The sequence below is a fragment of the Gymnogyps californianus genome, chromosome 2 (assembly GCF_018139145.2).
Source record: "Gymnogyps californianus isolate 813 chromosome 2, ASM1813914v2, whole genome shotgun sequence".
NCBI lineage: Eukaryota > Metazoa > Chordata > Aves > Accipitriformes > Cathartidae > Gymnogyps > Gymnogyps californianus.
Genome location: NC_059472.1, coordinates 133595799 through 133667887, shown reverse-complemented (window position 1 = coordinate 133667887; position 72089 = coordinate 133595799). Strand labels below are relative to the sequence as shown.

At 39.8% G+C, this 72089-nt stretch overlaps 1 protein-coding gene across 1 annotated transcript; it reads right to left on the bottom strand.

The window, feature by feature from the left end:
- Positions 1–38848: 38848 nt before the first annotated feature.
- Positions 38849–71696, bottom strand: MACC1 (MET transcriptional regulator MACC1). Its single transcript, XM_050892160.1, has 5 exons — positions 71673–71696; positions 51671–51785; positions 47270–49308; positions 44749–44937; positions 38849–39064 (listed from the first exon to the last, which is right to left on the bottom strand). The coding sequence occupies exons 1-5, from the start codon at positions 71673–71675 to the stop codon at positions 38849–38851; spliced, it is 2562 nt and encodes an 853-aa protein (XP_050748117.1). The 5' UTR covers positions 71676–71696.
- Between the last annotated feature and the right edge of the window lie 393 nt (positions 71697–72089).

The following is a 72089-nucleotide window of genomic DNA, read 5'->3' as shown; positions in this document are numbered from 1 at the left end:
CTCCTTTCTAACACAAAGTTCATTGACATTCTCCCAGTCATGCTCAAGGTTATTCATTACTTGATCATTACTGCCTACCTTCAACTCACTTTTTGGGAATTTCCAGTCTCAGACAGTTACAGTGTCTGGAGAGCCCTTCAACAATTTTAAAGTTTTGCAAAAATCAAAATAATTGCTGCTTCAGCACTATCCAAAACTTCCATGTACTAGTGAGACACCCTGTCCCTCCCACCGTCGCCCCACAGGAGGAGCTGCAGTGATAACCTCTGACGGCACAGCTGGAGCTTTCTTCCATGCCGCTACCCAAGACTGATGGCGAGTGAAGTTTCTAAGTTTACCACGGGCCTTTAAGGGTTCCTCTACACCACTCTTATCCTTTTGATGTGTGACTTTTATCCCAATACACTTAAAGCTATTTCTTGAAATGGATTTGTGCTAAAAATAAGGACCATTGAACCCAAATGTGCCTGAACTCTATAGGTTTGATTTGCAGGGAACATGCCTTTCTGCACTGCCAACTTTGTGATTTTAAGCTGAAATCTCCTGACATTTGCTGTTTAAGTTAATGACCTGTCTCTTCAAGATTGGTGATTGTAAGACTGTCTGCTTTCATTTAGGTGAAATCTCTAGGGCTGTAACTGCATGGGAAAGTTTGAAAACTTACTCCGAGTTCACTTTACGTTTTCAGAAACAAAGACAGAAGCCTTCCAATTAAAAAATAATGTTGGCTCTTTCTTTTTTTTTTTTTTTAATAGGATTGCTTTTTGTTTTGTGGAGTTTAGGGGTCTCTTTTGAGGCTATGGATTTTTTTATTGTCATTTTGGATTGCGGCACATTTTCTAAACTCTAATCTCTTGCACTTGGCAAAACAGCACGTTGCCGCTATTGTCATTTTTGTCGAAGTTATTAATTCTTGAAAATTGCTTTGAAGATCTTTCAGGTTACTACTTCTTATTAAGTCAGGCCGTAAATGATCAGAGTTAGCATAACACATTGATTAGCCAGCTGACCCAGGGATTCCTATGCAAAAATCAATGACATTAGATTTTTCAGAAATGGAATGAAATGAAAATGCATTGGGTTTGTCAGATGAACTCTTTGCTCTTGACCAAAGATATCCTATCTATAATGTAAGTAGTTTTAAGCATAAAGAAACTAGGGTACAGATGTCTGACAGGAAAAAACACAGAAATGTGTTAGAAGGAAAGGAAAACTGAGAAAATCTGAGTAGTTTTCTTCAAGCAGTATCAATTTCAGAGGGCTGATTAGCACTGAGAAGCCAGAACTCTTGGAGCTGGCACCCTACTCCAACGCAAAAAGAGACGCCATGTTGTAATAAAATAATTTCCTGCTCCAAGGAAAACTGATTTTTTAGCTGGAGGTGTTTTACTACTTCACAGAAATAAAGCAGTGGGATGTGCAGGGTGCTGCACTATATATACATCCTCTGGCTATACTAACTTTTGACAGATTCCCTGTAATAATTTTCTACTCCTTCCCTCTTCCTAATCACTAAACTTTGAATGCCACAAGTAGCTGGCAGCTGCCTCATGGGTGGGCAAAGGGGCAGAAAGGGCCCTGGCCTGCTTTAAAGAGGTCAAAGAGGGAAGAGTCCAAGTTTGGAGGGGAACTCCTCTATCACAGTTATAAACCAGCATGAAGTTAGTGTTGGAGAATGCCTGTGTGTTTGACGCTGCAGGCTAACTCTTAGGGCACTTAACTGCTAGAGAAAAGACCTTGTTTAAGATGCATGCTCCATAGGGATACATGAATGTATGATGCCATCATGGAATTTAAAAAAAAAAAAAAATGTTTTTAAAATACCAAAACAGATACAAGTAGGTTTTCCCCTCTCATATGAGTTCCTTACTCCCTAGGCTATAAGGCTGGGATATTTCTTCTCTGATGTCCTTCTAGCCTTCTAACCATTGCATTTTTAGAATATAGCTCAGATTTTCTTGGGTCAGAACCTTACATTTGAGTTGATAATATTCCTTCTGTTTAAAACCAAAGCTGAGGCTTTAGCTCCTCTACTGTCTTGTCCCAGCTCCAGACAGCATGTCATGGCAAAGCTTACCTTGTATTGGCAACAAGTCCACACTGCTAAAGGGTAGCAAGGGGACTATTCTGTTTCAACCACTGTCATTCTAAGCTTCCCCCGAATTTCTGTGCCTTCCTGCAGGCACTGGGAACAGCAGGGTTTCTCAGCCTCACCAGTAGCTGGCTGCCACTTCACAATACCAAGAGGGTGTTCAAACAGTATATTCAGCAAGTACAAACAGCCTCTTTCGAGTATTCAATTACTGCTAGCCGGTAGCTGAACATTAACCAAGCCATGGCAATGCAGAAAAGACAATGACACTTAACACTTCATGGCTTGCTCTTTCATCTTGCCAGACTTTTTTTTTTTTAAAAACAATCGTTAAGGAAGCGTATGATGCAATACAATGTAATCTAAACATTTCTTCCTCATAAAGTTTCAATCTTCACCAACTGCCCAATCACCGCTCTTTTGAACTCAGTAGCCTGTTTGTCGAAGTAGCAGAAGTACATGCAAAGTGATTTTGTAGCATAACTGTAACAGCTTTTGTCATGTACTAGCAAATCGCTTAGAAATGGGTTTTCCACATGCCTCCTGTCTTGGAGTGCAGAGGGTCTAGCATTTGGATAGGATGTGTCAGTAGGCTTTGTATGTCAGACCTACGTTCTTATTCCATTAAAAATCAAAACATATTGGAGGTTTTTCACCTTTCCATTTCATACTTATTCTCATCTTTTTATTTTGTAACTCTTTTCCTCATATTTCCTGCATGTTTTCCCCCTTCTCCTATTCACTTTCCTCTTCTTCCACCTCCTTTTCCTGTGCAGTTCAAGCTTTGTTTATCTAATAAGATTTGTCCTCAAAGTGGAGTTAAGCTGGGATTGAAGAAAAATGTTTGCTTACTGCTCAGAAATAGAAAATGGCCAGGAAACATGCACACTACCTGTGACCAGAAAATAATTAAAATGTTAACAGATGTAACTCTGGAGATAGGACGCTCCAGAGTGTCCTTGCAGGTGGTGCTAAAAGACCACGTCGAAGGAAATCTCTCACTGCACAGCTAAGAAGATGATATTGAAACATTAACTTTCAAGAAACATTGACCATAGGAAAGGAAATATTTTGTGAATGAAAAAGTAAATTGAAAGATTGTATTGGTGGAAATGTAAGGAGGGGGAGAAGAGGGAGAATGACGTTGTGCTTCATGAAAAAAAACCTCAAATGTCCCTCAGGAGAAAAAGTCACATCTGTCACTCTTCCACCCCTGACAGGTCAGTCAGTGCTCACAGGCAAGGCTGCTGGCCGCACTTGGGGCATCTCACTAGCACCCCACTTTCATCCTCTTTCTCCGGTCACCTTTTCCTTGCTCAGTCTGGAAGACAGTCAGTGCAGTATTGTGGAGAAATAAGAAGTAAATTGTGCTCGTTTTGCCGGAACAACAGGTTGACCAGAAATTCAAGGGAAAATTATGAGGGAGGAAAAGAAAGAAGGAGCTGGTGATACAAAGGGGCAAGGGGGATAGGAATATCAGCATTCCTTATTGTTAATGAACGATGAGCAACAGGCTGATTTAAGACAACTATTTTTCCAAAAGTCACTTTTACGGCTAGAAATTGACTGATATGTATGACTCTACATCTACCTTTAAAATATGCTGCTAATCCCACAACACATATACAACGAAGTCTTGTTTCACCATTTGAATAAAAAAAGAGGGTGGCTTTGGTAAACAGAGAAAGTGTCCCAATTTCTGTCTCAACTGATCCCTGTGCTATAACAAGAAAGGAGTATTTTTAATGTATTATAAATATGTTTGGCTTATTTACTCCTTTATTTCCAAAAGAAATCTTAGTGTACTCTGTGTGAATGGATGTGAGGGCTATAGGAAAATGAAGTATTTTTCCAACAGAAGTCATAAATACTAAATTCTGCAGCAAGCAGCCACTAGTCTTAATATTTGGAAAAAAACATTGGTACCAAAAGGTGCTATTTTCTTTCACAAAGGCAAGTGCCTGTTACTTAAAGACCTGATGCTGAATCTGTGTAAGACTTCATTGTGAGATAATTTTTAAAACTCCTGGAGGAACTGAGGAGCAAAGGTGACTAAAATACAAAGTGTTCACAAGGACTGGAAAAGAGAACAGCCCGCAGAAGACCCTGCAGCAATGCCAGCATTGCCTTTGTAACCCGGGAGAGACACTGCCACGGGGGAGATCATTATGCAGGGGCTGGCATCCAAAAGCTTTGCATCACCTTATAAAGAAGCAGCAAAACAAAGCTATGTCATGGAGAAATCTCTAGGACCTCAGCACAGCCTGCATTGCCTCAGAAATAGGTAATCCCTGCTTTCCCAACCCCCTAAGAGATCAATTATGGAATTATTTTGGATAATAAAACATAAGTGAAATTTCAGTCTTAGCTGCTACCTTATCTTGCATTTAAATTGAGTCCTCAAAAAGCCTAGCTTACGGCAGAGGCAGTGGCACAGGAAGGGTAGGGGAAGTTTATAGCCCACAGTTTATAGTGCTCTAGCTTGACATGAATACAGTAGGTATTTTGCATAGAAATGCTTCAAAAGTCTTCTGGATACAGTGACTGTGGTATTACTAGTTTTGAGCACATAATTTCAATCCCCTCACTTTTAGGTAATCTAACTATGCTGCTGCAGAAAAAATAACTCTGGAGGATGGTTTGGCATAGGGGGTCCCAGGCTGGCCATAGCTTTTAGGTTGCTCCCCACCTCGCACCGAGGCAGTGGCTGGTCCTCCCCAGTGCCCACAACCCGCTGCTGCCCTGGGCTACACCAGCACCACATCACCCAGCCTGGAGCTCCCCTCGGAAAGGAACATTTCCACATGAATTAGCGCTCTAGGACAGGTTTTTAATTAGTGGCTATTTCTTTGTAACTGATCCTGTCTGACAGTTTGAATGGTCTGTAAAAGCTCTGCTTAAGGCAGAGGCTGTTGCACAGGAACAAGGGGCCAGTGCCAAATCCTGTGGTATTTATACAGGAACCCTGTCACGGATTTCTGTTAGCCCAGGATGATATCAGTAAGTGATACACTTGCTTATTTTTGACCTCTCACAAACAATACAAGAAGTCTTTTTTATGCAGGACTTCCAGGTACCTCCTTCTACATCCAGACTTTTTTTCTCCATGGATTAGTGCTGGAGCACACTGGTTGTTCATTTAACAATGAGACAGTGCCTGAGGAATGGGGCAGCAGCTTCTGCATCCCTTGACTGGTGGAACTTTTCCCTTAGTATGCTATGCTAAGATATTAAAGTAGCATGCAGTCTATCTGACTATCTTTGAACTAATGTTTGCAAGTAACCTGTGTAGGAACAGCTCTTGTGCAATGAAGCAGGTTTGGAGCAGGAAAGTTGCAGTATGAATACACAGCTTGTTTTCCAGAACTTACCTCCTTCTTGTAGTGAAATCCCTTTGCAGAATGGCCAGGCTTGCATGCAGGGGCCAGAAGAAAAATGTGTACCATTGCATGCTTGCATTTGCACTTTTTTTAAGAAAGAGGGTTTATGTTTACCTTAACAGAAGAGGGCTAACAGCGTGGGTCGCAAGCCCTGTGGCCTTGCAGCAGCCAGGCTGGGAGGCCGGTGTGATGGCAAAGCAAGGGCTCCCTGCCCCAGCTCACGCCCAGGCACCTCAGAGTCTCACAGTAATCCTTCAGAGCCAGGGCGTGGGATTAAATTTATTACTGTAACTCTGATATTCAAAACTGCAGCTACTAAAGTTAATCACCATAAATTTCATAAAGGTTCACAGAAATTTTCTAGGTGAAGTATTGACGTATGTGGAGGTGTTGCATTAAAAAGCAAAGAATTGACTGTTTAGACCTCCTTGATTGGTAATGCTTAACCAAAATACTGTTTGGAGAGTGAGATAATTAAAGCAAGTCAGATCATACAGAATACAGTGACAATATATGAAAGGTTAACATCAGGTAGTGAGACTGTTTCAGAAACATCTCAGCCAGAACTGAGAATTCTATAGCCTCCTAGAAAATATACCTTTACTTTGCTCAGCAGCACTTCAGAGCCTTCATATATCAATTGCCCCAGAAAGAAAATGTGAACGTTATTGTTTTGTCTAAACAAAAAAAATCTGTTCCAATAAATTTTGTGGCCAAAATTAATAGAACTAAAATGCGTGCTTAATATCAGTGTGACGTTCACTTGTTTTCCTTTGGGTCTATACACTGGCAAACATTTATAGCTGTGGAGTCCTTGTGAAGTTCCATTGTTTTGGAGCCTATAGCTAAACTCTGTAATATAAAAATACATGTGATTAATGACCAGTACTTGAAATAATACTTCAGAAGTATTGGTAAAGGTCAAATTCTTATATGGCCCTATTCCATCTTGATTTCTATGGAAAATGTTGGTATATGTTGCTGAAGTCCCAGTGTGGTATATATGGATCCACTTATGTCATTGCACAGATCTTTCAAACTTTTCACTGACCAAATCATTTTTTCTGGAGGTAACTGTGGTTTATGAGGAATCTATGCCAATTCCAACCAACAGATATTAAGTTGAACAGAGTGCAAGGCACTTTCTTTTGCATTACAGCTAAAATCTCATAACCACCTCTATCCAAAAGAAATATGAGCTTTTAACAGCTTTGAGGCGAAACTCATAATAATAACTTTGTTATATAGCATTTTTCATTTCAGGATTGCACAAAGCACTTTGATTCATGGAATTGCTTTTAAGCCAAGAGAAGTCATGATTTTGGTCTCTGGCAAAGCACAGACCTGTAGTTCTTCTACAGTACCTTGTAACTTGTGGCCATTGTAGTAACCTTGGGAGACCCCCATTAGGCAGGTTATATCAGACTTATTTTGCAAATAAGGAAATTGTGATATTCAGTTAACTGGCTGACTCTCAGAACACACAGCAAGAAATAAAATGCTCAAAATAAATTGAAATTAATCTAGGAATTAATTATTTTACCAGCTGCAAAATGCCTAGCTATTTTCAGACATGCATTTGATGGGGGAAAAACAAGCTTCTAAGCACAGTCCTTTCTTTAAGTCTCAAGGACTTGTATAAACAGAATTAATTGTCTTTAATTGAAAGTGTAAGAGCAGTGATAGACACTTGCTATTAATCATTTTGGGGTTTCATTGTAGTATTTGGAGTCACTATGTAGCATTGAGGAGAGGAAAGTTTAGTTTCTGTTCCTCACATGCCATTAACAGGCTAGTGGTGATGAAAACAAGTCATAAGGAGTGCTTTGGGAAGATTTTGTTACATTTCATTGCCATGATAAAATAATGAAATAGTAATACAAGAGAGGCAAATCAAAGAGCAGCAAAAGAAAATGGAGATTCAACGTTGTTTATGTTCCATGCTAATAAAGGGCAACTTGCTTTTGTGTTCATGATGCACTAATGAGCAGAGTTGTATGGATAAATATGGAGTAATTCAGACAGAATGGCAGGTACAAAGGGGCTGTCCCTTTAAAACAATTTCTAATGGAAATGATAAAATTATAAAGTTTATTTTCATCTACAATGGTGACTTTTTGAGATGCAGTACAAGTTATGCTGTTCAATGTTAGGATCAATGAAACATTTAACAGATCTAGTTTATGGCTAAACTAAACACAGTTACTGTATTGTTCACTAGCTATAGGAAAAATCATTAACATCACCTCAAGTTGCATTTAAGTATTTAGACGTGGTTTTAGAGGCTATCGCTAATAGCTATATAGAATGTGTAATAACCCCAACTCTGCCAAATTCTTACTGTAAGGCTTCATTTACAAGTTTCCCTACAGTCTTTCTAGAAGAGTTGCATGGACAGGTTTTTTGGTGAGATTTTTTTCATCTACTTTTCTTTGGTAAAGTTTATTTTTGCTTTTACTACTTTATAAAATCAGGGGATTCAAAATACCTGAATCTAGAGAAAAGTTTAGGGTTTGTAGGGAACATCATTCCCTACAGAAAAGTTTCCACTGTTTTCTGAGAACTGTTGTTTTATTGATTTGGGGTTTTTTTTTCTTTAAATCATGTCCTGGTTTCGGCTGGGACAGAGTTAACTCTCTTCTTAGTAGCTGGTACGGTGCTGTGTTTTGGATTTGGTACAGTGTGAGAATAATGTTGATAACACTCTGATGTTTTAGTTGTTGCTAAGTAGTGCTTATCTTAAGCCAAGGACTTTTCAGTTTCCCATGCTCTGCCAGCAAGCAGGTGTGCAAGAAGCTGGGAGGGAGCAGAGCCGGGGCAGCTGACCTGAACTAGCCAAAGGGGTATTCCATACCATGGAATGTCATGCCCAGTGGCTAGCTCAGTTGGTTAGAGCATGGTGCTAATAACGCAAAAAGGTCGCGGGTTTGATCCCCAAATTTCCAGTATATAAACTGGGGGGAGTTGGCCGGAAGGTGCAGATCGTGGCTCTGGCGTCGGTCAGCGGGTGGTGAGCAATTGCATTGTGCATCACTGTTTTATTTTCTTCCCCCCGCCCTTCCTTTTTTTGTTATATTCCTTTTCATTACTATTATTATTATTATATTTCATTATTACTATTGTTAGTATTATATTTTACTTTAGTTATTAAACTGTTTTTATCTCAGCCCACGAGTTTTACTTTTTTTTTTTTTCTTTTCCTCCTCCTCACCCCACTGGGAGGGGGAGGGGGAAGCGGCTGCGTGGTGCTGAGTTGCCAACTGGGGTTAAACCATGACAAATCAGTACCAAAATGATCCACTTAATTATGCCAGATAATAATTTATTTCTCTAGGAGTGCAATACAGCTTTATATCTGTTTAGACTTCTGAGAAGTGTTTGTTATGCTTTGAGTCAGGTCCTGGGCATTGACAGAAAGACTCCATCCTGTTAAAGGATGTCTTTCATTGTAGGACTAAGTAGATGAAAGGAGTGTTCATACAGGGTCACCTTGTTGTTTATCTGGTTTCTCATCATTCCTGAAGAGACAGACTTTTCCAGCTTTGCTGAAAAAGCCAAGAAGCAACATGAGGAAATAAAATTACCTGTTTCTTCACCTTGCACACTTACAGCCACTTGAGATCAGTCTGCTGTCTTTTATCATGGCAATATATATTGCTGCGTACTCCACCACAGGAATTTGTTAGGATTTTTTCACTTGAGTGGTAGAAATAATTAATAACTATCTTTTCATATTACTGACATTTCTTTCAAGATGATTCTATGCTATTGTTCAAGCTAAAGTATCACATCATTGATTTTTAAGTACAAAGAAGTTCCTGATTCCCCACGGATTCAATGATGTTAGGACGCCTGGGAAAACTGTAGTTTATTCTGATTTGTTTTTCAGAGTTTAGGTGTTCAAATTTTGCTTAGTTAGCACTGTATTGATTTTAGCTGCTAAGTGACCTATGATTATGGGCTTATGTTCTAACATTTGAAAGTAGATGGAAAAGGCGGAATGACTCTCTGTATCAATTTTCTTTTTTGCTCTAATGGCTAGGAAGCCATGAAAATTTGAGATAAGCTGCGTCAGTGTGATTTCAGGGGCAAAATGTTGGCTTCAAAGCATTTGGCTTATTTCTGAGCATGAGATGCAACATAGCAACATGACTTTGAACTACTGAAGTTCTTCATCTAGAGTCTGAATTCGTCGTTAATACTCTCAGAAACCAAGGTACATGCTAAAAACAATGAAGGCTTTAATTTCAGCACTGCAGAAACACTACACTGGAAGCAATTTACTCCAGGTAACATGGTAAATTGTACATCGAGCACCTGAAAGGAACAAAATATTTTGAGGTATGCCTTTGTGGTTTACTGTGGTTATAAAATGACAAATTTAACAAAGTAGAGCATGGGCAGAGAACAACCTCTATATGCGGTTGAAGAGCTATCATTAATGTCTTGCAGAATCCATTAAAATAATATATTGCTTTATGCAGTGTCTTCGGTAATCTAACTGGAAAGAAAATCTACCATAGACAGCAAACCTGAAGAACACAGATGAATTTGGCGTTTTGCACAAAAACGCAGGAGAGTTGTTGTTGTTATATGGTATGCCAGAGGCCATCAATTGATCTGCAGCATACTGCAAATGCTGCAGTTAGGGTTTGCATTAAAAACTCTTGTCCAGGCTCTTCAGTATCACACAGCAGTGGGCAGGTACATCACCCAGACCTGAATCTTGCACTGCCGAGTTGTTCGTGTTCCCATCCTTGCTTTTACTCCTGCTACTGGTAAAATGCTATTTTTGCCTTATAGAATTACATGAAAGTTCTAAAAAATGTACTGAACAGTATCAGGATGAAACCAAAACCTTCCTAACGTTTTTCTCCCACTTCTGAAATACTGGACTATGAGATCTAACCCAAAAGAGTATCAAAGACTTTGGTTGTAAGGAAACTCAGGTTACACATGGGTCGTGAAGGCATGGAACAGCCAATATGACTCAGATTTCCTGGTCTGAATTGTGACACCTCTGTCTTTGAACCCAAGGTTTCTTGCTTCTCACCTGAATGTCCGAATTACAAGACAAATAGTATCTTTCTGTGATAGCTCAGTTGTTTTGACCAAAAAAGTTTTCTGCAACTTGAGAAAACTTTCCTAAGGAAAGTTGCACTGATGTTGGTACGTGAAGTCTTTAATATTAAGTAACATCATCACTGCAGCTTGTTCTTCTGTTTCATTGTCTCTGCATAGGAAGACTTGAATGCTATAGAGTTGGATTTTGACAGATTTTTTTTTCTGTGTTTATTTTAGGGGTATTGGGAGAGAGGGGTGGGGTTTTTAGGTTCAGGTTTTATTTTATTTGCTTTTATTTTTGGTCTTATTATGCATAGGCACTCTGGAAAGGGTAGAATTATCCCATAAATCTGTGTCTTTTGCACAGATGGACTCTTCCATTGTACAGATGTCCATCATGTTGGAGAAACAAGCTGTTTACTGTGGTCCTCAGACCTCAGCTTTGATCTGTCTTCCAGAGCTCACTGGTAGTCTGTTCAGACCAGTATGGAGAATGAGTATCAATGTGTCTGCAGGAACTTGTGTTCCTGGGGAATGCAATGCAACTTTCTGTACTCATTTCATGTCTATGTGGGACTGCCAAGAACTAACTTATGTATGTATAATTGAGACTAGCTCACCAACTTCCAGTGACAAGAAGCCAACTAATTGGTCAGAAATGGTAGGAAGCTACAAGTATAAGAAATCATACATGAGAGCAAAATGTCAGTAAAGGATGCAATAGAGCTTTTAAAGTTCTTAGTGCTTGTCTGTCCGTGCCAGTTCTGGTCACAACCCACCCCATAACTGTATCATGACATGCTAGCACTGTTAAAGGTGTTTCACTGCATAAAGATTATCTGATCTATAATAAGATGAAGATGTGTAATAAAATGATCAAAGAAGATACTAAATATGAAAATTGGGCAGAGATTAGGAAACTTGCTTAAAATGTGCAAACTTCACTTAATTATTAGCTGCATTACTGAGGAACTAGTCTTCCTTGTATCTTATTGTTGCTGTTCTTTGTGTTACTGTAGCATCTAGGAAATGCAGTTAAGTCTCCATCAAGGCAATCAAATATTGTACTAGATATTCCATATTTATAACAGAAAGATATTCTTGTCCCGGAGGAGCTAGCAGTGTAGTAGTTAGACATCTAAGAGACAGCAGATGTATGGGTATAGAGTAGTCCAAGGGAACAGTTAGGTGTAACTTCTCACTCTTCAAAAATACCATCCAATGTGCTAGCAAAAAGAGCATATTATGACACCTGATTCCTTTTTCTTAATATCTAATCTGGAAAACCAGAAGAACAAGCTGCTATAAAGTTCTTTTGAAATGATGTTACAGAAACAATCTTTCCTCTCTCCTGTCTAAACTACTGCTTCTCTTTTGAGTTCGCTGGGAAAGTGCTATGGATTTCAGCCTTTTCCAAACCGCTCTAATTGTGTGCTCATGTAACGAATACAGATGGGATAGTTTTGGAAAACACAAATTTAGTTCTTGGATTAGAGGCAAGTGAATGTTCACTCCAGAGTGTATTTGCTCGTCTTAAAATCTAAAAGGCCAGTCAATACATTTTACAGATTCATATGTCAACAAATCATAGGATTATGGAAAAACAGGATCAGAAGAGATCTGAAAAGGCCATCTACCCCATTCCTCTGCTCCAGGGTGGGACCAGCCACATTGTGGCATTTTAAAAGTGGAGATAGCACAGCCTCCTCAGCAGTGGGTTCATGCTTACTGGTAGGTTGCTTCTGATAACGAACCCACACATCTTCTCCTGCAAATCAAGTTCACCCAGGTGTTCTGACAGCTCCTGCCGTGGTAATATATTCCAACACACTGTATTATAATAAAACTGAGCAATTATCAGTAGGGGATGCATCAACTTTTTAGTTATGTTCCCTTTTAACACAGTTGAGTATTTTGCTGGTAGGAACACTGATGCAAGTAGAAAGTGAGGAGACTGATAGTATCCTTTAAATTAACATATTTTTTTAATTGAGGTGCAACTGAAAAATAGATCAGGGAAAAAGAAAATGTAGTACTTAATGGTTTCTGCTGCTACTGTGATGCTTAGGATAATTGCAGTACTCTAATTGCATTCTTTTTAAGTAATCAAGCAGAAGTAAAGTTTTCCAAAATAACTGTTATTGGCGATAGTCATATCATCCCTAAACACGGTAGCTTCAATATCTACTTATCCAATTAGAATCATATCAAATCAAACTAAACAAAATCTTTTTTTCATATTTTTTGACAACCACTCTACAAAATTTTGTGTGGAGTGAAGGCTGAAAAGCTTAATGGAACATACTAGTTTGACTAGTGATTTTTATCAGGCAAAATGGTTTTTATATAATGCCCAAATACTTTATTTGTGATTCTTTTTCTGAACCCAATATAAATACATCTGCAAGAATCTATTATTTGCATGTTCATTTTGGTGTTACAAATCAATTTTATATTAAATAAAGTATTTAGAAACATGACAATTTAAAGTTGATATACAGTACTATATAAATACTTCACCATTGTAGTGAATACTACAGATGTGATGGTAAAGGGTCAATTTAGCAAAGCATTTTAAGGATTAGCATAAAATCTTTGATTTCAGTGGAAGTTAAGCTGAATTGCACTCTGAATCTTCTTAACAGACTTGTAATTTTGTTAATACCCATTCTGCAGCGAGGAAAATAAAAACTGCCATTTAGACTAACTCACAGAGTTTGTCAAGAGCAAAGGTAGTTTGTCTCCTGCATCTTTCTACCCTTACTATGCTACTTCTCTAGAATAAAAGAAAAAGCTGCCAAAGGGGAAAAAATCCACTACATCCTAACTGTCAAACGCTAGGTATTCAGTCTGTATGTCTGGTAACTGTTGAAATAATGAAACCGACAGTGCCGTTCTCTTTCCAGTGCTATAAGAGCAGAATAGAGAAACAAAGGCTATCGCAGGCTTTAGGCTGACAGGGAAATGGGAGAGAAAACTTCAGTGCACTCCTCTGCTCCAGGCCTCCTATTCGGCCTCAGGTAAATCAGTTTTCCAGCTGTAAAATAAGGATAAATCTAACTCCCCATTCCTTGAAGTGTTGTGAAAAGATGTATTATGTGTCAGATGCTCAAGAACGAGGATACTAGTGATCTAAAAGGTTTCAAAAAGATAGTCAGTGTGATGCCTTCTAGAAACTTAATACTGAATGATAATTTAACCTATCTGAAAACATTCTTAAAACTCTTTATTGGTTAGATGTTTAACAGAAGGAATATGTTAAAGCTTGAAAGAACAGTAGTTAGATTTTCATTGTAGCTTAAGCCACTGAAGAACAGTAAATGACTTCATGTCACCAATATAATGTTATCAGAGTGGCCCAAACCACTGATCCTGATCAAGCTTTTTAGCAGACTAAAGTCTTAAATTGCCCAATTTTAAAAGAACATTTTCTGAAAAAAAATCCTTTAAATTTGTCTCAAATTGGTGATTCAAAACCAGCTAGTTCAAGTCAATAGTCCATCTTGAAAATCTCACTCTTCAGTTTAGAATGGATCACCGTATTTTGATGAATCCATTGCATTCAAACAGCTCTTTATAAACTCTCCTTCAGAAGTGTGGGACATGACAGTTAATGTAAGCAATTTCTACAGCATAAGTCATGGGGATAGGTTTCAGCTTAGACACAAATTCTGGTACAGTTAAAGATCTGAAAAATGAGTACAGAACAGAAGGGCTGGCTCAGTGTTAACCTTGTGCAGTTAAATCAATACTGTAATACAGACCCTCAAGCTGAGACAGCATCACCCTTCCTGATCACCCCTACTTACTGCATGCTGCAGTGCATTGTGTAAGCGCTTCCTTTACCATTACAGGAAAGGATTTAAAAATAGAAATGAGGTGCAGTAGTTACCTTGGGGCTGGCTTTTGGAAAGGGAGAATGTTACAGACATTAGAGAAAAATCTTATCCTTTCCTTCTAAATGCATTGGGTGAGAGAGAGATCTTGCATTAGCTATGCAAGCTGTATTCTGACACTGCACTGTTAAAACTCTCACTTTTGCAATCTCCCGGCAAGTTTAAAAGCCCAAAAGTAGGACCAGACCCGCATACTTGATGCAGAATGCAATAGACTGCCTTCTGGCTCTGGGATCCCAGAATTTTTCCAGCAAAGTTGTACAAACCATTCTGTGGTTGGTTTATTGTAGTTCAGTGATTGATCAAATAGAATCATCAGGTAGACTCAAAATACTTTTTTTCTAGCTAAAACTAATAACTTAAAAAAAAAAACGACCTGCATTTCATTTTCACTTATTTTCCACTTTTGAAAGTCATGTTTCTCAAATGAATGTCTAACTTAGCCAATTTGTTTCTGTTTAGACAATGTCAAACATATTCTGATACTTCAGGAGGTTTTTTTCTTACCCATCATTGTTGTTTTTCCTAAATTTGTCCTAAATTTTTCCTAATTTTGTCCTAAAAATTTGAATAATTGGGAGAGGGGAAAATTCCTCTGTAAAAGAGTTTTTATTAAATAAATCATCCATCTTAAAGCTGTGCCTAGCTCTATTCAGTGGTCTATTTAAAATGCATGTGCGTGCTCAGTCCAGTCTTTAGCATTATAATCAGCTTAACATCACTGTTAAGCAAAAAATCATTGTCAAAACTGATTCCAGTATTGGTAGTCTTGCCGAGCAGCTCAAAGACTGAATGGACTGTGGGGCTAATTAGGCATCTGGAATGGGCTCATTTCTCATCTGTAAAGCTTCTCATCGGAAGGAGACTGGAGAGGATGGATGATGCTAAAGAGCAGCTTTTTCTTTTGTCACATGAGCCTACTGTGTTATTTTCCATTTCATTTCATTAAAACATAGAAATGTATTGTGTGGCAACCTGATGATTTTAATTGTCTTAATGAAACTATAACAAGATGATCCATGATTTTAAACATTTGAATCAAAACTCTGAGAACTATGGAACTCATCATACTGATTTCCAGTTTGCCCGGTCAGAATTATTTTTCTAAAGGTAACTAAAAGCTTAATATAATGTAATCAAATATTTTAAAATATTATTAAGGAAGTTGTATTGATCTAATAAAACAGTATCAAGTAAAATTAAGAAGCCATATTTTAAATCACTGTAACCATAGAAGAAAACAAAAATAATTAACTTCAGTAGATCTTGCTTTTTTTTTTTTAATTTTATTGTCACTTTTGAGAATTCCACCCATGGGCACCTTTAATATGGATTTAGGATTCTAAAATTAAGTTTCTATTTTTGCCAGATGTATCATTCTCTCTTCTGTCTTTAATCTTATTAAAGAAAATTTGCCTGTTATTATAAGGATTAGTTTATTAAAACTCTTCATCTCTCTGCTTACACATTCACTTCTGCTGCTTGAACTGATACACTCCAGTAATTCAATGCTGAATTCAAATCTATCTTTCTGCATAGCTGCCAAAGTGGCTGTTTTTGTTAGATACAAATCTCTCATTTGCAATTATATTCTGATTTATCAGACAGCATTCTTGTGTCCTACAACTTTTTTTTCATTTCTTGTGATGATTAATAGTCTCCACTTGAGAAATTATTTTCAATGGCTTCCAGACAAGTGTCACCCATGTTGCTTCACCAATTCTAAAAATGTATCTGAAAGTTCACCAAAATTATTTAACAATTATGTGGCTTCTTCATTATCTTTTCTCAGCATGCAGCAGAAACATAAGATATTTAAGAGGATATCAGAAGTGTCAAGTGTTGTCTATATTAACACTTGTCTATCACAGAGCTCCATAATTGTAAGACAAACCTCAGAAAAAGATGAGATTACCTGGAAAAAAACAGGTTCTAAAATACATTTTAAATGCTTTATATTTACCCTCTGGCTTCCGAGCTTTTAGACGTGCACTTCAGGTATACTTTGTACCCTTTCCTTTGCAACCACTTGAACAGAAATTCCTAAAAGAAAATGTAAACTGAGATTTTCTTAATCATAAACTTCTAGAAACTGGAGGTTTAAAGAAGATTAAGATTGTAAGAGTTGATAACTGTGCCTTAGTTTCTCCCCAGTTAATATGGAAAGCAACTGTTACTGACAAGATCTGACTATAACCCTTTAGACTGGAGACTTGAGAGGTAACTGATTTAGATGGTTATGATGCTTATTAATTAACACACCACCAAGAAATTACTAATTCCTTAATTATCTAAAAAACCACACCTATATTACTAGGAGTATTAAGTCACAATTGCACTGCTATGGAGAACACTTGCAAGTCACACACAAGCACTATTCTTTTCCCTTCTCCATTCAGTATTAGGGTGCAAGTCTGTTCCTGCTTACTCCGCCCTGTCATGCCAAGTCTTTTGCGCATAGACTTGATGGGGAGTCCAGTGGGTTGTCTGGGGGGTTCTCCCCAGCATCCCATGGGACTTAGGTGTGCAGGTCATCTTCACCACCACCAGAGTCATCTGCTCTCCCACTGTCAGGAGATACCACTCCTCTCTATTCTCTACTCAAGTCTACAACTTATTTTTTTTTTATTACCTTTTTTCACCAACCTACCTACTATCCTCCTCCTGTTTTCCTCATTGGTCCCAGTTCTGCTACATGCACATCTAAATACAGTGTTTCCAACACCTTTACTTAGGCAAACTCAGCCCATTCTGGTATTACTGACGCAATTACCCAGGTACAAGTGGCCTTGCATCCCAAAACCACCTCCCAGTTACCCTGTTCATGCTGGTTAGACTTAATTGACCTGTTCTGCTCTCTGGACATTGTAATTCTACTTCAGCCTTGACTCCCATATATAACTCTAATGAAGCACATGCAGTTTCTTATCTTATGCTTTTACAGTTTGTATACTAGAGGAAGTGAATAATGTGTTTTTGTGCTCACACAGTATCTTTGCCATTGAATAGTTTGCATGGTCCTTCTGGTTCCCATCAAATGCCTTAGCTGATTGTGGGACCTACTGTTCCAGCAAGATCTCTGGCTTGCAGTAAATTTATTACATTATTTAACACACAGTGCGATGAGTCTCATTAGTCATCTGTTTGTTTTTCTGCAGCACAAAAAGCATGTTTGAGAGTGAGGGTACTCAGATGGTAGCACTGTCAGAATCTTAGTCAGTGCTGTTCTCCAGCAGATGACATGAGGGCGTTACCTGTGTGCAACGTCTTGTTTGAGTCTCTACCCTTTACCAACTGTTAGCCAAAAAAGAACGATACTGCTCAAAGTCAGTGCAGGACAAAAAAAAATGAGTCATGTTTGCATCATACAGTTGTGAAAATAAAGATTAATGACTGTGGTTGCTTGCTGGTACATGGCCACTGTAATTCCTGCCACGCACACATGTGGTGTCAGGCAAATCACGTACAGTACGGGGGCGTCACCTGTGTCCCTTTCCTCCTGCCTCTTCTTGGGACATAACTCTCGCACTCCCAGTGTCTCTTTTCAGAGATGGCACCAAAGCTGATGGAGGAGGCAGCAAAATTCATCACACTGGTTAGCGTGTTCAAGAGCCCTTGTTAGTCTGAGCTTACCTGCAGTGTAAAACAAAGCAAGACCTTCTGGTCTTGCATTTCTGTAGTAGCCTGGGGGCAAGGATGCTCCAAAGCCATGGCTTCCTTGTTGAGAATTATTAAAAAATCTTTCAGGTTTCTTAAAGAAGGAAAGAAAAGAAAAAAAATCCTATGAGATTTGCTCCTCACTTATTGAGAGTCAACACAGATTCTTTGAAATCGGAAGGGTTGATCCATAGTTTGTAGCAGCATTATAGCTACCTTAAATTCTGGCTTTTGCTAAGCACTTAGGCCACCTGTGTCTTACACACTGGGAATGTCTCTTTTTCATTTGCTTTTGTTATAGAAAGTATTTCTCCATGCCATAAGGAGATTGTTGTTGCAGAAACATACAAAATGTTTTTCTGGTGGTGGTCCCAATGAGTCTGATCCAAACTATAAGCACTTTTTCAATACCTGTTTGTCATGGTTTAGCCACAGTCAGCAACTAAGCACCACACAGCTGCTTCCGCCTCCCCCCTCCCAGTGGGGTGAGGAGGAGGAAAGGAAAAAAAAGTAAAATTCGTGGGTTGAGATAAGAACAGTTTAATAACTAAAGTAAAATATAATACTAACAATAGTAATAATGAAATATAATAATAATAATAGTAATGAAAAGGAATATAACAAAAAAAAAAAAAGGAAGGGGGGGGAAGAAAAAAAACGGTGATGCACAATGCAATTGCTCACCACCCACTGACCGATGCCCAGTTAGTTCCCGAGCCGCAATCCGCGCCGCCCGTCCAACTGCCCCTGTTTATATACTGGGCATGACATTCCATGGTATGGAATACCCCTTTGGCTAGTTCAGGTCAGCTGCCCCGGCTCTGCTCCCTCCCAGCTTCTTGCACACCTGCTTGCTGGCAGAGCATGGGAAACTGAAAAGTCCTTGGCTTAAGATAAGCGCTACTTAGCAACAACTAAAACATCAGCGTGTTCTCAACATCATTCTCACACTAAATCCAAAACACAGCACTGTACCAGCTACTAAGAAGAGAGTTAACTCTGTCCCAGCCAAAACCAGGACACTGTTTTTGGATTATTTATTCAGTAACATTCAACTTACATACGCACACATACACATATATACATACATGGAATATGAGGCATTGATTAGTCCTCTAAAACTCATATTTGCAATCCAGACTTCTGTCATAACAAATCATAGAATGGTTTGGGTTGGAAGGGATCCTAAAGATCACCTAGTTCCAACCCCCCTGCCATGGGCACGGACACCCTCCACTAGACCAGGTTGCTCAAAGCCCCATCCAACCTGGCCTTGAACACTTCCGGAGATGGGACATCCACAACCTTTCTGGGCAGCCTGTTCCAGTGCCTCACCACCCTCACAGTAAAGAACTTCTTCCTTATATCTAATCTAAATCTACCCCCTTTCAGTTTAAAGCCATTACCCCTTGTCCTATCACTAGATGCCCTTATAAAAAGTCCCTCTCTGGCTTTCTTGTAGGCCCCCTTTAGGTACTGGAAGGCTACTATAAGGTCTCCCCAGAGCCTTCTCTTCTCCAGAACAACCCCAACTCTCTCAACCTGTCTCCATAGGAGAGGTGCTCGGGCCCTCTGATCATCTTCATGGCCCTCCTCTGGACTCGCTCCAACAGGTCCATGTCTTTCTTATGTTGGGGACTCCAGAGCTGAACACAGTACTCCAGGTGGGCTCTCACAAGAGCAGAGAAGAGGGGGAGAATCACCTCCCTTGACCTGCTGGTTACGCTTCTTTTGACGCAACCCAGGATACGGGTGGCTTTTTGGGCTGCAAGCGTACATTGCTGGGTCATGTTGAGCTTCTTGTCAACCAACACCCCCAGGTCCTTCTCCGCAGGGCTGCTCTCAATCCATTCATCGCCCAGCCTGTATTTCTGCTCAGGATTGCCCCGACCCATGTGCAGGACCTTGCCTTTGGCCCTGTTGAACTTCATGAAGTTCACACTGGCCCACCTCTCAAGCCTGTCAAGGTCCCTCTGGATGTCATCCCTTCCCTCCAGCATGTCGACTGCACCACACAGTTTGGTGTTGTCAGCAAAGTTGCTGAGGGTGTACTCAATCTGTGGCGACACTGCATGTCGCCAACAAAGATGTTAAACAGCACTGGTCCCAATAGTGACCCCTGAGGAACGCTGCTCGTCACTGCTCTCCACTCGGACATCGAGCCGTTGACCACAACTCTTTGAGTGTGACCATCCAGCCAATTCCTTACCCACGAAGTGGTCCATCCATCAAATCTATGTCCCTCCAATTTAGAGACAAAGATGTCGTGCGGGACGGTGTCAAATGCTTTGCACAAGTCCAGGTACACGATGTCAGCTGCTCTTCCCTTATCCACCAATGCTGTAACCCCATCGTAAAAGGCCACCAAATTTGTCAGGCACAAATTGCCCTTAGTGAAGCCATATTGCCTGTCACCAATCACCTCCTTATTTTCCATGTGCCTTAGCATAGTTTCCAGGAGGATCTGCTCCATGATCTTGCGAGGCACAGAGGTGAGACTGACTGGCTTGTAGTTCCCTGGGTCTTCCTTTTTTTCCTTTTTAAAAATGGGGGTTATGTTTCCCCTTTTCCAGTCAGTGGGAACTTCCCTGGGCTGCAACGACTTCTCAACTACGATGGATAGTGGCTTACCCACTTCATCTGCCAGTTCCCTCAGGACACGCAGATGCATCTCATCAGATCCCATGGACTTGTGTGCCTTCAGGTTCCTTAGATGGTCTCCAACCTCATCTTCTCCTACGGTGAGTGGTTCTTCATTCTCCCAGTCCCTGCCTTTGCCTTCTGTGACTCGGGCAGTGAGGCTGGTACACATGCCAGTGAAGACTGAGGCAACAAAGTCATTGAGTACCTCAGCCTTCTTCATGTCCTGGGTAACCAGGTCTCCCATTTCCTTCTGGAGAGGGCCCACATTTTCCCTAGTCTTCCTTTTATCACCGACATACCTATAGAAGCTTTTCTTGTTGCCCTTGACATCCCTGGCCAGATTTAATTCTATCAGGGCTTTAGCTTTCCTAACCTGATCCCTGGCTGCTCGGACAATTTCTCTGTATTCCTGTTCCCAGGCTACCTGTCCTTGCTTCCACCCTCTGTAGGCTTCCTTTTTGTGTTTGAGCTTGTCCAGGAGCTCCTTGCTCATCCATGCAGGCCTCTTGGCATTTTTGCCTGACTTCCTCTCTGTTGGGATGGATCGCCTCCGAGCTTGGAGGAGGTGATCTTTCAATATTAACCAGCTTTCTTGGGCCCCTCTTCCCTCCAGGGCTGTATCTCATGGTACTCTACCAAGTAGATCCCTGAAGAGGCCAAAGTCTGTTCTCCTGAAGTCCAGGGTAGCGACCTTGCTGTGCGCCCTCCTCACTGCCCTAAGGATCTTGAACTCCACCATTTCATGGTCACTGCAGCCAAGGCTGCCCTTGAGCTTCACATTCCCCACCAGCCCTTCCTTGTTGGTGAAAGCAAAGTCCAGCATAGCACCTCTCCTCGTTGGCTCCTCTATCACTTGGAGAAGGAAGTTGTCATCAACACATTCCAGGAACCTCCCGGATTGCTTATGCCCTGCTGTGTTGTCCCTCCAACAGATATCGGGGTGGTTGATGTCCCCCATGAGGACCAGGGCTTGTGAATGTCAGGCTGCTCCTATCTGTCTATAGAGGGCCTCATCTGCTTGGTCTTCTTGGCCTGTAGCAGACCCCCACTATAAAGTCACCTGTCCCTGCCCTCCCTTTAATCCTGACCCATAAGCTCTTAGTCAGCTCCTCATCCATCCCCAGGTGGAGCTCTATGCACTCCAGCTGGTCATTGATGTAAAGGGTGACACCCCCTCCTCAGCTCCCCTGCCTGTCCTTCCTAAAGAGCCTGTATCCTTCCCTTCCAACACTCCAGTCATAGGAGCCATCCCACCATGTCTCCGTGATGCCAATAAGATCATAGCCCTGCAGGTGTGTGCACGTCTCTAACTCCTCTTCTTTATTCCCCATGCTACATGCGTTTGCATAGAGGCATTTAAGCTGGGCCCCCAATGATGCAAGCTGTATTGAAATAGATACACAGAAAGCTTTCAAAGTAGTTTCCTTTGAAGTACTGTCTTATTTGAAATTATAGATTTTTTCTTATCAAAAGCAAAAGATTCTGGAGTGAATTTAATCATGTAGAATAGTATATTAGAAATAAAATGTTAAATATGTCTAATTCATTGCAGAAGCTGTATTTATTACTTTCTAATTTATTTCTTCTGAAATAAGAAGCTGATGAGGAGAGCAGCACAAGGTGGACACATTCAGCAGCAGGACTTGGCTTTTTGTCTTTGATGGTGCCAGAAGTGTATGCTTTCATTTCAACATGAATAGATAAAAGATATTCTTCACTGTCTCCTTTTTGAGAGGTCCCATAAAACGTCTGTGGCTCAGGGCACTTAGGAGGATATGACTATAGTTTGAATGTATTTTATACCACAAAAAGAAGGTAAGTCTCCTTGCACTTGGGGAATTGACCACACAGTAATAGGCTAGGCTTTGCTTTCAGATGCAGCAAAATATCATGGCTAGTACCAAATTTGTGTTATTACTTAACATACTAATACTGACTCTTCAGTTCAGTGAGTCAAAGTGCCATACAACCACAAATCATGTGTAGCTTGTAACCTGTACTTGCGGCTCAGCAGCCAGATAACAACTCCATGACAACACAATGTAAAAATCCTAAAAGAATAAGCAAGTTACTGAATGAACTGTTGTCAATAAACATGATATTGAAGTCCATTAGTTCTGAAATGCATTTCAGTCACCTCTGCTGGTCTCATTTCATCTCTCCAGAGACTACCAGCCATATTTTAAAACCATTGTACACGTATTCAGGCACTTTTAGTCATTCTGCTAAGACTAAGTTTGGTTCAAGTTTTGTGATGTTTCTCAGCTCTGCTACAGCATTTTTCAAATGAGAAAGTGCAGAAAGAAGTTTACTTTTCTGTCTATGTTTAATAACTACCAGTTAGATTTAAAAGCTATCTGATTAAAATAGTGAGAACGAATAAAGGAACAATTAAGCCTTTATTTTAGTTACACTGTAGCTGCAATGACTCTTAGCTAGTATTATTGTATTGACACCTTTCACATTATTTCATTTGATGTGACATGTTTCATTCACTAGAGTAATGAAAAAGTCAGCTGTATATTATTGTTGATAAGGATGCTTGTAGTCATCTTGTTAAACTGGACTAACAGAGAATACATGACAGAAAATTTTCTATCATAATTCCATCATCCCTTAATTACCTTGAACTTCAGTTTCTTTACTTTCTTCCCCATAAGTAGTGTGGAAAAGTTGATCTTAAAGAGTGTAGTAGCCATTACTAAAACTCTGTGTATTTCTCACAAATAATGCACATTCAACTAGTTAATCAAATTTTTTCAAATCCTGTTTGTACCAAATTATCCTTTACACTTAATCATGTAAATAAAAGGATATTTATCACCTTGGTTTGTGTAATAAATGCATCAATATAAATTAAATATGATATAATGAAAATCCTTGTTAAAATTAAGAAAAATTGTAAAAGTTATTAAAAAATGGTAAAATGGAGTAAATGGATCTTTATATGAAAAAATACATGGTCAAACAGTAACATGACAAGGAGATGAATATTTGACCTAAGCAATCTAAAATAAAAAGCTTAAGAGAGTTAACAGCAGTATTCTAAAGATCTGTGGCTATTTTGAAGTGTTAGATGACAGTTTTTTACTCCCCCCCCTCTAAACAAGTTCATGATAGTTTAGTCAGGATGACCTTCTTTTTTTGCATGAAAGAAGGAAAGAAAGAAAAATAAACTTGTCCATAGGAAAACTTGTGGTCCATGGTTCTTTTTGAAAAAGTCAACATCATCCTGAACTGAGTAGTTGTTACTGGAATTCTGAATTGTTTTAACTGAATCTGGATTTCCTGCCATGATTCTGCCTCCTCACTCTAGAAGTCTGTGGTATTCATCTTCTCAATTATGCATTTCTCATCGTGTGTTTTGAAGGTGGGTGTGAAGATCTTCATACTACAGGAGAGGTTTCCTGCCCTACTTTGCTTATAGGGCAAAGCAGAATTCTTTTTAGAAACAGAGGAATGATGGAGACACATTTAACAAGGCAAAGCTAAAGGGCTGAGGTTGGGCTGAGCTGCTACTGAGAGCTTAACAGGAGGTAGCTGGAAGGTTTAACCACCACAGGTGATACAGGTGTAGTTTTAGGTGTCTTAAAACTTGTACAGTAGTCTCTGAGCATAAAATACTAATATTATGAGCTTGTAGCATTTTATATCTGTGTTGCTCAATTAACACTAGTAAATGGTAAGTCAGCACTCTAAGAGGTGGAATCTGGCTCGGTCATTTGACTGAGGTTACTTGTGGTTTTCATTAAAAGAAGGAAAAAGATACTTGCCCAAGAGAGTCAAATTCATTGCAGATAATGAGCAGCGAAAACTTTAGTGAGGTCATTTGGCTTAGTTACAACACAAAATAACATAGCTTCCAGTGCTTAGAAAATTTCTGATCTGTCTCTAAACAACTTTACATCCCTATTTAGAATAAAGAGTATACAAACAATATGTTCTCTCTTGCTTTCCATTTTAATTAGGCTGGAAAGTCTTACCGGGGCTGTATGGCATGCACACAGTTAGGCATCCCTCAGTTAACCTGAGAATGACCAACTATTACTGTTATGGTCTGTTATAGTGTAAAACTAAATCATCATTCAAAGTCCATAAAGGGGTAGGTGATAGTCCTTCCTAAACCAGGATGTTAAAATTATGCCAAACTGGATATCTCTGAAAATTGTTCTGTATTTCTTAGGGTTTTTTCTCTCTGCAAAGGCACCTGTTTGAAGAGAGAGAGAAGCATTTCTTCCTTTTATTCAGTGCCTGGCAAATGCCATCACAAAGAGAGAATTAAACATCTAAAGATGGTGAGCATCTAAGGTATGATCCGGCTGTGTACAAAAGGCTTGGTCTGAGGCCCGGGTATCAAGAGAACAACAAGTGGTGCCAATATTTTCTTTTCACACTCCATACTGGACTTTGTTTTATCCTTCATGAGAACCATACTCTATACACTTCAGGCAGTTGAGTAAACACCACTATTTTTTCATTGCCATTTTAAACACATTTTCAGCTAATTTTACAATATAAAAGTAAGAGGAGTGAAAAAGATCCCAGCACTTTAAGTTTATGATCAGTGAATATTTTGGAAAGAAAACAGCTCATGGTCAAACAAATAGTGTTACTGAAAAACAATTAGTGTGCTTTGCCCTCAGGGGCATCGCTTTTAAATCTTATCCAGTTTACCCTGCTCTTGGCATTCTGCTGCCGACATCAAATGGACGTTTTGCAGTTAGTTACCTAGGCTGTGTCATAGATGTATGTGTCCCAGAAGAAGCTAACCATATAAAAGCAGCTTAGCAAAACCAGCAAGCCATTTATAACGTGTCTCCAAATACCTGCTGGCTTTTGCAATAAAATTCTAATGGCAATCGCCACAGCTTCCAGAGCGCCGCAGAGCCTGCTTCTGGTTTGGATGGCAAAGGGGCTGGCTAGCCCTTTTTTTTCACTGATTGTCACTGTAAAATTGAAGCACACTTGCAACAAGACTTCAAAAATTATTTTAAAAGCAGAGATTTTTTTAATGTTATATCATTTGTATATATTTATTACCACTTTAAAAACTTTGGATCCAAGCCAAGTGTATGTTGAAATCAGTGATGCTGGGCTGATATACACAGTTGCTGTGCATCTGACCTATAATTACTAGTCATGTGAGATTGATAAGCAAACTTCTATACCTGTTTTATAGGCAGAAAGTTTAAGAAGTGGAAAATTTTGAAGGTAGCCTCTGGTATTGAATGAATCAGCTACAGATTTATGGTGCTGTCCTAGGAGGGCTGTAGCTCCTTCCTTAATCTTCCCAACTCAGTGCGCTCACTTTGTGTCCTGCGATGCCAAGATGCCCAGTGTAGCATTGCTTCTCCTGTTTTGTCCGGGCAGCTGCTGCTTCAAACCCTGGAACAGTGGCAGGGTGCTCAGCTATAGGCAGCCAAGCCAAGGTTTTCCAGTTGAATGCCTATGATTACATGCCATTACCTGTACTAGCATGTGTTGTGCCATCCTTAAGAGAGATTGTTGATCACCCTAGCCCCTTTTCTTTTTCTCTTTTCCCTTGTCTTTTCTCCAAGAAAATGACACCATGCTTATTTTAATTCAGAATGGCCAGACATCTCCTGGCCAAGAAACAGATTCAAGGTGGGATTTCACAAGACAGCTGAGCTGTGCTCTGACACTGAAGGCAGCCAGTTCAACTCACTGAATCAGTAGAAAATTAATTTAGGAAAACAAAGGATTGGTTTTCTTTCAGGTTACTAAATTTCAGATATTTGTCAGAGAAATGCAAAGGAGAGACAAGGGCCATACACACTGACTCTTTAAGGAGCAATGACTCATTTAGGTGGTCAGCTGGAAATCTCCTTGAGTTTTAAAGAGTAAAGTTAAATCTATCTAAATCCCTTGAAAGGCATTGAAGAGGAGACTGGCTATAAAATTCAACATGCCCCACTGACACAGGTGTGCTTTCTCATGAGATCTGTCTAATGATCAACTCTCTAACAGTAGGAAGTTGGGGCGTACATCACCTTGGTAAGGTACGACACCAGACCAGTTTTATAAGGGCTATAGAAAGAGAGCCATTTCTGATTTATTAAGTCCGTTAAGCACACGGTTTTTTTTCAGATTTGCAGCTGTCATATAAATAAGTGCAACTGTGTTGCCTACTTTGGAGTTACATGAACGTGTGCTTTCATTTGAATTTTACCTTGACTTGCCTTGAATGAAGTGCAACTTCATGGTAAGTAAATAGCAGGAGGGCATTCCTTATATAACAGTGTGACAAATCTCTGTGCTGGAGCACCCTGGGTCCCTCCAGAGGATCTGTAAAGTGAGAGCACTATTCCAGCTGCATGGGCCAGTTAAAGATCTGGTACCACAGTTGTGTGAAAGAAGAAGTTTCTTCCAATAGAAGGTGGTGACCATGAAAACAATTCAACTTGTAGCAAGATAGTGAGATGCATGTTTGGACTCCAGGTCTCCTCCAGAAGTAGCTCACAGCACTTAGCAGAGCAGACAGTTCTGGAAAGAGCTTGCATTTGTTGTTCCTGCCAATATATACTGACAGTTATGTGAGCTCTGACAAGCGAGTAATGGAAGCAGACAAACTGATAGTGCTCAAAACAAGGTAATTGGGTCAGTCTGAACCCTCAGCTTAGGAAAATATTGACCGTCGTGTGTTCAACATCAGAGGAGAAGCCAATGTAAGAAATGGCTGGGACAATGACTGGGGCTAGAATGTATGAGTTTCTGTTCCTTACTTCATGCCAATCACCTTGACTTGTCCTGTGCAGTGGATCATGAATATTCATGTGTGTACAGTCCTTGTTTGAGGAAGAACTAGGCCCATGGTACTCAAACTGCTGTTGCAGAATCAGATGGCTAATGGTATTAAAATAACAGTCATGATCAAAGGGACTATGACACTCATAAATTAGTGGATGTCGGTGACCTTTCTGCAGAGATGAAAAGCATCTCTGTGCCCTTTACAGATGAATTCTGTAGTTGCTTCAAGGAGATTTTGACAACTGCTTTTTGCTCTGACTTTATGCAATGCCTAGCATAACAGTACTGATGCTGCCTGTTTCTGGATCAGTTACTACAAATAGCACAGTAATAAATCCCTTTAAATATATTGGTCTAAATTATCTCCTGACCTTCAGCTGCGTCCTATCAGCATCAGACTACAAATCTCCACAATACGGCTTTTTCACTGTTTACATCAATATCCAAGATGTGCAAAGAGGCGGAAGGAGGTGCAGATGTAATAGAAATGAAAGACAAAGACAGGGTTATAGTATTATGTGTTGCCTTTAAAGTAAACTTAATGAGTCTTGATGTTAATGTGATAGTGAAGGGGGAAACTAAACCAGTCTTAAAAAAAATAAAAAACAAACAAAAAACAAAACCAAAAACCCCCAATGATTGGAATAGAAAAAAAGGAGAGAATTTTGAAGACTGAGATTTTGGATGCCATCACTTTAATGTCTGTAGGTACTTTGTAGGTACTTAAACCTTTTAAACTTTCCTCTGATCTTCTCCTTCATTAATTAAGCTAATTACAAATAGGAGCACAGGCAAGATTATGCAACCTAGACTTTGATTACTGTATTGTGCTCAGAAATGATTGATTTTCTTGAGGGGAGTACTAGCCACAGAGGAATATTTTCCAGAATTTTATATGAACCAAACAAGGCTAGAAAAAGGAATCTATATTTTTTTATTATTGCATTCATGCATGGAAACTGTGAGGCATCTTCCACTAAATGAAACACAGAAAAAAGAAATAACACCAGAATGATGAAGAGTTACTCTGGTTTTTATTAGTCTGTGACTTGAGACAATGGCTGACATTAGTGTTTATTTCCTTTTAAGCCAAGTTGTTTTGCAAAATTTTGGTGGGCCATAACTAATAACAGCATACGGGAACTCTATAACTAACCTCAGCAATTATTTCTCTGCCTGTTACTCTGTATTATGCTGGCTTCCTCTTAGCATTTGTGTAAGCACTTTTCTGCTCATTATAATCTTAGTCATGTGCTGCCAGTATTTCAATAAGTACCTCCCACAAAAATGTTCCTGTGTACTGTATACCAAATGCTGCATCCTCCTGGTGCACAGAAAAGGAGGGGGAATGGGAGGAGAGGAAATTTGGAATTTTAAGTTCCTTTTCTAAAAAAGAGAAAAAAAAATTGATAATTTGTGGTATAGGCCATTTAGTATAGGCAAGTATAGGGAAATAGTGTGGCTTTGGAGGGGGTATTTTGTCAGCATTTGCAAGACTACAGTCCTAAAAGTGTTACACGTGGTGACATAAAACCAGCAGAATACAGGTGAATGTGGCTATATAACTAAGATATTTTAACAGGTACAGTGACAACTATTATTACTGCACATAATGAAGGGCCAGAGCATCCTTAGCTTATACTCATCTTTTAATGAGTCCCTTCTGCCTTAATGAGAAAAAGAGAGCTAGCAGCACTATTCTAAGTTAATGGGTATCCCTGAGGACAAAAATAATTGGACTTGAGTGAAAAAAATGTATGCAAAGCCAGTATCTTACTTGGAGGCTTGTAGGTGGGCCCAGGTTCAAGATTTCTCATTTAGATTAACTAGCCTGGGATGCTATTTTCCTATACTCAGTGATATCCATTTTGGAAGAACCAGTCTGCTAGAGAGAGCTCATCTGAAATTATACAGTTACAAGAAAGCTGTTGACTTTGGGAATGATCCAATTATATAGTGAAATATGAAATAATATTTCAATTAATAAAAAGGGGTCAAAATTCTCATTGCTGCCCATTCTGGAGATGCACCTGACATTACCTAGAAAAGACTCTTGGATTATTTAAATGTTGTCTTTTCTCAAGACAAACTTGCTGATTGAGTGTTACACAGTCTTACTTGCAGTTGGGTATTACACAGAGAGACAGAGGGACTCCTCCGTCAATGTCTTCGTCTGCTAAAGATATTTCCCAGCTTTTATTTTTTATTGGCCATATGTACATCGCCAAGGCTGAAACAAAAGTATTACAGCAGTCAGGATTTCTACAAAAACATCCTGTCTCAGAGGTCCACTGGTAAGTGAATAAAAACATCTCTTACATAGCTAGTCTTATAGCTCATCACACTTGCCTACAGTTGCAATCCAGGCTAGCTCCTCTCTCCTAAAGGTCCACCTCACATCTGCACATGATGTGAGGGTATCACCAACCCCTCACATGAGTGCACCACCAATCAGGTGGAGTGTACTTCCTTCATGTGCAGTGAGATGCATAGATGCCATGTGCAGAGGATGCCCACAGTTTGGTGGCGATGGATATGCGTCTGGTTACATGACAGAAAAAATGCTCACTGTATACAGCCTGCAAATGCGTCCTGTGAAGAACCTGTGAACCTTGCTGCAGCCAAAAGACCAGTATTTCTTAACATACTGCTTCATAATAAGCCAGATAGATAACTATAAAGGCAGCAATGCCCAGTGGATAAGGCCTGAACTAGAGTTTGGAAAAATCCTAGAGATATCCTTTGAGTGACCTTGAAAAAAAGTTTTTCTAGCTTCACTTTGCTTCTTGTGCTTTTTCTCACTTTCTGTTATTGGAGATCACTGCACAATAGATCTTCAGCATCAAACAAACCATTGATGTAGTACAAATAGGTAACAATAATAATCATCCAAGTAATAATAACCTCTCTTTTTCCCCCCTCTCCTCTTTTACCTTCCCCTCCTCTCCAGACATACTTTGGAGTAGACAAAAATAAACTGTGAAGAGGGCTTGAAATGTGTTGATATGCTGTTAATATCTTGTAGTGGTTTTAGTTACTGCGTCTTCCACGTCCTGTATTTTGTTATATTTTTCCTTCTCTGGTGAACTAACATGACATGAATTTCAGTAGGACTGCAATAGTCCCACATAAGCTCCATCAACATTGTTCCTAGACTCTAACACGCTGAGTTTCTGTGCCAGCAGTGCTTACCTTTATGCAACCCAATCTCCAAAGTAAAATCCTACTTGTAAAAAGTCTTTCAAAATGGCAACAGCCATATGAGGTTACAGGCACTGTTTAAAACAGTAGACTAGCCTTAATTACTGTGCTGTTGCTAAATTTCTTGGCTTAATTCATTTTAAAATGTATAAAATATAGCAAGAAACCAGAAACCTGTGAGAAGGTATCTTTTGTCTAAGGTCAAAAATCATCCTTCATCTTTGGCTTCTGTCTATTAACAGACAGGACTATCACGTTTCTATGTTTTCTTTTGATTTTTGTCTGAATATATTCTTCTCTCCTGCCTTCCAAGTTATGTGTGGGCAGATTTTTTGGCTGGGACAGCCTGTGTCCAGGTTGTTTTCAACCTCATCAGGGGCCACATCCTGGAATCTATTCCTGAGCAAAGAGCCAAATGAAGGGCTGGGCTCAGCCACTGTGGCACTAACGGAGAGCATCACACATGGCTGACCGGGCGACTAGCAATAGGTAACAGCAGGGTTTGTAAAAACCCAGCAAGGACCCACAGGGCTGTGAGGTGATGGGCATGGGGTAGTCGAGAGCTGGAGAGAAGCTCACAGAGATACTTTGCAGGTGGTAGAAAGCCTGGGGAGCTGAGGCTGTTGGAGGTGGAGGTCCAGCTTAGGAGGAGCTCTGGGGGAAAGGAGAAAGTGCAGAGGGTTGGGGGTCAGAGGAAATGGGGGTCTCAGAAAATACCAGGACCTAGAGCAGTGGGCGAGGGAGGGCGGCTGAGATGTGAGGTGGGGTGGGAGTCCACACTGAATGGCTGCCAGCAAGGTCAAGGAGAGGACACCTCTGGGGAGAGGGGCAAGAGGTTTTGAAAGGATGAGCAAGCCTGGGAAGGCAGGCTGGCAGCATGGGTCGCAAAGGGGTCTGTGCAACCGAGGCACCGACGTGAACTCTTCTAACCAGCACCTGCGGTGGGAAATGTGCACAAGATAACTCTCACACAAGTCTGCACAGCTCACTCTTATTCTCCCCATCTCAGCTGCACCATCACTTTTGCTTTATGCAGCAATATAGGCCTTTTATAGGCAAATAAAAAATGAGGAAAGGGCAAGGTCCATTTAGCTTTTCTGCAGTAGTTTGATACGTTTGATACCCTGACATGCAGGGTATATGGACTGCCACTGAAGTCATCTTGCTGGCTGGAGGCGTCCAGGTAAAGAGATTTGTTTGTTTGTATGAAAATGGAGCTTCTGACCTAAAACCTTTAACGATGCTTGCAGGCATATGGAGCCAATTCAGATTTCCGTTTCAGTGAGATAATCCCCTGGCACTAATGACTAAAGTCTGTAATTTATTCAGCAAAATGTCCCAACTCCTTCTTCCTTTGTGACGTCTTCTTGCTGGGGCTTCAGGGCTTTGGGATTTTTTATTCTTTTTTTAGATTTCATAATCCTATTTAACCCTCCTGCAAACACGACCCCAGGGAGAGCTCTTCAGTTACACACAATTAGTTTTATAAGCAGCATTATTAAACCATCCATTAGCTGTTTTTTTTTTTTAAACTCCTTTATTAATAGCAATAGAGTCTTTTGTATGAAGAATAGGGGGCGGCATTATATGAAATGGTTTCAGACTCTAATAATAACATTTCCTACTTGTGAGTAGAATTAAGAAATGAGCTTTCTCACCTGACATTTCGTTTAAAATCTGCCACTTCTTTCCCCACTTCGTGTTTGTCCCTCAGATGCATGAAATAGGGCTATAATGGATCCTGAGAGAGAAGAAAGGTCATGGGGCAGGGCCAGCCCTGAGGAGTCTGGCTAAGTTGCCGTCTCCCTGCCTAAAGTTTAGGATCGTGGGCAGCCAGTCGGAGGATCACGGCTCAGTCCAACCAGCTGCTGTTGGCACTTGAGGCCACGGAACAGAAGAGGGGCCATGGTTGTTGCTGAATAAATTGACGAGCTATCGCCTCGGCTGGGGCGGAAGGGAGGCGGGGTGCTAGAAAGGAGCCTACTGGGATGTGTGAGGACTGTGCAAGTCTCGTTTTTATAAGAGCGCTGGGAAAGTCAGGGCAAGAGCAGGCGCCTGCCCGCTCCAGCCCCGCAATCTCCAGGGGAGAGCGTGAGAAACAGAGCGCACGAAGGATAATATTTCTCTCTGCTGCAGTTTCAGTATCCGACTCTGTGTTATACAAAGCTGGTGGCTGTACACAAACCACCACATCCACAAAGCACTTCTTTCCATAAATTTGACTAATTGCCTTTTGCTCCCATTTATGCTTTTGTCTTCGACAATATCCTATAACAACACATTCCCCAATTCCTCACTGTGTGAAAAGGTACTTTCGCCTATTTTTAAACCCATTGCCTGATAACTTCATTGTTATGAGACATACTGAGCCGTCATTGCTTATTCACTTCCTCCCTGTCACTCCCGATTCCCTTTGTTCTCAGAGTATTGTATTTGACAAGGCTGTATTTTAGATCTTGTTCTGAATTTACCACAAACGTAATGTTTAAAGCTCTGAAGTTGTGGAGTGGAGCTGAATGCACTTGTCTTTGTCTGCTCTCTTGGGACTATTGTGCTGCCATCCCTATTCCTGGCAGGCCAGTTCATTTACATTTTAAAACCTGGGATTTAGAATGGATATGTAAATTGACCTTTCAGTCAGTATAGTAACGCCTGCTACTTAGTTTTAAATTAAAATCCTAATCATAAATTTAGGATTTAAGATACAGACGGTATTCCTGGCCAATTTGTACTGAAAGGACTGTAAGTAACAATTTGATTTGAGAAAACTGAAATAAATGTTGAATTAAAACCAATCAGCAGTATTATTTCTTTCTACTGAAGGTTCAGAAGCTTGTGTTAGTTTTGACTGACCTTTTCAAACAAAGATTAGCCTTTTCAAACTTACTTTCATGATTCTCCAACAAAAAAAGAGAAAATTTGAGAGCATATTCCCGTGAGGAGGCCTGGCTTCCCCAGCAAGATCCACAGACAGCCCTCTTCTCAAGAGTGATTTCATTCTGTTTCTGGAAGCAATATAAGCAAATTACTTTTGCTTATGAACATGCTAAAAGGAGTGTACATTCATCTTTTTAACACACAGAATTTTTAAATGAAGAAAAATGTGCATAAAGGCATTGCTCATTTCCCTGGTATTAGCAGAACATGATCTTTCACCCCGTGGCCATCTTCCTCTTCTCTTTGTCTTACAAAAGCAAAATAAAATCCATGCAAGATTCCAGTGGACAATATCGTTTTCCTTTGTTTATTTGTTTAAAAATATATACTGTAAGATAAAAAAAATAGATTTTATATATACACATTGGCAACAAATACAAAATGGCACTTTCTGTACTAAGAATAATCAAGGTTATTTGAATAACTATATCCCATACTGTCTGCATACGTTTATTGGCAGCAGAACTATCATGAACAATGGTTATCACCCACACTGGACTAACATTTTCTTTACATATCTTCAATTGTTCTAGGACCTCTCCAGAGAATTTAATAGACTGGTTGGTGTCTCACACTAATGTGCAGAATACCGTTTGCTACATTGTTTTCCTGGGGGTGGGGGGGGAATCCAACCCCCTTACTCTCCATTTGATTGTCTTTTCACAGGCAATTTTCATAGCTATGACACAAACAGAACAAAACAGCAAAGCTTTATATTCCTAATTGGTTCAGCTGTCCATAGCTGAACAAGCTATTAGCTGATGAAAAAGCAGGATCACTAGGATTAGCTGGGAACATGGTATTGCCATCTGCAGTTCTAAACAATAGTCTTTATTATTTAGTAGGTCATTGTCAGCTGGATCATTTACTGAGTCCAGAAGTACTTTAGGAATAAGTCTTCAGAGTCAACTCAGCACAACAAAATAGAGTTGATCATTTGGAGCTGCTTAGTGTTTGCTTTTCACACAGCTTAGGTTTACAGGAAGAATTTGTGAAAATCAGTCATTTTCACACAAAAAAAAGACTTAAAAGACTTGCCCACTTCTCTCCATTTTTCTGGCCTCAGTAGGAAGAAGGATGGCTGATGCCTCCTCCCCTTTTCTTCCCTGGATGATTCCACGAAGAACGCCCCTCAACCTGCAGCTTGCTCTTGGTATCCAACCTGCTGCCTGGAGACTGACTTGGGGAGTAGCCCTTTACTTATATTTTAAAAGAAACTTCCTCTTCCTTCCCTAAACCTCTGCTTTCCAAAAAAAGCAAGTGAAACCTAAGGAACTGAATCCTTTCCGAAACGCAACTGGAGGACTGGAACTTAGGAGGGGGAATAATTTGCCTTTTCTCTCCTGTCTTGACTGTTATTAATTCAGAAATATGTCACCGCACTGTGCCATTAAATGGCATGGAGCTGAGATGCCTCTGCACTGTAACAACAGGAATGGCTTCCAACTTCATTGAAAAAACAGCATTTCTAGCATGACAGCTAGATTTTCCTTGCCGCTGCCCACTGTGGAAGGTGTCTGTCCCATTCAGGTGCAGCCACACCCGAGGGAACCATTTTTCTAGCTTTCATGGGTAGGTGGAATCGTAAAGCAATCGGTGCACCCACAAGTTTTTCATTTGCTCGTTTGCTTAAGAAACATACCTATTCAGAGATTAGAAGGATGGCGAAAGAGGGTTTTTTTCTGCCTACGCATACAGTGGGAAATGGAACTGGCTGACACAGCTCTTTTCCCCAGGCTACACAAAGAAATTGGGAAACATGGAAACAGAAGGTCATTTAAGGCAAGGACTAGGGGCTGGTATTTTTCCTTGTCTCCTCCCGAGGAGTTGTTAATCTCATCCTGCTTCGCAGAAACCCAAGAAGGTATGTGTGCAGGCTCATGGGAAAGCTGTTCTCTCTTGACAGGGTGGGAGGAAAGGAGAAAAGGTCAAGAACAGAGTGTGTTTACCAAAGCCATGTACTCCTAGCTGTGTGTTGCCGCTGAGTGCAGCTGCTTCCACTCTCAGCTGGCATTTCGTGGTTCTGAATACTAGAGCACTAAATAAAAGATGAGGTTTTAATACCTTTTTTTTTTTTTAACATATCCAGCGTGGGCTGCTAAAGTAAACAGAATATTGCACGAGTGCACATTTCATTCATATGAGCAGAAGCTTAAAGCAAAAACGGGGAGCGCAATTAGCAACCAAACCCCACAGTCAAAGACCCTGGAGTATGGTACAACTATAGACAGATATAAATTCCCTTTTAAAGAAATATACTTGGAGGACCAGTTGCATAATTCTGCAAGCTAAGGAGAACACTGACTCACTAAATCAATATTTGCTAAATCTGCTGGGCCAAATTCAATTCTCGTTCAAGACAGAAACAACTTTGCTGTTGTTTCACAGCAATGAAAGGGCCTGGCCATGAGAGTAACAGGCAGCAGCCTCTGCTCCCTGAGCACTCCTCTTCCCAAGTTCCTGATCACTGACCACCTTCTCAGGACGGATTGTCCTTCAGCCTTGAAGGCTTTGGGTAGCTTGTCCTTCATACTTGGTAGAATCACACAACTAGGAATGGGTGCTTCTGGCAGCTTTTCCCCCTCTTTTGACTAGTAGTAACAACAGGAAAATACAGGACTGAACTAAGAAATTACTTTCTTTTTCAACAGGGCATGTAGTAAACACATATTTACTAAAGGTAAGAAATTAAGACGTGCAAAAAAAGGATGGAAGCAGAGACCTGTCTTCAGAAGCAGGAGTAAGCTGAGTTGCTTAGCTGTTGCAGCCAGATTAACAAAAGGGAAAAAAAGAAAGAAAGAAAAAAAAAAGGGGGGGGGGGGGGGGGGGAGTGGCTTAACAAGGCTTTAAGTAAGGGAGCATGGCCTGCTAGGATGCATGAAGATCAGCTGGTGAGAGAACATGGTGAAGCTGAGAGATTTGCTCTGTGATCTCCTCTGGTATTTCAGCTCTTAGGGAGCAAAAAAAGTATTTCCCTGCAGTTTTAAGCAGGGAGATGGTGTGCGACCTGTTGCACCACTGCAAAAACCTGTTCAGGTTTTACAGTCTCTGCTATGAGAGGGTCTAAGGTGAAAGAAGCAGCAGTCTGGGAAACCTAAAAAAAAAAAACCAAAAAAACCCAAACTTTCCCTGGAAGTATGTAGTGGTACACTGTAAGTATTATTTTTAAGAATTTGTTTTAATTTAATGTCTATTTTTAATATTTATAATTTTAATAGTTGAATTTATCATTTTACCTTTAAAGAAGCCTATTCTAAAAGGAACCAGTACGCACCTTTTCCTTACCCAGCAGCACAAAAGAGAAAGACAACAGATACTTTCTCCCCTTTTGGGGGCTTCACTACCTGCAAGAAGGAAGGAACAGCTGGTCTCTGCACTGAAGTGCAGATAACAAGAGAATGTTATTTTATATTTTCTCTGCAGCTCTTATTAAAACTGCACAGGGCAAGATATAAAATAGGTGCTAGCACTTAAAACAACAGGGAGCTCTGATAATCTGACTCTTTTTTCTCCACCTTTCCTTGATCAGCAAAACCAATTGCTGTTCTGTGGGCTGAATTCCTCATTCTGTTGCAAATCAGAAGTCCACGGAAGCCAGATAACTTGCACGCATGCTAATTCAGTCATGCCCTGATGCTAAAGGGTCTTTTGGTGAGTGAGCTTTCCTATTACTGGAGCAAGTGCTCTTTCCTCAGCCTCCTTCCTGACCTATGCATGCTTTGGGAAAGCGTAATGAAAGTAGAAAAGAAAGCAGGTTAGAGGAAAGGGGAGAGGAAGAAAAATGTTTAAATGTACTGCTTTGTTTTAGAATCACAAAACTTCCCTTCTTAGTAGACATCAACTAAGACAACAGTGGAAGCACTGGTTCTGGACTGAAATGCTACTACTTTGTGGTACTCCTGAAAGAATTTGGCTTTGTCTTGTCAACTGCAAGTGATGGCAGAATGCCAATTTTCTTTTCAACTGGTTGTCGTGAGTATTTGCTAATGTTTCTGAATGAATGTTGATCAAAGGTGCTCAAAATGGCTTTAACCTTTTAGATCTACCACTTAACTAAAAATATATTTAACATCTTGTGTTAAAAAAATTAAATAAAGTTGGTTAGCCTGTAGCTATTATTCAGCCTGTATTCTGTATTTATAATAAGCTACTCAGTAATTGAAAGATTTTTTTTTTGATGGCATCTAAGCAGAGTTCTTTTTAGAACATATGACTAATGATAATTAATTGCTCCATAAATAAATGAATCTAAAAAGCACCACACTTAACTTTTTTTGAGAAATAATAGCCGTCACCCATATTCTTCATACAGTAAGGTAGAAGAAAATGATCAACAGAAGCAGGTATGAACTGTCTACAGCCCTTGTACCTACAAAGCCACTCTTCCCTATTTACCTATTTAATAACAAGAGAGTAGGAATAAGCAAATGATCAGCAGAACGGACAGTGTACACCAAGAAGACTTCCTGAATTTTCCTGAATTTCTACTCAGCAGAATCTAGACAAATTTGCTGGAATTTAAAAAAAAAAAAAAGACACAAACCCCATTAAGTTACATCAACAAACCAATCAAAACCAATCACCTTTGACCATTGAATTGCCTGTCTCTCTTCCAGTCTTCAAAAAAGACACCAGAAACTGTTTTGGAAGGACTGAGCAGCACACACCTATTTTTCCAGGTGCAAATAGCTGTTGAATTCCTGTTTTGTGAGAAGATGAGATTAATTTTGTCCCAGCTGAGATGAAAAAATCCTAAAGTTTTTTTCTAGGCTAACCTGCACCCATTGACTTACAGCTGAGGGGTTTGGGCACCAATTAAAATAATGTATTAAATATTTGGATTTTAATACCTCACTGAAAGCAATGTAAACCTAGGTCCCACAGGCTGAACTCATCCATGCATAGTTCTGTTTTTAAAACTGATCTCCACCTAGAAGTCAGTGCAATCAGAAATAGCTCCTTTTAGAAACTACCTTATAGAATTCAAGTCATTTTTGTTGACCTCACTAGTTTAATCCCCCACTCTTTTCTTATTTACTCAGTAGCCATTAGCAAGCTCTGGCGATCTGTAGATGAGAACCATGGGACTAGACCCAGCATCAACTCAGGTAAAACAAACTGCATTCTGACTTGCTCTGTAAGCATCACTGAAACGCAAATATCAGCAGTACAGTTTCCCAAGAGATTTTCCAAAAACATATCTTCGTAGTCTATTCTTCTTCCTCCATTTTGGAGAAAGCACTTGCCCTTAACACCTCCATGCAGTTCACAAGAATCAACGTTCCAGTTAACTCTCGCCAATGTTTTGTCACTGGGTTTTTCATTTTATCCAAGGCTGATTGCAGGTCTTGTAAGACATCCCTGTAACTGTCTCCATAATGAGCAGCCCACGTGTAGAGAAAATCATATGCAGGTTTCCACATCATCTGAAAATAAAGGGAAAAAAATAAAAAGGTTTAGTTGCAGAAATTCCATTATTGAGAAAAAAAATAGCTAAATCTTTCCAATGGTAGAAAAGCTACCAAAAAGAAAAAAGAAAATAAGTGTTTGATCCCTAGCCATGCTGAAATGCTTTATCATAAAAGGCATGTTGGTATAAAAACTACAGTAACCTTATGTACTTCATTTCTATGAAACTCTCAAATTCTTAGAAGAGTAAATAACTGAAAGATAAATTCTTCATTCAGATGATTATCACCAAGTCAAAATATATCCCTGTCTGAAAGTATAATTCAAAGAACAGGGGTGGAAGGAAAACACTTTTCCCCTTGCTCATTTTTGCAATGCAGACACCCAGCAGCCGTTTCCCTATTTGGAGTTTGGCTGTGCTTTTGATGGTTAATGCGTCCCTTTGTCTCAATAATCAACATCCTATTGTCCCTCTACTTAGCCTGGAAGCTTCTTATCTTTACAAAAATGTTTTCTGGTAACAGCAGCAGGAAGATGATCTATCTATAAAATCTCTGTTTAAAAAAATGAAGAAAAAAACCCCAAATACTCCAAAAGCAGGAGAGTCAAAAGCTTTTATAAGTAAACTTTTAAAATCAGGACATGCAATTTAAAAAAAGTGTCCTGCAAGAAACAAAGGAAATGAAAAGATAGGTTACCAGTGCTCCTTATTTCAAACTACAATATGTTTATTTTATGCCAAACAAATACGGAGCAGATCCTTAGCAGGTGTAATTTGTCATTGGTCTAATGACGTTAATTAAGCTGTGCCAGCATGATTCAGATACCAAGCTGGACTTACATCATTCAAACTGCTGGTGTCCAGAGTAAGTTTGCTCAATTTACAAACAAAAAGATTGTTTTCCCAGCTGCTGCTTTTCCAAATTTAACTTGGGCTATCCACTTTCTAGTTTCCAACTCCTCATTGGCAATAAAGGTTTTGCAAACAGCAGTTGAGCTAGCAATTGCAGGAACGATACACAAATCCACAAAGAAACCCATCACTTTCCTAACAGGTTCTGGCATTTGCTGTTTTAACAGAAACATGCTTATGCATAGTAATAAAAGCATATGGACTTGTATAAATGTGCACATTTTTATACATATATACACACAGACGTGATCAGGAATTCCAGATTTTTTTAACATCTTTTTCTCTTTTAATGTAAAAGCAGTTTTCATGGTTCTGAAGGATAATTCAGGAGGAAATTGGTTATTTCCTCAATATAATCCTATTAATTTACAAATAATACACAACATAAAGCTCTACTTCCTTGATTGAAGCTTTATTTACTTGATCCCTTGAGGAACTGAGCAGCAGGAGAATTTCTTCCCTCATAGTTCTGAGCTTTTCTCCACATTTGGGCTAAGAACTCTCAACTTACTCAATGATTGATTCTATCGTAGTTTCTGTAAACATCTCCCTCAAATTCTGCTGCCTTTCTCCCCCATCCCCAAATGGAAAACCTCATGAAACTCATATCCCCAGTAGCGTCTCTCACAGTCTGATTAGTCTGGCTTCTGCCTTCAGTTTAAGCCATAAAAAAGTGCCTATGCTTTCAGTGAAGTTTCTCACTTTAGGTCTACAGGAGAGAAGAGTATCATCATTTACCCAAAATGAATGGTGCCTACTTCTCACTTTAAGCAAGTCTATCTTAAGTTATATCCATAACGTTACAAAAGGAGGAAAGAAAAGTAATTTGGTGGTAGGTGGGAAGAAGGAGAATGATGAATTCTTTCCTTTTATAGACAGGCTATGTTGAAAAAGAAGTTTTTAATGGACTACTGTAAATACTAGATGTTACAACATATTTTAATGAACTAAAGCAGCTCACCACTGTTGTATTTATGCTCAGACCAGAAAGTTTCTGTATTCCTATTTTTAGCTTGATAACCAAGGTAGCCAACCAGAGAAGCTGGGATTTCCTGATATTCTGCCATTGGCAATGCCTTTTCTCTGCCTCCTGCTTCCCTTCCTTATATTCCTGTTAGACCAGGATATTTGAAGAATTGGGGTGCAGCCTTCTGTCTTCACTAGCACGTGAAAAGACAGTGAGTATGAAAAGACGCTGTGCTTTGACTTATGCTGAAGGTCAGTCTGACACTGTGCAATCAGAGAATTGGCTGAAATATGCCTAAAATACAAACCTTGGTTTCCTCTACTCTGTCACAACCGATTTTTTTTCCTGGGACAAAAGAAAAATAAAAAAAAAAAAAGGGGGGGGGAGGGCACGGAGGGGATCAAAAGCTTTATAAACTAGTCATCAGTGATGCATGATTAACTCAGCAATAATCTACACACACACACCACACTGAACTAACACTGCAAACCAGGCTTCTAAGGCAGGTCCTTCTCCACATCCACATACTCTAATGCAATGGGTGAACTGAATTGCATTTGACATTCCTGAATTACATCAAAGCAGATTTTCAGGCAAAATATTAAATCACTGCAGCATCCTGGGCAAGTCTCATCTCAGCTGCGTGCATGAGTTTTCCCTCTGCTCCCACTGCCTCTGCTGAGTAGATAATAATGATACCTACATCCTCTGTAAAGTGATTTGGAATTGAGTGATGAAAAGCACTTCAAAATCTAGGCACCAATTGTATGTACCTCAAGTTGCCTCTGTGATCATCTGGGAGAAGATTTCTCCCACTAAGAAAAATATTAAGTTTAAAAGCAGAAACATTTTTCAACCAATCAATCCTCTTGACGGTAGAACAGTCCTTGATGGGTAATGAATTGGTTAACATTTTCAGATAATCCTCAATAATTAGTCAAAACTTATTACTCCCCCATCTTTGCTTGGTTTCCTGTTTTCACGCCAACAACTACTATCAATGAGAAAGTTTTTCCGTTAGAAAACTCCAGGCTGGGATAAAATGGTTTTAATCAGGGTTCTTTTATACCTGCTAAGTAAATGTGATGATCCGCAATCATTCTGAAATTAGTCAGACTAATGCTAACCTTGTAACAATGCTGGGGGCATCTCCACACAGGTATGAAGTTACACTGCATTAGCTACATTCATTTTGCATCCCTGCTGAACAACATATGCAAAACTTTATAAACAGAGTATTACTTTCTGTATGTAGAGGTTCAATTCACCAGAGCACTGGGAAGTTCAGAGGTCAGAAGAAAGCACTGAAATTCCGTAGAAAGTACTGAAATTTAAGGTTAGATTCACAGGACAGTGAGGATGCTGAGTGTTCACATGAGATACCAGTGCTAGAAACCTGGTGTGCTTTGAACTCACACCTGTGTGGACAAGCACTATTACAAAGCTCCCACAAAATGAATAAATTGCCCATGGACCCATCCTAAGCCTTGAGAAACAACATAAAAATAAAGCAAAATTCTGATCTTTGATTGCTTGTTGAATGTTCTCTTACAAAATAGAACATACTCTATTATTGGCTTTTTTATGATGAATTTGACTGTACTATCTTCTGGCAGCAGACACTGTCAGTGAAAGGCAGAGAATTTTGTAGGTGGTTTATCATAAAAATAATATAAAAAACTTGAAAATAAAAGAATAGGGTGTATGAGGCAGAAGATGGGCTTCATGGAAATAGACACCCATTTAAAACAAAGTAAATATATTTTTTTTTCTATATATATATTTATATACAAAAATAAATAGGTATGGTGCTGGAAAAAGAGTTTTAAGATTGTTTTAGTTCTGCTGTCAGCAAAGGAGAAAACATTTCCAAATACCATGGAGACCAATAGAGTTGCACATTGTTCAGGTCTATAATTCCTTCTGTAGAAAGCTGGGATTTTGTCAGACAAACACAGAAAGCTTAGTAAGTAAAACAAAAGTCTAGGAAGTTAGACAAGACACTGCATAGCAGTAAAAAAAAAAAAAAAAAAAAACACCATAATGGAAATGACAAGAATTCACATTCTGTTTGATTTTAGTATTTTAGAATAAGCTAGTGCAAAAACAGAGACAATAACAGGGTGATTTTTTTTCACTAAAAGAGAGTAGTAGACTAGGGATTGGTAGAGCTGAGAGTTTTATGAGAAAAAAATTTAAGGAGGAAGGTGCATCCAGGCACAAGTAATGTACCCAGAACAACTGGGAGGAAAAAAAAAAAAAAAAAAAAAAAAAACCACCACAAAATAGCTCAAAGAGAAAAGCAAGATCAGAGGAGGAGGCAGCGTTTGCAAACAGCAATGATAGAGATAATCTTGCAGAAAAGCGCAGAACCTTGTAAGTAAATGTGTGGAATTTTGGTCAAATATTGATTGGGGAGGGAGGGCGGATCATTCAAAGGGGATAAGAGGTGGTGTTTCACAATTAGAGCAGAAATCTCTTGATAGCTATCACCAGGCAGATAAAACTGAGACGAAAGACTCACTGGATTCAAACTGTGGAAAGGAGGATATGTTTGGCAAGGAACAGGAAAAATCAGCTACAGGGAAAGAAAAAGGAAGAAAAAATTATCTTGAGTAGCTGTGAACGGGAAATAGCGATTCCTTTGGTACTGAGAGGTGAGAGAGAAGGAATTCAGGCTGGATCATGTGCATTACCTGCCATAATCAGGGGATGATAGTACAGGCAGAGGAAGAGTCGAGCCTGAATGTAAGCGCTCAAGGCAGAATGGTCAGCTTGAGCATCATTCAGCAACGCTTATAAAAGAGGATGTTCAGGGTAAAACCCAGTCTGGGAACTAGAAGTCATTGGCACGTAACTCTGTGGGAAACAGTGGAACTACTGCATGCTTCAGTGTTAAAGTAAGAGCAGAGAAACGCAGGAAGCAACTTGGCTGCCCAGGCAAAGGTGTGCCAGGAGCACAGGCTGGCCCTCAGCTCAGAGGCATGGACAAGGGCCCACTGTAAGTCTTGTGACATATCTGACATTGCATGGATGCCATGGGTACCTCTGGGCACTTCAAAGGGCACTAGAGATATAATTAGGCACCTAAATTGCTCCTTAGATGTGTACGCACTAAAATACATCTGAGGGGACAACTTGACTTTTATTTAGAACTCATACTTCTGTATAAGCAGAATGCTTTACAAAGGAGAATAAATAGCATGACCTACCTGACAAACTATGAAATTAAAACATGGATAATATAATACAATAGGACATAATATATAGGACATGTTCGTATAATAGGACAGAAGTGTCAGAGCTTCCAACCTCTTGTCATGCTACTTAAGCTAAATGATGACAAATATTACACAGGCGAGAAAAGCGTTAATGGTGGAGGTAAGCTTCCTTTCAGTGGAAAGACAAAAGCTGTGCTGAGGGTGATTTGAAGTGGCTCCTGCAAGGACTGGATGGTCTTCCTCACTGTGTCTGAAATGACAGCAGAGGAGTGAGTAAGATTAACAAGTTGACAGGACAATAAGAAGGGACTGAAAGTGGCCCTTGGGATGGGAGTAAAGAGCTGAAGCTCAAGACAGAGACCAGGACCTCCACAGCAAATTAATTTGGCACAATAACACTGAACAATTGGCCTCAAAGGAATATCTAGATAATTGCAAGCAAAAGTTGGTGAGAATTCCTCGTATTGAAGGGCTTACAAATTAAATAAGGAGGCCGAATGGCAAAAGGAAAGCAGCGCTTAAAGCAAGGAAGAAGAAAGGTCCCTGGCTGTGTTTGTGCAGAGGAGCAAGTGTGCACACACCATTACACCAGAGTCTTACCTCCAGAGCTACTGCTCCATTTTTCCCTTGGTGGGGTACTTCGTAAGCCTCAATTTGCTGCTTTGTGAGTCGGGCTAGCTTCTCCGCAAGCTCCCGCCAATATTTGCCAAGCTTGACAGCTGAAGTCAAAATGATGGTGTCCTGGGTAAGACGTGCCACTAATCCCTGGCAATCTATTTTCAAAAGTGCCTGCAACAATCATTTTTATTAGTGTTACTTCACCAGTAATTACAAACAGAATATTATCATTTGATTTCATAGCACTATTCTGCATTTCTAAGCAGACAGGAAGGCTTTTTGTCTATTTTGTGTTCTTATAAATATGTAACTTTCTTCCTACAAAAAGGTGTTGCCAACAGTTTCATAGGAAAACTGCCCACAAGCTTAAGAAAAAATTAAGCTGGCATTCAGCTGCTTCAGCATTCCAGTGTCACATGGATCCTGCCAAGCTTACAGATCCTGAAGGAAAAATAGGCTTCTCCAACAAAAATATTTGGGACATCAAATTTAGCTTCTTAAAAGTATGACATGAAACTTAAAAATTAATTTGGAGCACTATTATACTAAGGTGTGGTCCTTCATCTACTGCTTTTCTGGAAAATCATTGACTACGTTGGCCAGCACCTTTTGATTTACTCCTCCCACAGAACTGATAATTTGCTGAGCATTAAGCAGAAATGCAAGCACAAAACTCTTCCCTCCTCCATGCCAAATGAACTTTTAATAACAAACAAATTAAAATAGTTCCAGGAGTGAAACCCTGAAATGCAGATATGTTGCATTCTCCTTTCTTTATTTGTTTGGATAAGAGTTAATGAGAAAAATAGGTGGTGGGGTTTTTTCTCCTCAAATTAACAGCAAAATGTTCCACTGAAAATGTTGACATTTTCAGTGAAAGATCAAGAACAAAATCCAGAAGTTTCCCTTGGTTTTTAGATACTGATTTTTAATAAAATATCAAGAATTCCTGCAGAAATCAGACATTTGTGTGATTTAATTGTAAAACATTTTTCCATAAAAATCCTCACTGCAAACAGTAGAACTTTTGGTAGGCACAGCATTGAGAAGCAGACTATAGTGTACAGTACCGAATCCCCCTATACTTGGGCAAAGTAGAGACAAAGTTGTTCAGTTTGCCTTTGTTCTGATAATCAAGAACCCTATTAAACATAAAAATAGAAGATTAATGAAAAGAAACAACCAGTAAATTCTACCCAGAAGTGACATGGATGATATCTAGCTTTAAGTCTAGCTTTACAAAGACAGGGACCTGCGTTGGCACTTCATAGCTCAAAATCATATATATCTCAACAAAATGGGACATCTTGTTAATCTAATTATGGCCCACCTTTTGCCTGTTCTGTAATGAACTGTTTCACTATATTCAATTAACAGTTTGGATCATTTTCACCTTTAACTCCTCCCTCCTCCTTTTGTACAGAGACACAGCGGACTAAATTGTACTTCATACTTGCTCAGTTTTATTCCACACAGTTTAATGCAGTCTTAAGTGTTGTAAGTGGTGACTGCTACCAAAATTTTCTGAATCCTGCTGAAATTGCTGTCAGCACTTCAAAGGGGATAGACTAGTTATGAGAAGTAAACCCTGTTAAGGTTTGCAATTCAGGATAGTCAAAAGCTTTAGATGAAAGGCTACAATGTGAATTTTTAAACACCCATTTTTATAATACTTTATTTTCATATGAGAAATTTAATTCTCTTCTGTCCCTAAATAGGCTGGTAGACTTTTCAGTCAAAGCCAAGGAGAGTATTGAGTAATCATTAATTCCGAATTAATTTGCGCACAGACCCATAAGTAAGTAAATTAAGATGGTTAACAATGCAACCTATTACCTGGAAGCATTTAGAATAAAACCACTTTTGATTCACATATAACAGTATTGAGTCACATAGAAGTTGTCCAGTGGCTTACAAATGAGGGCCGTGAAAGTATGTACTGAAATGCTTGCAATATTGTCCTTAGGTCACTACAACATTGACTATGAATTTGTCATGTGTGGATAGAAAATCTTGTCTTCAACATGTGGGTCAGGATTTCCTTGCTTTAAAAATATGAAGCAAACTTAGACATGCCTCTTACGGTACACAAGATACATAAATAATGGAGTTTCCACACTGTGAGGTTACTAAATACTTCACAATGGGAATGTGAATTGCTCAGGGAAGCAATTTACCATGATGACTTCCATGACAAAAGACAAAACTATTTCAATCATGGCTGTTTAAAAACAAAAAAGTCAACTCAGTTAACCTACTAAATGAGCAAGACTCCTGGAACATTTACAGAACACTGTTTAAAATTAATTCATCAAAGTATTATTCTTCTTGAGAGTCTGGATGTATTTTCCATCTATAGGTGTCTACAACTTTTAGTAATATGTCCAGGTTTGTAAAGATTCCCACAAGAGTGCGGGACCATATTTTCTTGTTCACACATTACTATTGAGTAGTTTCTTGGCAATGCATTCCCAATAACTAAGTTAGTTCATGCAATACTTACAACAATGAGCTCATAAAGAAATAGTCTCTTTTTTTTGTTAGCATGGCAGTCTTCCTTCATCCTCTTTACAACATGCGCCACTCTCTCTGATTCTTTATCAGCGTGTGCCTCATTAAAGTCATCCAAAGACATATGTGAATATCCTAGCACCTCAGCCAAAGCTCTCCAGTCATAAACACTCTCTGATACTGTAGACAGAACTACTGAGTAGATGTAAGTCAGTTTTTTGAATGGCAATGCAATTTGTTCAACAAGATACCTGGTTGTTAGCTCACTATCAGCAGTGTCCATAGCTTGTTCTTTGGAAATCACTTTTATGTTTTTGCAATGTACAAGACCAATCTTTCTTCTGAGAACTCCTACGTACCACTCTTTTATTTTAGTTTGTCCAATGGCTTTTACTTTATCTTCACCAAGAAGTGCTATTGTGTCCCCTTTAAAATATTCTAGCAAATAGTCAATCTTATTTTGACGTAACACGGTTTTCAAAGCCACTCCGTAAGTATTAACACTCAAAGTCTTATCTTGAAACTTTGGATATTTAACTGTTGGTATTACAAGCAAAGGTGCAGACTTGATTTCTTTGCGGTTTTGTAAGCGCTTTGGCCTATTGATAATTCCACTTAGTTTTGGTGCTGGATCAGGAGTCGTAACATGGAACTGTGTTACTTGGCTACTTTTTAACACTTTAATCTGAACGAGGAAAACAAAGAAATGCATCTCCCTACATCCAAGCATGGAAAACAGGAATTGTTGGTGGACCATTTCACCAGTTTTCAGCTCCTCCTCTTTAATATTTTTCCTTTGGTCTTCCATCTTCACTTCAAAATCTGGATCACAGGATACCAAAGAAATGTTTAGATCTTGTGGCTTTTCAAGCAGAAATGTATGTTTTCCCCACAGCTGAAACACAACAGGAGGCATATTTTTCCCCCCCTTTTTTATATCACAAATTGTGAGTTTTCCTGGAACGTAGTTATGACCAAAAACTGTAAAAACTGCTGTAAAAGATGGATGAATGTATTTGGGACCATAAATTCCAACTGAGACCATTCTATGAACATAGTCCCAGACATTAGTTGCTGGAGGATGGATTTTGTTTGCTTGTACAGCAATCACTGCATACATCACGTGACTTAGGTCCGTTAGCTTCACTTGTATGGTATCTTGATAAGTGTAGCAATTTTCTAACTTCTTAAAAGGCCCTTCTTTATTGAGACTATAAAAACACACAATATCACTCATAACTTGGCTGAGAGGATCGTTCTTCACTTTAGCCGCAACTTTCACCTCTAGGAAAATGGCTTCCCTTGTGTTGAGGTTGCTCAGCGTAAGTTCTATCAGAGGACTTACAGTGCTAGACAGCTCATTGTTAAATGATGATGGAGGGTTAAGAATAGCCTTTAAACCAACTTCTTGGAATTCTCCAGGTAATACATGACCCACAGGGACATGAATGTTGATATCAGAGTCAGGTAGCTGTACTGAACCCCCTTCATGATTCAGTTTACAAACTACATGAATGTCTGTAGCTTGTGTTTGTGCCCATCCAGGACTATGGCTCATGGCTTCTAAATCTAGGCAAGATCGGGCGAGTTGTCGATGACTCAACCAAGCCATCTTGTAGGCTTCACGGTCATTTTGAAGCCATGTCATGTCTGAAGCCATAGTTTTTTGAGGTGTTGTCTTGCGAGGATTCAATCTTCGGTTATCAACAATGTCCAGGAAATCAGAGACACTCTTGGATCGCCCTGATCTTCTTGCTGAAGTCTTTCTTAGAAGACAATCGATATCTAGCTCATCACCTGAGGAAGCCAAAGAATCCCTGTTGCTAGAAACTTTAGAGAACAAATGGGGTTTTTCTTTTAAGATTGAAAGGTATCTATTATTTTCATTTCTATTTGAAGCAGCTATGTCATGTACGAAAGGGTTGGAGGCTGACAGTTCATTCCAGAAAGGGTTAGTCTTGGAAACAGCATGGGCATGTTTGAATGCATCAGACCAGTCAATATCCAAATCCAATTTACTTTCATTGATATCTGTTTAAAAGAAAAAACAGAAGCATTTCCTAAAGCACAGAGACTTGAGAAATTCCATTCATTTCCAACTGATAGTCTGTTAAGCTAACAGGTGATTAAATTTATCCTCTTAAAATACATATAGATCAAGTTGCTAAGGAACACATTTATATATTTCTCCTTCAGGTTTTTAAAGAGTATCAATATTGATTTCTAAGTAGCATTAAGAATCTTTGTTAATAGAAAGAGTGCTAACAAATTTGTGCTGAAGGATGTAAAGCATCTTCTGCAAGGTGCTGATCATTATCAACTCCTACAACTATTAATTGGCATGGAGTATGCTAAGGTCCTATAAGGTTTAAACCCTTACATTCTAGTAATCTTTGGCCTCTTACAAAATGCCATAGATTTTTTTTTCCTTTGTGTCTACCTGTCTGCAAAGATTAAACAACTACGTTTTCGTTTTTCAAATACTGCAGACAGTACAGATAAATGTATTATTCTGGATTCCTTTGCATGCTAGTGCACGTGCATTTAATTGATAACAGCACTCCTACAATTTATCTCAGTGTGAGTGGAATTTGTTATACTAGCTTTCCATTAAAAAAAAACCAAAAACATTGGTACAATTTATGAGTTCTTGTACAATTTGAAATTTGGAGAGAAATGTTTTTGCTAAAAATTTTACAAATTTTTCTGAGATTGCACTTAAATAGACATATAGGGGTGTATACATGATATTTAAATATGCTTTCTAATAAGAGTACTCATTATTAACAGTAATGTCTATTTGCTCTGAAGACAAGATTCTTGCCTTATATTTTATATTAATAACTGCTCACAGAAGCTGGTTTGTAGGTTAAGATTCACACTTCCTGCAATGAGTAGAGTGCCTGCAACTTTTGTGCTAAGGGTTTCTATCACTTCAGTTTGCCATTATTTTTCTATAAACAGAGATTGTACCATCCCTTCTTTGTACATCTTTGTAAAGGATTTTAATTTCAGAGGGAAAATTCAGCATGTCTTTTCTTTCAGCATATCTATATCCTTCATTATTACATTTTCCATAGTACCTTGCATCTCCAAGGTTACTGATTATTGCTCATTTGCAAGAATGACAGTGCATTCAGCCACAAAAAGAAAAAAAAAATAAAATGGTAGTACTTTTCTTTTTGTTTCATTTGCCATGAATTGTGACAAAAAGCCAAAACCTTGAAGTTTTTCCACAGTTCCAAAAAAATCCCAATTTGGAAGAACCAAAGTGGAATTTACCTTCTTCCCAGCTGCCCATCTGAAAGGCTTTAGCGTTGTCTTGACAAGAGCCTTCCAGGTGAGCTGCTGGGGTGAGCGAGCCCAGGGGCAGCCTCCTGCCCCTCCAAAACCCAGCCTTGGCCAGGGCCGCCAGATGGGTCTGGGCTGCTCAAGCACCAGCTGAAAAGGCATTTTGTTTCTGCCTGCAGGTCAAAAGCTTTCCCTGCACTGTGATGCTATTACAGTCAGATCATTATTATCTATTAAAAAATAAATTAATTAATCCCAAAAGAAATGTTAGGGGGTTTGTCCGTTTGTTTGTTTCCCCATCCTAAAGGGCATGTTTCTACAGGAAAAGCCCGAGCAGAAAACTCTGGCAGATCCTGAGTCATTAGGCAGGACTCTTTCTCATGCCAAGGTAACAGCACAGATTACTGGGGTGCAGGAGGTTAGTGAGGAAATAATTCCTGCTCCCCAACTCACACAGCAAGTGCCAGGCCCACCGTTACTCACATCTGCTACTGGACAAAATGCTAAGAGAATGCCTACCTTGTGGAGGGGAATGTTTTCTTTACTTTTGGGTTAAAATAGCAATGAGATTAAAGCAACTTTGGTTTTAACTCAGCTTAACAGTTGAAGTCCAACCCAGGGTTTTCTACTGGCTAAAACTCAAGTTTTTAAACTGGGCTAACTCCAAAATTAGCTTGCCTTCCTGGCTCTTAAAACCCTAAATTAATGTAGTTTGGCTAATAACTCCCTCTTCTCATCCTCGTCTCAACCCCCAATAAACATACCCTAACCAGCATTTGTTCATGTAAGGTTGAAGGTTCCAGCTCTTCCTCCCAACCTGCCTGACCCACGTTTGCTATGGGGACAGAGGACTTCTCTTATATGCCAGCAAGTTTCTCCTAGGGGACCTTGTGACAACCCCTCATGTTCTGACCAGGGACATCTATGATGGCCTGAGCAGTGCAAAACACAAGCAATAAAAAAACCAAAAACAAAACCAAAGAAAACTCTGGTGTACAGGGGTTTACAGAGTAGCTATAGCTCTTGACACAACTGAAAGTTTTGCAGAAATACAGAATTTAGGTGGAGAGCCTTAGTACAGAAAATAGCAGACGAGACATACTGTAGCTGGCTGAAGGTGTCCGGTCATCCATGTCAATCAAAGTCCCCTCTGACCTGCTCCGTGGAATCTCTCCACTGGTTAGGGAAGCTGTTCCACTACTGGAAGTATTTTCCTCCTAGGAAACAGTTAAACATATAAAACATCGGCAAGTATTCAATTTGAAAAAGGGGAAACTGTTGAAGAATAATTGAGCTTCGCTCCTGTGATAGGACAAAAATGACGAAAAAAAAGTGAAGTTATGGTTTGTGAGTAAATTTATGGAGTCTGCCCAAGAGCATCACAATCCTGAGTGAGTCTTACTATCTAATTTGCAGCAAAACCACCAGATGCTACAGCTGCAGTACAATACAATACCACAGTCCATAGTGAAGTCTGATAGCTCACATAATTAAGCATCTTGTAATTGGAACTGAGCCAATTGTACAATAACTTCAGTTCAGAAGGTCTTGAATAAAAAACTTTTTTTAAAAAAATAAACATCCTCATTCCTGTTTTCAGATAAGTTTGACTAGAAACATTAAAGGGGAAGAGCTAGATCTGTTCCTTCCTTTGCCAATTAATATAAAATTTTTCCAACCTTTTCTGTTTTATTATTCTTCCTATGCTCTTCCCTGAGTGAACATCAGGTCAGATTTTCCTTTTAATCTGTACAAGAATGACTTGAAGTACCCTTCCTTAGGGCCTACGCCAGCACAGCAACAGCCCAAGAGAGGACATTCAGGTCTTTCCTCTTCCTTGTTCTGGCTACAAGAAGTTCTGTTTGGTTTTGATGCAGTTTGCACATGGACGGGGCCACACAGGAGCTGTAAACCAGATGCTGTGGTTGAAAGAGAGAGTCAACAGCAAACCTATTGCAAGGGCAGGGCAGGAGAGGCATCCCTCTGAGGCAGGCAACAGGAGGATGAACCTCTCAAGGTACCATTGCCTAATGCTATTTTCAGCTACCCAGAAAGAGGAGTTGCAGGTCTTCAAAGGAGCATTGGGTATCCTACATGCTGAAGTTACTGTGTCCCACAAACAGAAGCTGGAGGAAATAAAATATTCTAGATCTTTTTGTGCAGGAGAGCTCATTAAATTAGTGCTATAAACCAAGAGATCATTTAGTGACTTTCCCAGAATGCTCTCACTGATCCTATACGTAGTGGGGTATAAATGCTGATGGGCAATAGATATATTAAGACATATGGTTAAAAAGAAAAGAAAACAAAAACAAACAAACAAAAAACCAACAGCAACAAAAAAACCCACCAAGGGAAAAAAAAGGACAAAAGGTAAAAAAGCCAGAAGTTTTTTCGGTCCATCCACAGGATACAATAGTCAGCTTTGTTCAGGAACCTGAAATATTGCAGCCTGCTGCTTCTGCAGCGGCAATTGCAGCCTAAGCAGATCTCATTTTACCACATTTAAAATGGAAAAAACAGATGCATTGGGCCTGGTTTTACTGTGGCTGTAAGAAAAAGGAATTTTCAGTTACAGTTCTAGTAGGTGAGTTACAGGAAAAAGGAAGCATACCTTTTATCAAAGCATTACTGAATAGAAACTGGAAGTCGGCTGTCTGTTTCCATTGCACAATGCAATGGTTTAAGACATCTTTTTTTTCCCACTGCGAATGTAAATTGCTACTTTTTGTTCTTCCCACAAGAGCTACCTTCAGCTAATGGCAATCTGTTCAGCTGCTGATTCGCACTCAGGCAGGACGCAAGGCTGAGGTCAGGCTAAGCCTGACAGTCACCCAGCCACGCTGCCGTCACAGGACTGTACAGACTTTCAGGTTCCTCTGTAACCAGAAATCTCAGGTGTTGGCCTTAGAAGTCCTGATTTCAGATGGTAGTGAAAACTAGCCTCCAAGACCAGTACTGTGTGGCTTCTGCTATTAATGCCCCACCAGAATCAAACTGGAAACTAAAATATGTCCTTAATCCCAACACTGTAGTTCCAAGATCTGACTTCCCACACTTGTATAAAAATATCACCGTTCCTCCTATCTCTAGTAAGAGACAGTATCTTTGAAAATGTGTACCGATTCCTTCAAAGGAAACAGGTTTTCTTTCCTGCTGCATCTCAAAATGTTGAAAAACTGAACACACTGTATAAACATGCAAAATTTTTATCTCGGGCTTCTACTTCAGGGATTGGGGAGGTTTAAACACCAGTGTAAGGTATCCATAGTCTAAAATTCCAATAAATGTACAAAAAGAAAGTCTACTTTTTACAATACCAGTGTATTTGTTGCCAGCACTAATCTCTGATGACTTATTGATCAATAGACATATTAATCTAAGAATGGTTCTTTAAATAGTTAAAAAACCCAGAATTATTTTGGTAGCTGTATGAAGTGGGAGGCAGTAAGTAAGAATGAGGAAAGAGCACAAGAGTGCAAGTAGATGCACAGGGACTAATATAGGAAACCGTGGGGGAAGGGAGAGGGAGAGAGAAAGAGAAAGAAAAACAATCTCTTTACACAGTGGGAGTATATTGACAGAGACATGACAACAAGATTGCATATAGAAGTTTTATAAACGCTAAGAATTTCTGCAAATAAAATAAGCCATTTCCTAAAAGCTCCCTCTGGGAACTCCTTAAAAACTTTCACCACTAGCCTGGCACAAAGACAGAAAAGGCGAATACTGAAAAGGAAAACCACTTTCAAAAATAAGTCATGCCCTACCCCCCGCCTCCGAAAGCATTCCTTGGTATGAGAGCATGATGAGGGAGCCCTTGTGATTTAGGCATGTCTTCAGGCCAGCCAAGAAGAGGACGAGAGAAGGGGGGAGATATAAACATTCCTGGGCAAAAGATGACCACGTTTGGTCAGCATGTCAAGGGATGTGGGAAATGCTGGGGACAAGCTGTACGCACACCATCGGGTACCAGGCTATGTGCCTCCTGAACAGAGTTACATGATCTGACATCAGGCTTGGGTCCCGTCTCTCCTGTGTTCCAGCCTTAGTGCTGGGAATGCATAAATCCCCAGTGCCTTTGTATGAGAGTAGGAAAATTAGAAAACCCAATGCTCCCCCTTTTCCATGGGTACATTCTGTGATAAAATAGCATCCCAAATGAAACTTTTGATAGGACAACCCTATTAATTAGGAACTTACCTGGACAAATCCAGAAGAACGCTCATCCACAAGAGAAGAGAGATCAATGCATGTGGGATATAAAGCCATGCTGATCAATGGCAAAGGGGAAAGGTATGAAACCCTTTTGCTGCAAAAAGAGGGAATTATGTATAGGAAGAATCAGAAGCTAAGCTTTTCATTTGCTGTAGCTGCTGAGTAAGAAAGATGTAAACTGACAAGTGCTTAATGATGCAAAGAATTATTTGATTGATGGTATGTCAGCTCACAGTGTGAAGTGAGCAGGGAATGAAGAAGTGAAGAGGTTGGAAAGAGATCAGCTATGGAGGTGACCAGTGAGTGAGCGTGACTGAGTGCTGAGAGATGTGGGATTTTTCTCTATGAGGGCAAGAAACAGTTTGCCAGGTGCACTCTGCTGTTCAAGCCTGGAGTGCATTGCTTGACCCATAAGAGCAGGGGACTCAGGACCCAGAGTGCTGCTGGCAGGCACGTTGCAGCACTGTTACAGAGGAAGAAAAACGCCGTAGAGGAAGAAGGAAGTCTCAGGTAGAAAGTTCAGTTTCACAGAAGTCAGGAGACAGATTTGCTGCAAATGGCATTTTTGCTGCATGTGATGCCTCCAGAAATCTCTTCCAGGTCTTTTAAAATTCAAGTGCACTTTTTTTTTTCTTTCCAGTCTCTCTACCAAAGAAAACATGTCCTGCTGTGCTTAAAATAGTGGTAAGGAAGAAAATAAAAAAAGCCCAAAAGCAAACACTTCCCCACTGCCTTTGCCCTCAAAAATGAGGGAGAACACATTCCTTTGTGTTTTTAAAGTATCAACATCCCAGAGCAAAACACTAGCAATTTGCCTTTCATTCAACCTTAACCCTTCTTCAAAATCAGGTCGTGTTAAGAGCAGAGCTCTCCTGTGGCAGTGTCTCCCCACGGACTCCTACGTGCACCTTACACAGATAGTGCTACTCAGCCATACCATTATTCACAGTGATTAATGGCCTTTGTATCCAGAGGATGAAACTTATGCATTTGCAAAGACAGGACAAGCAACACAAGCAGGTGATGGAGATGTGCCTCATTCCTTAGGCTCACTTTTAGCTGTCATGGGGAAAAATGACTTGCTAGTTATATAGGTTGGGTTGTTAGACTTACTTCACAAGTTTATTTCTGAAAAAGGAGCAAGGTATATTTACCAGAATGCTAAATACAGTGTTCCTGATCTGACCAAATACTGAGTATACTGAATTATTTAAATTCTATTAAATAGAGAGAAGAAAAGATAGTCTAAAGAGAAAGCAATACACAAAAGAGAAATGGTTTCAGAAGGCACTACACATCACCACTGAATATAAAACACTGTCTGTTCTCAGCAGATTAACATGTTTCTAGCTAAACTTTAATTACCGTAATAGGTCATATTTTAACAGTCCCTAGGTACTTGTGGCCTGGAACAGCTTTATGCAGCTCAGAGTTTGGTGAGAGGCAGTTGGACCCAAGTTTACCAATCTTTGATTACAGGGCTGAACTGTGGTACTGTAGCTAATGGTAGTACAGGATAGCACACAAAACCTTCAGTTGAAGTGATAAAGTCTTTGACTTTTTTAGCCTGGTGCATGTGAGGCAGTCAATAAAATGCAGCTGTACCTCTTTTTGAACAGAGACAGAAATGGCTTTTAATGTTCAGCCTTGAGAGATCTAAAACCTTACCTTACTAATACTTGGCAGCAACCTTAATGCTTTAGTATGACCCTATTACTTGTCACTTTGCCTATAATGATAGAAAAGCATTTTCAATTGGTATATCTACTAGTTTACTCTGTTGTTAAGTAGTTGCCAAGTTTTGTGCCTACTTTTTCAATGTTCTGGAAATTTATCACCCTGTGGGAACTGCAGAGCCATTCACAGTCCTTCTTGAACCCAGGGTTTAAGCTTTCTGCAGACCCCACATGTCTACACTGCTGCTTGTAACTGACGTACTCGCTGCTCGTAATATACTTTATCTGAGCTACCGTTAAAGGGTAGAGCTAGTAGTCTCAGCATAACAAAAATGGGACTCGAAGTGGGTCACCCTCTCAGTAGATTTCCACAAGTTCACAAGTGGGTTTTTATAGCCTCTGCTCCGCTCTGCATGACCCAGAACTGACTGCTTTACCGCCTGGTTGGGGAACACTATGCAAGCAAAAATGACTACACCATAGACACTCCCTCTACAAGGCAAGTATCCTTCCTTCCATTCCACACATCTACACTTCTAAAATTGCTTGTTGTAAGCATAAGGGCTAGAGCATTTATTTTCAATTATAAACTTTACATTTGGGAATATTGCTTTCCAGAAGCCTCAGGAACGTGTAGTTAAATTTTTATGTTGTCTTTTGGGTTTCAGCTACCACTCTGAAATACTCCATGGTTTTTCTTTGGCCTCAGGAAAAAAGAAATATGTTGCCTTCTACTTAAATTACTAAGTAACTTTTTAAAGAACAGGAAATGGAAAGTAAAGATGTCACTAACAAATGAATGAAAGGATCCGACTTTGTACTATTAAATTGTAATATTTCTTCTTTTTGCTGAACAGAGAAAACTTTGCAAGTTTATTAGCTTAATTCTTCTATGAACTCATTTCCTTACCACCTCTCAAAAGCTCTAAAACCAATAATAGTTAAAAATCACACTGGATTCTCACTTATTGTATGTAACTATACATGCTTTGGAAAAACAGCTAGTTTCTTGGCTTTTGGAGGTCCTGTGAAAACACTTCTGGCTCCTTCACAGAGATTACAATACTACAAGTTATTACTGACTGTAATGCCAACAGAGTTATTCCTTCAAAACGGGTGTTGAAAGCACTCTGTAAGGAACAGCTTTTATTTAGTAGTTTCATTAAACAGTAAAAGTTTCCATTTCTAGCTGCTGCAAGCATTTCAATGCCACCATAATACATGCAACGTTGCAGAGGAAAGGCAAAGCCTCTATGTACCATGTTCTGCATGTAAACTAGAGCTCTGCTGCCCATCCTTGGGTACTTTTAATGTTTGCTAGGATGAAACAAAAACCTTAGCTGTCAACATTTTTGAACAACCTAGAGGAGTGGGAGTGACTGGGAATCTCAAAATCTCTGCTAGCTATTTATATCCTTGTGAACTATAGCTGTGATCATGGGTTTGTAAGTACAGGATACCTCCAAAGTACTCAATATATTATTTTGTTATCCTGATTTCTTCTTCTCTTTCTATTAAATTAGACTTTTACTCAAACCCAAGATGCATGCAGAAGTTACTCTGGGTCTTTAATTGAGCAGCTTACCTGTTAGTGGTGAGTGGAGATAAAGCCTTAGACACCTGCTCACTAGCTTGGCCCAACTCCACATAGTATTTATCATGCTGTTCCCTGGGAAAGTCTCATGTCTCTGCCTGTTAATGCCAAAAGTAAGCTTTGCAGAGGGACAAATATAAGCTGTGGTCTTTGAGGGCAGGAAGCAGTGGTGGGGGACAGAAGTAGCAGTAGCATTAACAGTAGTGAATGATTTACAATCTCAGAGCTAACTTCAAGGATAATAAAGGAAGTTTCTTTTTTTAAAAAACAGAAAAGCCTTTGTATGCCTCAGAGTCACAGGGGCATGACAAGGGGGAAAAAAAAAACCAAACCAACAAAGAAGAGGCTTCCTCTGTCCCAAAGACTTGATTTTGGCAACATCTTACTGTTTAACACTCTTCCAGTTATATATAGAAAATAGCACATCTACTATCCACCCAGAAAGTAAGTAAAGGATACAATTTCCAGACAATCAAACCCAGGTCAAGTAGTGAAGCAGTTCTTCATTAGGATCTGACAATCAGGCACTTATGAGTTACATATTTCATAGAAATAATTACTTTTAGATTTAAGGGCTGAGCACAGAAAGGGGAAAAATCCCTCTTGACTTTCAACATTTAAATGTCTCATCTGGTCCAGTGATGTGATAACAGAAACCCTACAAGAGCTGTGTGCTTTTCACAGCATCAGGGCAAAGCAGAACACACCAAGGAACCCACCTGCAGAGAAGGGCCAGTGTTTTACTTGCTCACAGCAATTAAAGTTCTTAAAATTATAATTTTAATTAACATTAACAACAGATTTTAAGCACCTGTATCAGCTGGATATGTTGCAAACACATAGGATGGTTTTTTTGCTATTCCATGCTAAAAACCATATAACAAAGCGATGTGGCTGACACTGTGCCAGGACGCAGTCTTGAACATCGAACTGTAGAAGAAAATTGCCTGTCAGTATGCTGCCCAGATACTGACACTTTATTTTGGACATACGTAGATTGAAGAGGTATGGGCAAAACATGCTATGTGAACCTTGAAGTAAATCGAACCTGATATCCAGACGCATACAAGGTGCCTTTACTTTTCTAGTGTTCTGTTTTCAGCAAACTGAGGTGAGCACCTGGAGAAGGATACTGGGGACACTGCAGTCTGCTGTGCTTTTGACAAGATAGGGGACTAGAAAGGTCTCTTTCCACGAGCATGACAGACTTTTGCTCCAGAGGAAAGGAAAAACACATCAGAAAGCCTGCACTGTCAGGTGAACCTTTTTATAAGGAACCACTTTGCTTTGGTGTTGGTTAACTTGGGGGGGGGACAAAAAAACCCAAACACACACAAAACACACACACCCTCAAAAAAATAATTTAACATGGCAATACACACGGAGAGTTTGTTTTGCAATGTTTAAGCTATGTCAGGCAAGCTTTCAAAATGTATAAACTAGCCAGGAAGAAATCCCAGTTGTGTAGGGCATGAATGGGGGACAGGAGAGGAGGACAAGACAGGACTCAAGTCAGTCACTTGTTCCATCTCTCCTGGGGAATATAAAGGGAGATCAATACTGAGAGGGCAGAAACGATGGAAGATGGGTGACACATGGCCAGCTCAACATGGAAAAAAAATGAACAAGACAGGCAGCCACCTGTGTTGGGAAAATAATTCCATTAAATATGGTGGAAGAAAGTAAATCCATTTGGCAAGGACTCCTCTGGTTGTCATTAGAGGTTAGTTTAGAGAGTTAATAACTGTAAGCATAATCATTCTTCAGTGCATCCACAAATTACATTTTGCTGTACTTGACTGACCACATAACAGACACAGAGAATATGTAACAGCACAAATAGTATGTTTGATAGATTGTGATAATATTTACAAGGAAATATTGATACCTGTTTTTTGTGTATTGATCTGTTTTGACCGAAGAACTTGTTTAATAGTCCTTGGCACTTTAGGAACATAGTGAAGAGAGCATCAGAGAGGGAGTCTTAATCACAGGGACACTTTCCAAGGTGTACTGCAGAAAGTGCACTTTTTCTTTGTTGCTTTTTATGGCAATTATAGTCCCCAAAGTTTGGTTGGAACTCTTCTCCAGCAGCGAGATGTCATCACATTTAAAACATTGGTGCCTGTGTTGTTAATAATAGTCTGAGCTGTCCATTAAGTTACACCTGCCAATATTTTAAAGTTATTTTTGACACTGTAATTTTGAAGGGAAGAAGGGAGGGGAATTCATAAAAATGTATTTTGTTCTAAAAGTCAAACCCAGTACCTCTCATTATGTTGCAGACTCTCCCTTTACATAACAATTACACATGTTCTTGACAAGAAAAAACCCTCTTATTTCTATCAAATGGGATTCATGTTTAAATAGATAGATTCTCTACTAACGAAGGACATTTGAGTCTCTGAATTGTACTCTTAACTACATCTTATTAATAGTATTGTTAACAGAATACTTCTACTGAAACAGTATGACTGTCAGATCAACTCTAAAATGGTAATGATCCAGCAACAAAAATGAAGTCAGAGGAAGATAAACTGCCATGCAATATCAAATCCCATTAATAATCCATCTCCGGTCACAGAAGACTATGTTTCAGAGGAAAAAGTAAGAAGTCCTACATATGAAAACAAGGAAGAGCTGCTTCCAGTATTGCTGGAAGTAATACTCATATTATATGCTGGAAGTAATTTCGGTATTATAACCGAAATAGGAGTGATTCTATCTTTTTTAAAAAAATAAAATACCTCAGTCTACAGTATCGTTGTGGATCTTCTTCTAAAGGAATGGTCAAGTTCAAGAAGATTTGAAGCAACAAGTTCCCAACAAATTGCATGCCCTTATGTGTCTAAATTTAGTCCTTAAATCTAGCTGCCTTACAAGCTCATTGATTGAACCATCTATTCCTACCTATTGAGAAGACAGCATCTATACTTTTGTTCCTTACTGTTTGGTACAATAAGAAGAATAACATGTCCAATCTCATCCATTTTTATGCAGCAGTGACAAAGTCACTCTTCAAAGATTTTATCTTCTTTTGTTTTTCAGAAGTGAGAGTAAGAATTGTGCGAGATAGTTGTTCCAGGTCTCCTCTTCCTCCGGTCCCTATATTCTTTACCCATCTTCATTCTCTGCATTGCATCACAGTGTCCAACTGTCTTTCCAGCAGCAGTTCTCCCTCTGGTGATGCATACCATTAGCCTGGATGCAATACCTCAGTGGAAAAATAGTTTTCCCATCCAGGAAAACCACACTATTATATTGCGACAGATAGTATTACCCACTGGAAGCATTTTAAGGCTGTGTATTCCCTTGTCCTGCCTCCCTGGAGGGCTCAGAGGCAGAAACCATTCCTGAGGTTGCCACCAGCCAGTTAGCTGACCTCCAAAAATCGATCAATGAACGGCTCATACAACAAATCAGAGAAATCCCCCACGTTAGCCCAGGCATTCCTGTCCTGACTTTAATCTCCCATTGTCTCTATTCACCCCTAAAAGCAACAGCAGAGCTCCAGCTTGCTCTTCCTAACAGCCTTACCCCTCAGGCTGCTACAGGCATCCTACCTCCCCACTGGTTCCAGCTCTTCCTTCTGAGCCAACATCACTGACTTTTGAGGGCAAAATTTGATGAAGCAGCTGAGAGAGCTGCAATTGCTCAGGAATAGCATGAGCAGGCACTATATACAGATGGGTGCCTACCCATTCAAGAAATCTTCCCCACTCAGCTCTATAACATCTTTCCATGTCATTTGCCATGAAGAAGGCATTTAATATTATTTCTTCTTTGCATTTAATATGGCAGTGGTGAGAAGAGAAAGAAGGCATAAAGCTCTTGCTTCCTTCTTTCTTATTTCCTTCCCTAACACAACACAGGTGCACTGGCTACGACACCATGTTAGAGATGTGGAGGGAATTAGCACAGGAGAGAAAACGAGGGGGTCAGTGGCTCAAGCTTTATAATAAGGAAGACTCTCCACTCAAGTCATACGTCAAAGGGGAAAACAAACAAAACCAAAACCAACACCTAAATTATCATAAATTTCATCCTTTTGTATACAAAAAAAAGTCAGCTTAGTTGAAGAAAAATTTTCATCTGCCCCAACAAATCTGGCTGACACCTTCAAATAAAAAGAATGGCTGGAGTGATGCAGTTACAAATTGCTCAGAAAGTTGGACTAAAACCAAAATTTTCAAATTCCCAAACAGTGCCTCTCAGATAACCCTGAAGAAAATCTTCAGGAAAACGAAATGCTGTGGATTATACTTTATCAGTTCAAAATGTGTGCCAAGTTTTTTACTTCAGTTATCCTGCCTCCACAAGCTTTACTATTTTTCACTACAGCTGAAGTTACTGCCTTTCTAGCAGAAGTGGAAGGCTGCAGATCAGTAACTCTTAGATATAATCACAGCATTTCAATATGTTATCTCCAGCTTCCCCCTGGTCTGTCCCTGTCCCCTCCCTCCCTCCCCCCCCCCCCCCAAAAGCCTCCGCAACTCCAGTCAGTCTTGCACTCCTTCAAGAATTTTTACATGCATTAAATTCATTTTCACTGATATGGCAGTCTCTGCAAGACCTGGCCACTGTCCAGCCTTGTGAAGATCCTGATGTCGATCCTTTGTTTTGCCTCACCCTTCACAGACACTGAGTATGCTCACCTTCCAGCTTCATATAGATTGAGCAAGCTCAGTATTTTATACTATTAAGCCTCCAGAAAGGCTGCAGTTCTTTGACCTCACTGGCTTCCTACACAGAAAAACCCTGGGCATCATTTATCATCCAAAACCACCTCCGCAGCCATATGATGCTCCATTCACTGGAAAGAATAATCACCTGGTACATGAAGTGAAACTGCTATATAGGCTATTGTCAGACTACAGAAGTGAGTTACAGAAAATTGATTTGAGACCACTAGGATATTTAAACATCATGCAAAACCACATTAATTTCACAACAATTACTTTGAAGGGAAATTTTCATGCACTGCCTATAGTTGAGGTTTTTCGGACAGCCAGTCTTGCAGGAGGGGAGGCTAATCTTTCCCTGCTGGAGGGAACTACCAACAGTGTCCTGTACATTGGCTATAGCAGATTGAAAGGAACAGACAACCATCTCAAATATCACCAAACAGCCCAGGGCGCAAAGTCCCTACGGGTACCAGCACAGGCCATTTCATTTGGGATCAATGCCTCTATGAAGCTGGAGTTCCTCTAGCTGGCCAGTTTCAGTCTGATCAGATATAGCAGAGTAACATTTGCTTCAGACAGAAAGAAACCAGGTACAAGATTACAAGTGAAATAAACTGAAATCCAGACCACACTTACAACAGCTTTTTAGTACTTTGACTTTCCTAATTAGGAACCTGAAGGTACCTGCCATGTGTTAGCTCAGAGAATTCAGCCTATTCAGCAACACCTTCCAAATGCCAACCCTAAAGAAACACTTTTTCTGGTTCATCTTCATAAGTTTACTGTCCTTGCTCCATTTGTACCAAAACGTGGGAGGAAGCATTCACAGGTTTTCCAAAAGGTCACTGACTTTGATGATCAAAGCATTTCCCTACTCATCTCACCTCCTTGGCAGCAAGTCTTGAGTTTTGCACCTTTAACTAGCTCCTACCTCTCAGGGTAATAAGGGTTCAAAATGTGTGTTAGGCGAAATACTGCAGAATCATATATGCAAAATTCTACTGTTTGGGGTTTTTCTAATCAAATTTGTTATTTTATGGGTTTTCTATAGAGACCAACATACACAACACATTTACAGTGCACTTGAAAGACTACTTAGATCAAGCAACTCGCTCCTACCATTACACATGTATCCTTGCCATCACTATCAGGGGTTCCTTGATTAAAGTATACAACTGTCACGATGGGTAGATATCATTTTAACATTTAACTTATAAATGTCAAATCAAACACACACCTTGATGTGTGATGGCAAGTTTTTAAGACATTTTTCCTTGGCTGTAGTGAGACAGGAGACTCCTGTTATATCTCTTTGCCACAGGCACGTGTAATCCTGGCTGTGCAATTTATTGGATGAGATTTTCAGTCTCCCTTTTATGGCAATTATTATTCTATGTTTCAGGTCATTAATGATGACAAGCAGATATTTGCAGAGCATAGGATCCTCCAACAAAGAGCTATCTAGTAAAAAAAGGGAAAGAAAAGCATGAGGTATGAAGATCAAAACTCAAATTAAATATGTGCTGCTTCCAAAGTTTCATCTAAACTTTAATTTGGCAAGTATTCTTGGAGGTGCATGGTCCAAATGTCGTCCATCATGAAGTTAGTTTAGGTCAGCTCCTAAAAGATCACAGTCCAGGGTTATATTTGTACAGGTTGCTTCGTCTGTAATAAACAGAAATATGTACAACTTTGCTCAAAACTTGAATCATCATGATCTAAAAAACTTCTGTAATGTAGTGTTTTTCTGTTAGCTATTGTATAGCTATGTCACATCCACCAAAAGTGAGAAGTATCAGTCAGCAGATCATCAGTAAGAACATGTAAAGATATTTGTCTAATTTGGTGCAAGTTCTAATCTTCAGAACTTCAGGAGATTTCACTCAACTTTGCACCAAGCAGAAATGACTGTATGCCCAGACAGTCTTGACAAACGTAACTGAACAGTTTGTTCTGTTGTGAAAATTAGTTCAGATCATTTTATTTTACAGTGCAAATTCATCTCACATTGCTGATTTCAGCAAGATTTTACAATGGTCAGTCAATGTCTGTTGTCATCATTCAGTATGCTGAATCACTAGTGTCCACACAAGCAATTTCATTTTAAAGTTCTTTAGAGATTAGCATTAAAAAAACCTAAGGCTTAACCCGCAATCCATATGTGAACTTTTTACCTGGAGGGAAAGAGAGTGAGCTTTCGCTCCACTTTCTCCATATTAGGAGAGCAGTGATTTGCCACCTAAGAAACGTGTAGGTTTTTCAGCCTCCCAGATCTACCTGTCCCAAGAGCAATTGGGCTCGAGACACAGATTTCGGCACCACAGGCATAGAAGCTCAAAACCTGGCAGCTCCTATAGTTGCCAGACTGTTTCAGAATCACTAAATTTGATTTACTCACAGATTTCAAAGCCAAAAGAAACAAAGCAATCATCTTTACTCTTCCTATGCAGAATCAAGGCCACAGACTTTTACCTAGCTGTTATTGTGCCAAGTTGAATACTTTTTATTGAACTGAAACTGTTTAAAAAAAAAAATCCAATTTTGAGCCCCAGAGCTGATGATTATATTCTGTTGGGAGCCAAACCAGGGTTTTCTTTAACTTTTTCATTTATATCCTGATAGAACTAGCTGGAATAGCATCCCGCTGCTGAGCTTTGTACAAGCACATAGCAAGCACAGCCTGGTGACAAGGAACTGATTGTTTAATGCACAAGACAATGAAGGGCAGGGATGGGGGAAAAATGGAGGTAGACAAGTTTACAGATGGAAAGACTAAAACACAAAGAGACTGATAGCCACGTTCCAGCATCTTCCACCCCTACCATAAGAACTGCGTAAACATGTACTAATCCCTTAAAAATCCAGCGCCAAACAACTTGGCCCAGACCACTCAGGAAATCGGTGACAGAGCACAGGACGTGCAAGTGCCATGGGAAGAAAACTGCCACCAAGACCAGGGCTTTGAAAGTAACTGCACAAATATCACAAGAGTCCTTCTCTGTCCCAAAGTGTTCACACCCTGAAAAGGCAATTAACTGAAGAGCAAGACAGGTATTCATAACACCTCCTGACAGCCTTTGGCATTGCTAGGTTTGGCCTCCCTTTCCAGCTATGAGCAGAAATCACATATCAAAATCAGATACAAGTAAACTGTAGCTACGTATACCAGGTAGCAGAAAATTACTGACTTACAGACACACACCTCACACTGTTTTCTCTCTCCCATGTTTTCATTTATCTGCTACAACAACTGACCAGCAGCCAAACTTAGAAGTTTGAGATCATTTATTACTTTTTAAAAAAAATAATTAAAAAAAAAAAAAATCACAGTGATGGTGAATGCAACTTCCATTAAGTTCAGACTTTAAGGAAATTGTCCTGTTTCTGCTACCATATACTACATGAGATGAGGAAAAGCCTAGGGAAATTCTTACTTTTCTGGGGAGCACATCAGTAGTGCATAGAGTACCTCCTGCCTGTGTGTTTTGTGACTGGAGTACAATCATTACCGGTAAAAATACACCAGGGAATTCCAAGGTGCAGAGGGCTCTCTTACATATTTTCCAGATTAGCAGCACTTTTCTGCTCAGCCATATTAGTATCCACCCGACAGTGCAAGCCAGGCAAGTAACTGTGGGTGGGATCCAGCTGGCAGAGCATAAGTACCTGTGCTCTGGCAGACAAAAAGGCAACTCTGAGAGCCATTAAATGCACCTCTTGCTCTTCACTGATGAGATAAAGAAATTAAGTTATTTATGTTAGGACAATGCATGCATTAAGCACTTACAACTAGAATCACACACATACCTCAGAGTCCAAACGCTTCTGAGTGCTCCAAAAAAGAGCAGTTATCTCACTGGAGAAGCCATGCTAGCTTCCCACACTCTCCTCAAAACCATATGGACTTTAGCTTGGAGGCTTTCAAGCTTGGTTCAATTAGTGTAACCCATGTCCTGTGTACCATCTAGCTGTAGGACTAGACAACTTTGCTCCTTGTCAGTTTGTCCTATATATGGAAAGTGAGGGGACAGGTTTGAGTTTAGCTTTCCTCTTCTCACCCCTTAAGACAGATATTATGAATGCTTCAATCAGAAGCTGCTTTTGCTGAGAACTGTTAGATGTTTCCTTGGAAAACTAATGAGATTTTACAAATATATCTGTGATGTTATTCATTTCACTTGATGGTTGTATACAACTTATTGGAAGCAAGTTAATAGTCTCAGTCCAGAGCTGAAGAACTAGTGTTCACACTAAAGAACAGTGCAAATTTCAAACAGGAAGAAGAAAGGAAGGAGGGGGAAAAAAAAAAAAAAAATCACTGAGCAGAAGAACAAACTGGCATTACTCATGTTCGTAGCACTATAATTTCACACGGAGCAACAGGTGACAATTTGTGCTGCAGGAATTGGGGCAGTACTATGAATAAATTGAGAATTCTTGTCTCTCTGCTGCGTCACACCCCACCCACCTTTACAGAGATCCTGTTAAATGTTAAATTAAGGCTAGTGGATCAGAGGGAGTGAACTCATAAAAAGGTTATCATCACATCATAGGCTTTTCTTCAGGGCTCAGAGTTGGTATTGCATGAGATCATGTATGAATAAAAACAAACCACCTAAAAGTCTTGCCAGCTGCCCCTCCCATCCCCCCAGTTATTTCAGACAAAGTCATTTCCTTTTAATTACGCAGCTTAGTACATGTAGAAATACAGCTTATTCTCCATGTAAATACATATCCAAAGTTTGGTCTCAATTAGATCATAGGACAAAAATTAGGCTGTAGGATCTGCCACTGATGGGTCACAAGCTTCCAGTCTACTGGTGAAACTTTTTGGTTTTTTACAGACGTAGGCTCAGGTGGGAATGCGAACAACGCCTCGTCAAGTTGTTGCACGAATGTTTTGCGATACAGCCTATTGCAGCCAGTGGGAAAGGAGCTGCTTGCTTTGGCATGATTGCAGGACGACTGGCACAATGGACAAGCAAGGCTGTTGGCAGTTCATACTAGTAAGTAAAGACACAACCTGAATTAATACTATTATATCTAACTAGAGGTCAGTGCAGATTAAAGTATGAGCCAATACATTTTAGAATCATTTTAAATACTTGTGAACTCCCATTTAATGCAGGGAAGTATTATATGCCTCCATGGAGAGAGAGACAGAGATTAAAGAATTAATTCAGAGTAAGCCTGGGATAGAACCAGGGTCAAATCTCCCGAGTTTTTAAGGTATTAGACAAGAGATGAGATCATCTGGCATTGCCCTTGAGGCTAAGCCTGCTTTTGGGGATGCCATCTGACTGGGTGGCTGGCTGTCTGGCTGCTCCAGAAAGCAGCAGTCCTACATCTCCTTTGCATCAACACTGGTGCTTATCTGGTCTCACAGGGAGCTGGCCCAGGCACAATGAGTCAGTGTTCACCTGTGCTGGCCTGTGGGAAGTAATGGCAAGGTATGAGAAATGGGACTACCCCATTCAGCAGCAGGTAGCCATTACAGCAGCTTAAATGTAGTGCAAGAACTTACCCAAAGTAAAATGGCAGCTCCCCATCTCACAGGTATGTTGTAAAGGGGAACACAAAGATTATTAAGTACTCTGAATCTCCAGTGAAGGCAGACTTCCTCTAATAATTCAGAAAGATCCTTTCCCCATTGAGAAAGCTGAAGAAAATGGCAAAGTGATTCAACTACTTACATTTTGGACTCAAATGATTGTCATCCAGAGTCTTTTGTAAATACATACCTCAAGAAGACCTAGAAGACTCTCTTCTGGGCTGCCAGAATACTCACTGGGTTTCCAGAGTATTTCAGCCTGCAGTCACCCACACAGCAAGGGGGAGGCAGCATTTGGGGGTTATATAATGCAGCTTTTAGCTAAATAATCAGCCAGCTTCTTCCCGAGTAGGCTGGCTTATGAGGTGAAGTTCAGCTACGCAAGGAAAGGACTCCTACTGTTATAGAAATTAAGCAGTATATGCCTCCTATAAAATTCTTTGAAAAGGGTGTTTGGATACATCCAAACCTAAAAGCTTTTCCTCGCCACCACGAGGACACCAAATCAGAGCCCAAAATATCACTTGCTGCAAGCTATAAAATTTTGTTTCAGTTTTCTGAAGTTTTCAGTGGTTCAAAGCCCTGATTCAACTTCACCACTGCTCCTTGGTAGGGAAGTGCTCCAGTGCCTCTGCTTATTGAAGTATACAATAGGCACTTCGAGTAAATTCTGGAGGGGGGGAAGGTCAGTGGAAAGTGATATGACAATGTTTGCTCACAAACCAAAATTACTGAAGTTATTAGCACTACAGCAGACTATGAAGAACTACTGGAAAGCCTAATAAATTGGACAGCATAAGATTAAGTTTACTGTAGATAAGAACATGAAGAGGTGCTTTAGGAGGAGCAATTTAAAATTACTCGTACAGATTGATTCCTAAACTAGTTGTAGTTTCTTAGAAAAAGTTTAAGCATGATCCTCAGCAGTTCAACCAGGATGTTCGCTCAATGTGCAGAAATGTAAGATACTGGTCTGTACTGAGAAGCAGATGAAAATATGGTAAAATATTATAGAGCAAATACATATATATGTTTTCTATGAGTATATGACCTCACCTTTACTCCGGAATTCAGTTTCTGAAAAAAAACCCTATCTGCTCCTGAAAATACAGAGTTGAAGGAGATAAACTGAAAAGAATTCAAGAAAGAGGGTAAGAGACGACAGGAAAAGGCTTCCATAGAAGAAGAAGTTACAAAGATAGAAGGTCAAATTAGACTAAACTTTTTGCGGCAGCAGCAGAGTATGGGAACGTCAGGAAAGGGATGCTATTGAACTAGCTCCTTTTCTCCTCTCCATTTATGTTCCATTTCCCATTTTGGGATCTGTGAGGTAACTTAGGATCCTATGCAGTATTTTGTAGGAGAAGGGATGGGAGAGCCTATAGTTCCAGACAGAGCTATGGGGTTTTTTTTTTACAAATTTTTTTGCAAGTACGCACCATAGTTCATGGTGCAGAACTTTGATGTACTGCAGCTGCCTCTACCATAGAGCTCAGCTCTTCAGACAGGAGGACGTCCTTTAGAGACCATCAGTTTAAATTGACTAACTGGCTGTTCTGTCCAAAAAGCCAGTTTTTTGGCTTTTACAGCAACATGATTTATATTTCTGCATTGTATGTTCTTTTGGTGTTTCTTCCACCTATTTTGTATTCATTTCAAGGGTGGACTTGCCTGCAGGGACTTATGCCAAAGTTTACAGTAGCATAAACACGTGTAGTTTCTCAAGTAGCTTGAGTTTATCTGTTGTGGAAAATAGAGAGGAAAGGCATCCAACTTCAGAGGTAGTGAATTTCAAAGTTTTTTCTTCCCTTGGATACCCTTCATAGAAATCTCTCAGAGACAGCCCACCAAACACAAATATTCCTGGGCCACAGGCCGAAAATCACTATGATAAAGAGTTAAAAGGAAGTTGAACAACAAAGAAGTGTGCAATTGAACCCAATTAGCCATTCTCATAATAAGGGGAGAAAAAGAGGGAAGAGAGACAGCACAACATTTTAAACCAAACATTTAAATGCTCAATAAGTCTTCTATTGCAACATATAATTAGCCTGTTGAACACATTCCCACAGGATATTGTTGTACTATATAGTTTAGTGAATACGACTGTAGGTATTCCTTGTTTTTAATGTACTCAAGGTAAACACTATTCTATGGCTTCTAGCATGACAATAACCATCTTATACTTGTGTTGTAAATCCCGTTGTATATCTCCCACCCAACACAAACACTGTGCAACTGGTTTCAGTGTGTAAGTTCAGTGTTGGAGCATTTCATATTAACCACTGTCAAATACATGGTTTTGGGCTAGGGAAAGTGTTGCCAGTGTGGCAATTTGCACCTCCCAAGATCTACCCAGTACAAATGATCCCCTCCTTCCTTCACTCCCTCTCTCACTCAGGAGGATGCCTATTGCCATTTTGTAGTAAAGCCAGTCAAAAATTATTCCCAAGCTGTTAAGATTTTGAGCTGTCTCCTCAAAAAAAGAAATCTGTATCAAAGAAGAGGTGTTATTAGCTGAGTGGTAATAACAGGCGGGAAGAGAAGAACTGTTTCTTTCTTGTCTTTCATTTAAATGTTTCTATTTTTATACAGACCGGCCAGCTCTGCTTGTCATTTTTTAGCCATAAAGTGAGTTGGTTCAAGGTCTGTCAGCATGATAGGTTTTGCCTCCACAGAGGTCTTGCCTCCATTTAGCCTGGAGATACTACCTTTCAAGGATTCTTTTAATAGAGAATGAATATTTTAAAGTTCAGAAGTATATGTGCTGTCTAAACTCTATTTTTCTGTTTTCTAATAGCTGCCTTGTTAGCAGGGAGGATTGTTATGCGGTGTTCAGCATCCTATTGCACGTTCCTGATCCTCAGCTCACAAAGCCAGGGGCTAGTCCAACTGCTACATGCATAAAGAGGAGTATTTCAATTCATATAGTGCTTCAATAAAACCGAACCAACCAAGCAACCAACCAAACAACAACAAAAAAAACCCCAAACCCCGCACATGCACACACACACACAACTACAGCGGCTTATTTCACAAAAGAAAAACAGCAGAGAAGGCTAGCTTAATATTGGCTGATTTAAAAGTGTAAGAGGTTCACCATTATTTATGCTCTCAGGAAAGGCAATCACCAGCACTTAGCAAGCACCGTGCCTTTCTGCACACATCCCAAACCACCCTAGGGTACAATATCGTGCAATTCAAAACGTACACGGGTTCTGTACCTTCTCCAGAGGCACCTGGCACTAGCTATGGCCAAAAAGAGAGTATTAGACTGCAGCATTAGTACTAGGTAAAAAACTACTCTGATATTTCAGCCCTTCCAAAGTATTTTAAACAAAAACAGCAAAAGATACTTGAAAGAAAAAAAGCAAACTCACCATTCTGGAAACTAACAGCTTTCTCCTAGATCCAAATTATGTCGTTGCTCAAGACATCAGCCCTGTTGAAGGAGCACTTATTCTTGCTCCAGCTTTGAAAAACTCTGGTGTGCTCAGGGTTCGGGTAGGTGCTGGGAGCACACCTGGTGCGCCTCTCTCTTAGGGGTGCTGAGCAATGCCTGCTGGAATGTGCAGTCTAGCAGGTACCTGGCACCACTCGTTCAAACAGACAGGAGGGAGCGATGGAACTACATTACCCATAATTGCCTTCAGCTGGTTTATGATTACACCTGAAACCAGGAGAGGTGGTGTGGGAGTTTTGCCTTAGGGAGGAGAGGCAAGCATGCAGAGAGAAGAAGGAAGTGTGTGCTCCTTGTGTGCTACTGAAAGAGAGTTAGGGTTTTCTGCTTTCACACG

Bases quoted from the DNA above. Each gene is read 5' to 3' on its own strand.
- MACC1 (XM_050892160.1), bottom strand. The intron at 44,938-47,269 runs GTAAGTATTGCA...TGATTGTTGCAG, and splicing joins TTCTTTATGAGCTCATTGTT to GCACTTTTGAAAATAGATTG. The intron at 39,065-44,748 runs GTAAGACTCTGG...CTTTATTTTCAG, and splicing joins ATGGAGCAGTAGCTCTGGAG to ATGATGTGGAAACCTGCATA.